At 48.3% G+C, this 72,089-nt stretch overlaps 1 protein-coding gene across 2 annotated transcripts; it reads left to right on the top strand.

The window, feature by feature from the left end:
- Nucleotides 1-20,568: 20,568 nt before the first annotated feature.
- LOC142250330 (uncharacterized) lies at nt 20,569-71,873 on the top strand. 2 transcript variants are annotated; one of them, XM_075322473.1, is made up of 12 exons: nt 20,569-20,664; nt 35,001-35,066; nt 35,641-35,697; nt 52,813-52,884; nt 52,981-53,076; nt 57,449-57,496; nt 60,754-60,843; nt 61,719-61,766; nt 62,569-62,670; nt 65,247-65,285; nt 65,582-65,633; nt 71,770-71,873. In XM_075322473.1, exons 1-11 carry the CDS (start codon nt 20,607-20,609, stop codon nt 65,593-65,595), a joined length of 690 nt encoding a protein of 229 aa, XP_075178588.1. In that variant the 5' UTR covers nt 20,569-20,606; the 3' UTR covers nt 65,596-65,633; nt 71,770-71,873. The 2 variants fall into 2 exon arrangements, with proteins under 2 accessions (XP_075178588.1, XP_075178589.1); XM_075322474.1 differs by lacking the exon at nt 61,719-61,766.
- The last annotated feature ends 216 nt before the right edge of the window (nt 71,874-72,089 follow it).

The raw sequence follows: 72,089 nt of genomic DNA, 5'->3' as shown, positions 1-72,089 counted from the left end.
AGCAATGACAGAATCTATGGATGGTCGGCTGCTGAGTGTCATAAAAAAAGGGGGCTATATTGGGCAAAAAATTTTTGGGTTTTGTTTTTGCATGTCAGAAATGTTTATTTCTAAATTTTGTGCAGTTATATTGGTTTACCTGGTGACAATAAACAAGTGAGATGGGAATAGATTCGGTTTTTATTAAGTTGCCTAATAATTCTGCACACAGTGTATATGGTTGATTCAAAACAGACATGACATGCACATTTGGCCATAGGTTTATATCTACATCTATATACTTGTGATTTCAGTACAGATTCACATATATACATATATTTTTTGTTAATAATGTTTTGTGCATTGTGTTTTCTTTTTCTTGTGTATATAAGAACATATGCATATTAATGCGCTTTTGTATAACCAGATGGTCGGTTTAATTATGTGTGACAGGCTTATCTGATGCTACATCGATATCATGTATATATTATAGATTTTTCCTGGCACAGATTTCTGCGTCATATCTTTTATGCAATGTTATTTGGCCAATATATGCGTATTTATCATGCACCCTTGATGACATTGGGAGTCATTGGTACTTTGGATTGTGTGTGTTGATTTTAATGTTTTTAAATCATTTTTGTCAATAAAGTCCTTGTTATAATTGTATATATCAGGTGTGCTGGCTGATTATGCAGTGTCTTTTTCTCCCCTTTGTTCTCTCTTATTACTCACTGCATAGTATAGCACCCGATACTTATTTCCTAATCATATTATTGCAGTACACCCAATTTTGTTTCTTTATGCAATGCCGTACATGCGCTACTTAAGGTGCTAATTTTGGTTTATACCTAAAAAATCTGGTGACAGGTTGCCTTTAAACTTAATTATAAAAGTCCAAAAAACAGAAGACAATTATTTATAGTCTTAATATTTTTTGATTGGGACAAGTCATTATAGATATAGGATAGAGCATGTAGAAATTAAACATGCCCAATTATTTTAATTTTTTTGCATCTGTCATCTGGGAAAGAGTCTGATCTGTATATACACTCAGGTTGGCCAATCCCATAAAAATATCCTTTTTTCAGCCAAAAGTCATCTAATTTTTAGGCTATAAAATCCTCTGCATCAGAAGAGAGAATAAACCATAAACTTGGAAACCTGCCGTGGAGTGTTCAGTTTTCCTGCAGCGCCTCCAGAGGTAAAACTAAGTATTACATACTCCTCACTCCAAGTCCGTCCATGTACGTAGCTGCTCTCGACTCTTTCTGCTCCTTTCAACTTGGAAAGAAAAGTGCAATCCTGGCAGGTTGAGATATGAAATCTTTTCATCTCGTATATAAACTTTACTTACAATACTTTTTATCTCATACACCTTTGATCAAACATGAAAGAATTTGCACGTAACATATCTAACAATCTTCTTTTTTTTTTCCAAACAGCAAAAGCTAAGAAAACAACCAAGGATCTGAAACTTTTCGAGATTTCAAGAATGAAGAGTGAGAAGATCGGCAATGGTGACGTCTCCACAAAACATGCAGCAAACAATAACAAGCCCGGATATCCCTTTAATTGGAATAAGATCATTTTCCCATATGAGCCCACCTTAATCGTCATCGGCGCCTCCATACCCAAAAATAAAATTCTCATCCATGCAAAACTTGGCCAGACTTCCCTGGAATTGATCTCTATGTCTCATGTTATATTTGACATTGTAGCCCAGTCCAATGAAACAATAACTCAATGTACCAAGAGTTCTTCCAGTAATGATACCAGAGGAACCACACAAGTGGTCAACTTTAGAAGAAGTGGCCAAAAAAACACCGTGACCCCTAATAAGGAGTCTGATCCCGATGGCACTACTTCTGATTCTTCAGCTAGTCGTAGATCGTGTGATCCCACAACCATGGATGATCTTCTGATCGTAAATGTCACATTTATTAGTAAAACTAAGACATCAACGTATTATTTTAACCTGAGAAATGAGAATCTTTTTGTTGATATCCATGTAAGCACTTTTGCGTTTTTACAAAAAACTACAACCACTAGTGCCCTCAAGACAGTGAAGGCTAGTATTAATATTTATGCCGTTAATACTGAGGGCAGTAAGACTAGTTTTGGATCTTTAGGATATGGTGATAACTCCAACTCTTCATCTACAGCTATCAAAATCAAGCCTACAATTATAAAGTTTACTACCATGACTAGTTCCACCACCACTGCTGGTACCAGTACTACTGCTACTAACAATACATTGAGCCCTGGAACCAGAAACCATACTCCAACCACCTCCATAACGCATATATCCTCAACAAGTAAACAACCGGTCACGATATCCTCCTCCATAACAACTGAACCAACCTCAACTACAGTCACTTCTGTAGAAACCAAACAAACTTCAACTATTACTTCCCCAAGAACCAAAACAACCATCATAAGTAGAAGAACATCAACTAATGGTACACTTTTATCTCCAATGAGTATACATAGAAAGGAAACAAAAATCAGTTCAACAGTTTTCTCCACCAATACAGAACCAAAATCAACAAGCACTTCAAGACGTCCTTCAACACCAACGACTGTTAGACCTTCTCCATCAGCAACATTGAATATGCTATCAAGTAAAGAAGAAACCTCGACAAGTTTCATTATGATCAGCTCTAAAGGTAGCTCCACTCCAAAAATATCAACCAGCCCTTCAAGAAGTCCTTCAACACCAACAACTGTTAGACCTTCGCCATCAGCAGCATCGAGTATGATATCGAGTAAAGAAGAAACCTCGACCAGCTTCAATATGATCAGCTCTAAAGGTATCTCAACTTCAAAAACATCAACCAGCTCTTTGGATGTTCCTTCAACATCTGTAAATACTAAGCTCACAAAAACACTATCAACAGTTACTAGTACAAAATTGACAGAAGACTCCTCAACCAGTTTCACCACATCAGACACCTCTCCAAAGATAATCAGCTCTTCCACTCTTCCCACAACTACTAATTTAACACCAACAAGTACACAAACAATAACAATAAGTATCTCAAATGTCCCTTCAAATACAGAATCTACAACATCCAGAATTACACATAGGCTATCAACCCAAGCCTTACGTGGAGAACTAACATTAACCAGCTCTAAAGTTGTCCTGCCAACTTCTACAAGTAGCTTTCCAACAACACTCAGCCGTACAACTACAAAGTCAACATCGACCAGCTCTCCATCTACTCCTATACTTACTATATCCAATTTAATAGCAATAATCATGTCTTCTGTCAACAGAAACTCTACAAATATAACATCAACTACTACTACAATCGTCCCTACAACAAAAATCACACAGTCAATAGTAAGAATGTCTTCAACTCTTGCAAGTCTCGAAGCATCAACATCAAGTGCAACCTCTGCCTCTTCTACAGTTTCCACAACTCAGCCAAACACAACTTCCACTACTTTACCTTCTATTCCAACTTCAAGATCAACTTCAAGAATTGCTACAATGGTCCCACTCAACACTACAACACTAACTAAGACTAAGAAAACTAATGACGATAGTATTTCAGGAAGCCCTCTTACAACGGCCCGAAATTATAACCATACTATCTCAAAATGGATTGTCCTAGTAGTGTCCACTCTTGGTGCTGGAGGAACTGGTCTCCTATTTTTGCTTTGCATAACGGTAAGCTTGATGAAATTAATGAGAAAATGACAGATCTCAATATTTATTTGACTATGTTCCAACTATCATTCTGTAGACCAGAGGTCCCCAACCTTTCTGACTTTGAGAGCCACATTCAAGTCTGAGAGAGGGTCGTGAGCCACATCCAGCTCCCACCCCCTTCACACTAGTGACACTTAGAGCCCCCATTACTGGTTTATTGACAGCCAAAGTTTTTCAATATAAGTCACACAAAGGCAGTATACAAAGATCCAGGGGTTCCTACTAGTGATGAGCGAGTATGCTTGTTACTACTCGGTACTCGCACGAGTATCACTGTACTCGGGCTACTCGGCGGGGACCGAGTAATCTCGCAATACTCGTGCTGTACTCGTGGTCTTCATGTTGGCGCTCTTTTTAGAGCCAGCCCTTATGCAGGGATTGACTGGCAGACCACTGCAATGCCACAGCCCTGTTGTGGAATTGCAGTGATTGGCCGGCCCTCACAGCATGACCGTGCCTTTAGCCCGACACTTCCCCGCTCGGCTACGGCCCCTCCCGCACTCCACTCCGCGTGTATATATATATATATGCACGCTTACACACACACGCACGTTTTTTTTTTTAATTTACAGTTTTATGGTTTCTACATGCTGCCGGGGTCATTTCAGAATAATACTCGGGTCCCCCATAGGATAACATTGGGCTCGGTGCTTGGGCCGAGTACACGAGTATCTTGGGATGCTCGGCCCGAGCCTCGAGCACCCGAGCTTTTTAGTACTCGCTCATCACTAGTTCCTACATTACATCTACTCAGATATGCTCTTCTGTGCAGGGCTACTCACAAAAGTCCCCATCTGGAGACCTGCTCTTCATAGCTGTTTGGTAGACCTGGTGCTTATGCATCAAGCTGGAAGATAGCCGTGAGCCACAGATCACATGTTCGCAAACCACATGTGGCTTCTGAGCTACAGCTTGGGGACCCCAGCTGTAGACTATATATTTGATGAATCTAGGTCTGTTCCCATGGTCAATGTCCATGAGACCAGAATTTTTCCTCAGCCCTTATCCTTCATTGTCTGCAGGGAGGAATATTTTGAAAACTATGCAATGCACCCATATGTTTTCTCAAGTCCAGTTTGGGGGAGGCATGGAAGCCTTTAATATTTTTGCCACAGGCTGAAATCCTTATCATGGCTTCTCGTTTGTACAGGGTCACCCATGAGAGTCAGTACAGATCTGCTGCTTTGTCGAATCCATCACATTTCCAACTAGAACTATTGTATTTCCACATGAATGGAACCATGCACCAGTGGCGACACCGTCTTAGATTGTCCTTGGTAGATCGGAGGTCATCAAAAGTGACTTCTATATATTTTTACTGTTATTTTTTTAATAATTTCCTCTTTTTTTACTCTTAGATTTCCAGACTTTTGAGAAAAGCGGGAACATCTGGAGGATTACCGACTGTATAACTTTCAATACTTGAAGATGAGAGAACATTTGCATATTTCCACAGACTTGTTGACCTCCCAACGTTTTGTACTTGGGCCTAAAATACAAGAATGATATTTTTAAGAAGTGGAAAAACCAATGCAACATCATGGCACTGGTAGAGGCTGCAAAACTGACATTCAACTGAAGAGGGGAGCCGGGTGATGGCCGACAATGCTCCACTTCCTTTTCTCACTCCAGTGTTGTGCATGTTTTCCGCCCTGGCTGGAAGATGCGACACTTACATGCGCCTTCGATGGCTCGTCTGCCACCCCACCACCGGACACTGTCATAGACAATCGCACTTGGGCAACACATCACGGAAACGATTTTCCTTTAACTTCTTTATTCAGCGAACAAGCTTTCTGGGAGCCATCTTCTTCATAACACACGTTTCACTCTTCATATTAACCTTCTAAGGAAAGACATGGCCACCTTCTTCTGTGTTACCATTCTGCTGCCACTGCTCAATGGACTAACCTTATGTCTAGCCCTCGCCCTGGGAAATATTCCTCCAGCAGCCGAGTCTAACTTCTGCGGTCCCGGTCTCTTGCTGCCGAGTCTGTAGGACACAATGGAGGATTCCTCCCGAGGGCTGGGCAAACCCTGAAACAGAGCTTGTGGTCCCAGGACCTCCTGTGCAGCACTTCCTATCAACTCAACTAAAGTAAACTGACCGCCTTTCCTTGCTCTGTCTGCAATTACCAACCTTTACTCCACCCACTGTGCTCCGGCTCCCATGTTACCATTGTATCGATATCCAGCTGGTCTGCTAACGTCCTGCACATCTATTGGTAACACTCTATAAACACACTATCTACCACTTAATCCTCCTCCTGCTCACTTGGTCCCTATGTTGCACTAAGTCCTACCTAAATCATTCTTATACTTTACATAATTTACATTACAATATTCCCGGTAATAAAAGACCTTATATAAAACATGTTATACTCTATACATTACATTCTATATACTAAAACACCAGTCAGGATAGGGGTTAGAGTAGAGCACTACAATGCAATACACTAAAAGGTACAGTCACATTTATATAAACACTTTAACCTATTGGCTACTAGATGGCGCCGACTGCTGTGCCACTCCAGCTCTGCTACATCGCCGGCCGCCACACTAATATGCAGTTCTCCAAAACACTTCCAAAATAGATTCCAAAAGAGTAAAGGGTGCTTTACACGCTGCGACATCGCTAACGATATATCGTCGGGATCACGTCATTAGTGACGCACATCCGGCGCCGTTATCGACATCGCAGCGTGTGACACCAAGAAGCGACGATCAACGATCGCAAAAACGTGAAAAATCGTTGCTCGTTGACACGTCGTTCATTTCCTTAATATCGTTGCTGCTGCAGGTACGATGTTGTTCATCGTTCCTGCGGCAGCACACATCGCTGTGTGTGACACCGCAGGAACGACGAACATCTCCTTATCTGCCTCCACCGGCAATGCGGAAGGAAGGAGGTGGGTGGCATGTCCCGGCCGCTCATCTCCGCCGCTCCTCTGCTATTGGACGGCTGCCGTGTGACGTCTCACGAACCGCCCCTGTAGAAAGGAGGCGGTCCGCCGGCCAGAGCGACGTCGCAGGGAAGGTAAGTCTGTGTGACGGGTGTTAGCGATGTTGTGCGCCACGGGCAGCAATTTGCACGTGACGCACAACCAACGGGGGCGGGTACGCTCGCTAGCGATATCGGTACCGATATCGCAGAGTGTAAAGTACCCTTAAGAGGAGAACGATAGCACTTCTATTCTAATTTGCGCCCCCCTTTTCTACATGATGTAAACCTTCCAGAGGAGGTTCTTTCTTATAGAATTACTAAAGAGACTCATTAAAAACTGTGATTTTTGTTTTTTTTTGCACAAATATTGTTAGAACAATAAAATGCAGTATGTTGGACTGTATAAAGGCTATGTCACCAAATCAATATCACGGATCATTATAATGTATCATAGGTTTTGCTTCTGTCCAATTTATTTCCAGGTTAAATAACCGCAGAGTAGCTATAATAGGTGCAGGGGTTGCAATCGCACTCAGGTTCTGGAGCCCAATGGGCCCAAAATGTCTGTATGAAATGACCAATACTATTAAAGACGCTCAATATTTTGGGGCCTCATTAGAGCTCTTATATGGGTACCATGAGCATAAAGTTACGCCACTGTTAGGGACACATATACCGCACTGCAGGAACTCAGTACTACTGAGCCACAGCGACTGTCCCCATCCCATGCTCCATCAGGTGTCATGTTAGGTCGATGGCTTTGTAAAAATTATGTTTGATGGAACATGCTCCAATTTTTCAGACTCTTACAGAGGCACAGTGACGTCCCATGCACATATACAAAAGAATATGTAACAAACTTGACTGCTGCAGCCAAACACCAGTGCTGCAGACAACACGGCTCCAACAACAGAACTCCAGCAGCCACTTAAGACCTCCCCCATCCAAGGTTGTCAGAATAGAATGAATCTATTACTGGCATCAGGTGATGGATCATGTGACTATTTAATGGGAAGGAGAGTGGTCACAAACCTGTTGCAGCTGAGGTGAATTACCATCAAAGAAAATGTAATTAACTATTGCTGCACCAAAAGAAGTAAAATTTAAAATCCATAGACTCACAAATTCTTGTCCCCGAGCTGTCACAAGTCACCTAATGACGAGAGATACTCATGACAGCCATACGCATGAAGCTTTAGAATAGAGAAATATCAGCAATACTGATGAGTGGGCACTACAGTGCTTAGGAGCTTGATATATATACTGAGCAGTCTGACGATCGGACAGGAATGACTCATTTACTGAATATAATTGAGGTCTATAGGAAACTCAAGCATTTTTTCAGAAAGATTTTCTGGAAAAATGCTCAAGTTCCCTATAAACTTCCATTATACTCATTACAAGAGTCGAGGCCGTCTGAACATCAATCTGCTTGTTACGAATACCAAACACCCGAGCATGGTAGTGCCCGGTCATCACTAGTCACGAGTACAGAGCACCCGAGCATGGTAGTGCCCGCTCACAACTAGTTACCAGTACTGAGCACCCGAGCATGGTAATGCTCGCTCATCACTAGTTACGAGTACTGAGCACCCGAGCATGGTAGTGCCCGCTCATCACTAGTTACCAGTACTGAGCACCTGAGCATGGTAGTGCCCGCTCATCACTAGTTACCAGTACTGAGCACCTGAGCATGGTAATGCTCGCTCATCACTAGTTACGAGTACTGAGCACCTGAGCATGGTAATGCTCGCTCATCACTAGTTACGAGTACTGAGCACCTGAGCATGGTAGTGCCCGCTCATCACTAGTTACGAGTACTGAGCACCTGAGCATGGTAATGCTCGCTCATCACTAGTTACCAGTACCCAGCACCCGAGCATGGTAGTGCTCGCTCATCACTAGTTACGAGTACTGAGCACCTGAGCATGGTAGTGCCCGCTCATCACTAGTTACCAGTACCCAGCACCCGAGCATGGTAGTGCTCGCTCATCACTAGTTACGAGTACTGAGCACCTGAGCATGGTAATGCTCGCTCATCACTAGTTACGAGTACTGAGCACCTGAGCATGGTAGTGCTCGCTCATCACTAGTTACGAGTACTGAGCACCTGAGCATGGTAGTGCTCGCTCATCACTAGTTACGAGCACTGATACCCGAGCATGGTAGTGCCCGGTCATCACTAGTCACGAGTACTGAGCACCTGAGCATGGTAGTGCCCGCTCATCACTAGTTACCAGTACTGAGCACCCGAGCATGGTAGTGCCCGCTCATCACTAGTTACGAGTACAGAGCACCCGAGCATGGTAGTGCTCGCTCATCACTAGTTACTAGTACTGAGCACCTGAGCATGGTAGTGCCCGCTCATCACTAGTTACGAGCACTGATACCCGAGCATGGTAGTGCCCGGTCATCACTAGTCACGAGTACTGAGCACCTGAGCATGGTAGTGCCCGCTCATCACTAGTTACCAGTACTGAGCACCCGAGCATGGTAGTGCCCGCTCATCACTAGTTACGAGTACAGAGCACCCGAGCATGGTAGTGCCCGCTCATCACTAGTTACCAGTACTGAGCACCCGAGCATGGTAGTGCTCGCTCATCACTAGTTACAAGTACTGAGCACCCGAGCATGGTAGTGCCCGCTCATCACTAGTTACGAGTAGTTTTTTAGCACAGTCTACTGTGTAACCCACAACAGGTGGCTACAGAACTTATTAGTTGCAATTAGTCACTGTTTCGGGTCCCTCTTTTAAACCAGGAAGACCCAGCTTGCACCTGTCCACAATACAGACTATTGGCTAGTAGTGAATAGGATAACTGAAGTGAGCACTAATATATATATTATGAGTGCAAGCCAAAAAATACATACTATACAAAGATAAGGCTGCACATCAAACATAGATAATGGTATAATGCCTCAAGCATATGGAAAAATATTGGAAAATAGAATGAAAAATGCTACTTGCTAATTTGAACATGTGAATAATGAATTGCATACCTGCCATGAATATTAGGAAAAAGAAGATATTTAGCAATCGCATTGATCAATGTAACTGAGCCCCAAGACCTCGTCAAGGTATATCTCTATATTGGGGTCCCTAGCTCTGTGAGCCTAACTGTGTGTCATCTCATTGCAATTAAAAACTGCTGTGGGTGGAGAGGGGTAACTAAGGACTTTCTTATATAGGAGATGGAAAAAACATTGATCAATGCGATTGCTAAATATCTCCTTTTTCCTAATATTCATGGCAGGTATGCAATTCATTATTCACATGTTCAAATTAGCAAGTAGCATTTTTCATTGTATATTCCAATATTTTTCCATATGCTTGAGGCATTATACCATTATCTATGTTTGATGTGCAGCCTTATCCTTATATAGTATGTATTTTTTGGCTTGCACTCATAAAATTTATATATATATTAGTGCTCACTTCAGTTATCCTATTCAGTTATATGTAGTTTTTTTTCTGAATGTGAACACAGCTCCGCCCCTTTCGGCCATGTTTTTTCCATCTCCTATATAAGAAAGTCCTTAGTTACCCCTCTCCACCCACAGCCGTTTTTAATTGCAATGAGATGACACACAGTTAGGGTCACAGAGCTAGGGACCCCAATATAGAGATATACCTTGACGAGGTCTTGGGGCTCAGTTACATTGATCAATGCGATTGCTAAATATCTCCTTTTTCCTAATATTCATGGCAGGTATGCAATTCATTATTCACATGTTCAAATTAGCAAGTAGCATTTTTCATTGTATATTCCAATATTTTTCCATATGCTTGAGGCATTATACCATTATCTATGTTTGATGTGCAGCCTTATCTTTGTATAATATTGGCTAGTAGTGGTCCACCACCACTTGTATAGTCCAATATCACCACCATTCGTGGAGAGCTTAGTCTACTAGGCTCAAAAATAACAACAGTCTGAAGCAAGTTTACAGCATTGTTAGCCGTCCATTACCTCCTCATCTCAAAGTCTACTCTCCTTAGGAGGTCAAACTTCAACCAATAGTCCACCTTACTCCTCTAACTCAGTAGATATGTAATATCCATGTCTCACACTGCCCTACACACTGGCTCTCTGTATCATTGTAAAGCCATCTCGCCATTTCTCATGCTCCTTACAGCGTCTCCGCAGCTGTCGCAATCACACAGGAGGCATCTCACGTTGGTTCCCACCACTAACACTGGTCACAATTCTCTGCTTCATGGACTCTGGTAGGATATTCTATTTTCTGTCTGTCTCTGGTTTTTGGTTTCCAAACAATGTAGAGCTCTTATATCTAGTTTCTGATGTGGAGACTCACAGCTACTGGGTGTTTTGCTTCTTCATACCCCAGCCTACACTGTAAAACCCATAGCCTCAGCACGTCACACTCCACTATCAGAAAACTTAGCGCTTATATTTTCCAACTGAGCAATGTTCAGCAAGGAAATAAGCCCATCTGCATGCCCGCCCGGCGTAACGCCCTGGACTAGCCAGGTAGTCAAGGAAGTTCAAGTGCAGACCTGTGGACTAGCCAGGTAGTCACAGGTAGACCCTCTGCACAACACCCATCCCCTAATAAGGTGACAGCGGCCAACCTACAAAACCTAGTCACCTCCCTCAGGTTCTGATGTTCACACCAGGGGGCGGAGCCAGGCGGTTGGCCACGCCCACCGAGGAGTTCACAGACCCTGAGGCAGGAAAAACAAGTTTAGATTAGTTGGAGGAGAGGAGGAGAGTGGTCGTAGATCAGTTTGGAGAGTGAAGGAGTGAGGAAGTTCAAGTGCAGACCTGTGTCCAGGTCTGCCGGAGACTGACACCAGGTGTCTGGGTTGGAGCCCAGTCACCTCTGGCTAGGAGGCAGACGGTGGTGGCCGCCTGCAGGAGCTGGGATTACAGCCGGGGGAACCGTAAGGGACCGGGACAGGGTAGTGGCCCGCCGATACCGAACCGGGGAACCGCTTGGAAACTGGAGCACCAGTTGGTGTACTCAGACCCCGTACGAGGCCCAGAAGCCACTGGACCAAGTCGAATTCACTGATTGGGGCCTGGATTCTAGGTCCTTTCCCCACCCAAGACCCGACGGAAGACAACAGCCCAACCAAAGGGATAGAAAGCCACCGCTCAGGCATCGAGATCCCACGGGCCAGCGTCTGCGGGCAAACAGGCTCTACCGGCACACACAAAGCTGGGGAGCGGACTACCGTTGCTCAGGCATAGGAGTCAAAATCCTACTAAAAGTGAGGTGCAGGAGAAAGGCGGAGACCACCAACCTGAACAAGGGGAGAAGCGCAGCCGGCTTCGGGCACCGTCCACCATCTTGTTTGGTTTACCAGAGACTCCAGTGTATCTGTAATAGTGAGTACAGCAGTGACCTCGGGCCGCGCACCGCGCCGACACGCCAGCACGCATCCATTTCCCCGCCTCAGTACCTCCCTCGGGCCCCCGGGACCATCTCCCCCTACCCATGGAGGGGTCAACACCAAGCTGCGCAACACCATCCCCGGGAGCCTAGTCAATGGCAGCGGTGGTGTCCCATCTATTTACCACAACCCGTGGGTGGCATCACGAACTTTAATCTAAAAAAAAAACCCTTCAGAGCGCCAGCCCCCTTGCAGAGCGAAGTGATCCCCCGGTCCAGAGGCGCTCGAGCCACCGACACATGAGCCTGGATCCGAGCGACTCGGCTGCAGCCGAGCGCGGGGCGGTACACTGGCATCACCAATCATAAACTACAATGGAGGGATCTACACACAGGCATGGCGTTTTACATTCTGGAAGTGTGCTCCTCCTAGTGGTGGCCTCATATAGCCATTTTTTTGTTTATTTTTACCCTCTCCTATCCCCTTGGCATACACAGGAATCTTTTATAAAGTATTACATAACAGGTCTGCTTTGCGTTCTTATCTGCCGGTTCAATGTTCCCAGTCAGCGGCCGGACCATCCATGTGACCGCTCACTTCTACTTCGAACACATTCCACATGGACGTACGATGTCAGCAATTATTGTATTCTTGGAAACTAAATATTTACTAACATGCGGACATCCTAGATGGCAGCCATCCCAGACCGAGCTAAGATAATGTCTCAGACTAAGCGTTTAACCCTGATTTTCCAAAATAAAATGTTCTTTGAGATGATTATTATGTAACACATGAATAATAGTCGTATATTCCTTGGTATTATGACCCACTGAAGATATAGAGATGAATGGCGTTACATTAAGGAGGTTTTACACGCAACGACATCGCTAACGAGATGTCGTTGGGGTCACGGAATTCGTGACGCACATCCGGCCTCGTTAGCGACGTCGTTGTGTGTGAAATGTACGAGCAACCGTTAACGATACCAAATACTCACCAAATCGTTGATTGTTGACACGTAGTCCATTTCCCAAAAATCGTTGCTGATTTTGGACGCAGGTTGTTCGTCGTTCCTGGGGCAGCACACATCGCTACGTGTGACACCCCAGGAACGATGAACAACAACGTACCTGCGTCCTCAGGCAACGAGGTGGGCGTGAATTTCATGCGGCTACTCTCCGCCCCTTCGCTTCTATTGGACGCCTGCCATGTGATTTCGCTGTGACGCGGCATGAACCGCCCCCTTAGAAAAGAGGCTGTTCACCGCACACAGTGACGTCGTTAGGAAGGTAAGTGCGTGTGACGGGGACTAACGATGTTGTGCACCACGGGCAGTGATTTGCCAGTAACGCACAAACGACGGGGGCGGGTGCTTTCATGAGCGACATTGCTAGCAATGTCACTGCGTGTAAAGCAGCCTTAAGAGCCAATCATCTGTGTGCAGGAAGAGAAAGTGGCATCGGACAGCCATATGTGACTGCAAAAGGGGTGTGAACATGGGGAAATCAATCATTCTGCTACAACGTGGAGGTTGGCATGAACGCACCTCCTGCAACGCCGTACATGTGCAGCGGATGTCGTCAAGGGGTTAACTAATTTCTTAACTTAAAGTTCTGTAAAAAAAAAAATAAATAAATAAATAAATAAATGTTCTGTCCTGGAGAAAACATAACCCTGATAATAAGGAGCTCCTGATTCACCGGCCTATGAAGATGACGGAGACAATGATCTATAAATATGGGAGGCGGAATATTTACCTTGCTGTAAGCGCCTAATGATTCCCGGGATTATGTGTTATTTTCTGTGGTTTTCTTTATGAGACCTAACGTGAAATCATCAAAGATTTGTTAACTCTTCGCTGAGGTTTCAATGACTTATAGATACAAATCCAATTCCAAAAAATGTGTAACTTTGTGTAAAATGTGCAGAAAACAAGAATCCAATGCTCCGGAAATCTAACACCACCACATTCTATTCACACAGAACATAGAACCGATCAGGAGGTGAACGTTGGACATTTTTCTTTTTCCTATGAAAAAAACTTATTTTAAAATGAAAAAGTTGTTTTCGGGCCTATGCCCGTTGTAACGTCCTGGATGTGGATTCACTTGGCCGTGCACCGTACTCCCTCAGAGAGGCAATCCGGAGCTAACCCCTATACAGGGACTGTCCGGTCACCCCGCCAGAGGGCCTAGATGCACGGTAGCCGGAACATGGGAGACATGGAGTCCAAGTCCTACAGAAGTCTGCTAGAGTCCAAAGGGAACCGTAGGCAGGACGGATGACTGGAACCGGGTTCAGGTGCCAAGAAGTAACAGAAGACAGGATCCGGATCCAGACGAGACGTGCAGAGCGATGTTACCAGGAACCGGTGACAGGATCAGACTGACGGATGATGGCGGGATCCACAGCAGACAGTCACGGGACACTTCCTGGGGGCTCCACAATTGGGACAATGTCAGGGCGGTAGACAGGCTCTGAAGAAGAGACAGAGTTAATCTGGAGACAAAGTACAAAGGTACCTGAACACCTAGCTATGGGAATACGTTAAACAGGCAACGCCCCCCTGGAAGGGGAAGTCTTATATACCCTGCACCTGTATCAGCCATATCCTGATTCTGGGACGCTTGCCCTTTAAGAGGAGATGAGCGAGCGTGCGCGTGCCCTAATGCGCATGCGCCAGGCCCAAGTGCCGGAGGCCAGAGCAGGAAGCGGCAGGGAAGGTGCAGGAGATGCAGGGGAGCCAGGTAGAGGATCCGGAGACGCAGGGGGACGCCGAGACCGACGGACGGACGGCACAGGAGACGCACAGGAGAGTGAGTGAGAGGGACCGCCGCGGGCAGGAGAACCAGAGACCGGAGCGGTGAGTGACAGGCGGCGACGGGACCCGTGGAGCGTGACACCCACCATCGTGTAGCATTTCCTCTTCTCTTTACAACGGTCTATAAACGTCGGGGAAGTGAGGAGACAATTATTAGAGTTTTCCCATATTTGTCTGATGTAGTTTTCTTGATGTTTCTCAGTCGGGGGTCTTTGCTGGATTTTTCATTTCAAAAGGCACCAAATGTTTTGTCTTGGTGAAAGGTCCGGACTACCGACTGGTGAGTCATCCCCTGATCTCTTTTTCAGGGAAGCTGTACAGCTGTAATGGAAGAAGTATGTGATTTTCCATTGTCTTGCTGAAATATACAAGGTCTTCTCTGAAATATAAATTGTCTGGATGGAGCAGATGTTGTTCTAACAAAGGATAGACAGACTTTTTTTGGATAAAAATAAGTCAAAAACTTTATTTCTGAGCATGAATACAAAAGAACATTTCCAGTACTACCAAATATGAGAGTTTTTCCTAGGCGTTTTGAATTGAAATTGTCCTTAACGCTAATTCAAAGAGGGTGAGCTGGATCATATCTCCTTTTTCTTTATATGTTGTTATAAAAACTCTATATAATACTCAGTATTGTGCCTTTCATTTGTAAGCTTCCTCTGCTATATGCACTAATGCAACCCATATCAGCAGAGATGCAGGAACTGTGCACTGATAACAAGCTGGACGGTCACTCTTCCTGACAACAAGCTGGATGGTCAATATCTACTGAGTCCACAGGACACAGCGTTTGTGGTTTTCATAAAGAATTTTCAATTTTGATTCCTCCAACCACAGAACAGTTTTCCATTTTCCCTCAGTCCATTATAAATGAGCTTACTGCACTGCAAGGACTAGAGAATGACCTCGGTTCACTGTTTGTATATGGTGATGACCTCACTGTAGTCTTTGGACTTTGTCATGACCTAACTTCATTTTATGGACTATGGTACGAATACACTGCACTGAAAGGACTTACCTATGACCTTACTGCACTGTATGGACTCTGTACTGTCCTCATTTTATGAACATAGTGGTAATGACCATACTTATCCACATTTGGCAATGACCTAATTTTATTGTATGGAATTTGTGATGACTTCTCTTGATTACGTGAACTTAATTTGGTACTGCTGTCACTCCACTGTATGGACTTCATAATTTTCATCACTGCACTGTAAGTACAGAGTGATGATGACCCCACTACACTGTAGGGACTTAATGAGGACATCACTGCACTGTATGGACTCAAACATGAACTCAGTACACTGTATAAACCTAATGATGACATCACAGCACTCTCTGAACTCATACATGACATCAATGCACTGTGTGGACTCAAAACACGACATTACAGCACTGTCTGGACTCAAACATGACATCAGTGCCCTGTGTGGACTCAACCATGACATCACTGCACTGTCTGGACTCAAACATGACATCAGTGCACTGTGTGGACTCAAACATGACATCACTGCATTGTGTGGACTCAAACATGACATCACAGCACTGTGTGGACTCAAACATGACATCACTGCACTGTGTGGACTCAAACATGACATCACTGCACTGTGTGGACTCAACCATGACATCACTGCACTGTGTGGACTCAACCATGACATCAGTGCACTGTGTGGACTCAACCATGACATCACTGCACTGTGTGGACTCAACCATGACATCAGTGCACTGTGTGGACTCAACCATGACATCAGTGTACAGTCTGGACTCAAACATGACATCACTGCACTGTGTGGACTCAAACATGACATCACTGCACTGTGTGGACTCAACCATGACATCAGTGTACAGTCTGGACTCAAACATGACATCACTGCACTGTGTGGACTCAAACATGACATCACTGCACTGTGTGGACTCAAACATGACATCACTGCACTGTGTGGACTCAACCATGACATCAGTGCATTGTGTGGACTCAAACATGACATCACTGCACTGTGTGGACTCAAACATGACATCAGTGCACTGTGTGGACTCAAACATGACATCAGTGCACTGTGTGGACTCAAAACACGACATTACAGCACTGTCTGAACTCAAACATGACATCAGTGCCCTGTGTGGACTCAACCATGACATCAGTGCACTGTGTGGACTCAACCATGACATCAGTGCACAGTCTGGACTCAAACATGACATCAATGCACTGTGTGGACTCAAACATGACATCAGTGCACTGTGTGGACTCAAAACACGACATTACAGCACTGTCTGGACTCAAACATGACATCAGTGCCCTGTGTGGACTCAACCATGACATCAGTGCACTGTGTGGACTCAACCATGACATCAGTGTACAGTCTGGACTCAAACATGACATCAATGCACTGTGTGGACTCAAGCATGACATCAGTGCACTGTCTGTATTTACACATGACATCAATGCAATGAGTGGACTTAAACATGACATCAGTGCACTGTGTGGACTCAACCATGACATCAGTGTACAGTCTGGACTCAAACATGACATCACTGCACTGTGTGGACTCAAACATGACATCACTGCACTGTGTGGACTCAAACATGACATCACTGCACTGTGTGGACTCAACCATGACATCAGTGCATTGTGTGGACTCAAACATGACATCACTGCACTGTGTGGACTCAAACATGACATCAGTGCACTGTGTGGACTCAAACATGACATCAGTGCACTGTGTGGACTCAAAACACGACATTACAGCACTGTCTGAACTCAAACATGACATCAGTGTACAGTCTGGACTCAAACGTGACATCAATGCACTGTGTGGACTCAAACATGACATCAGTGCACTGTGTGGACTCAAAACACGACATTACAGCACTGTCTGGACTCAAACATGACATCAGTGCCCTGTGTGGACTCAAACATGACATCAGTGCCCTGTGTGGACTCAACCATGACATCAGTGCACTGTGTGGACTCAACCATGACATCAGTGTACAGTCTGGACTCAAACATGACATCAATGCACTGTGTGGACTCAAACATGACATCACTGCACTGTGTGGACTCAAACATGACATCACTGCACTGTGTGGACTCAACCATGACATCAGTGTACAGTCTGGACTCAAACATGACATCACTGCACTGTGTGGACTCAAAAATGACATCACTGCACTGTGTGGACTCAAACATGACATCACTGCACTGTGTGGACTCAACCATGACATCAGTGCATTGTGTGGACTCAACCATGACATCAGTGCACTGTGTGGACTCAAACATGACATCAGTGCACTGTCTGGACTCAAACATGACATCAATGCACTGTGTGGACTCAAGCATGACATCAGTGCACTGTCTGTATTTACACATGACATCAATGCAATGAGTGGACTTAAACATGACATCAGTGCACTGTGTGGACTCAAACATGACATCAATGCACTGTGTGGACTTAAACATGACATCAATGCACTGTGTGGACTCAAGCATGACATCCCATCACTGTATGGTGTGGACTTAAACATGACATCACTGCACTCTGTGGACTCAAACATGACATCACTGCACTCTGTGGACTCAAACATGACATCACTGCACTCTGTGGACTCAAACATGACATCACTGCATTGTCTGGACTTAAACATGACATCACAGACCTGAGTGGACTCAACCATGACATCACTGCACTCTGTGGACTCAAAAATGACATCAGTGCATTGTGTGGACTTAAACATGACATCACAGACCTGAGTGGCTGCAAACATGACATCAGTGCATTGTGTGGACTTGGTGATGACTTGTATGGAGTGATGTGACTATTTTTACCTACTACACGGACTGACAATACACAACCATCTAATGTTCAGCCTGTTTTCCGTAATCACGGTAAAGAGAGGCAATTTTCACAATGACAATGTCTATGAACTGAACAATTATAGCATTTTCATTTATATGTATTTACAACCCAGACTCACCCCATAATGATAATACTAATATTCTATAGGGGAAAACGCCTATTTGGAAAGAAAGAAGCTGAACCTGAAGATCCCCGTACACACCCCAGTCAGGCATTATCTATAACTTTTTAGGCCTTTTCAGACATCTGAATAGGGCAGATAACGATTATATTACATGGGCCTCTTCACGTGAATATATAAAATATCTTAATGTTGTCCATTTTTCACTGTCTAAAGCGTAAGGGTAGGAGAAGCTTAGAAACATTTTTCATTCATTCAATAAAGACGGAAAGGCACACAATAATAAACACAGACATAAAGATGAAAAACCAATGAAAAGCAGATGAAAAAAGGAAGGAAGGAGACTTTAGTCTTTTATTTGACCAACAGAGTCAAGTCAAACCTAAATTTAAAAAATATATATGTAATACCCATACCAGCATCCCCACGCCATCCTGCCCCCCTACCCCGGCGGGGACATCAGTTACTTCACCTATCCGGAAGTCCTGCGGTGCACCTCACAAGCTTACTGGTTCTGCCCGAAGAGTGCACATATGGCAATGCCCCTTTTCTTAAAGGGCCAGCATACCCTAACCCGGAAGTGCCTCTCAGGTCAGCTGAGAGGTTGCAGGTACATAAGGCACCTTTCCCCTAAGGGAGGTGCCTGGGCAATGAGTCAGATATGTTGCTAGTTCTCAGGTCCTGCTGCTGCTAATTGATGTTTGTGTTTTAGTGTTCTGCTGATGCACTGCTGCTGTTATCCCAAGTCTGCCACTGCTGCTTCAAGCGGCCACGCCGGCCGCCAAACACGATACCAGCTGTGCAAAGTATCCTTACCAGCTGCTGCAGCCATTCATCCATCCTGGCCGAAACGTTGACACCTGCTGCCACTGTTACTCATCACCAGAGACTGTAGTTCCTGTACCCCTGCCAGCCGTTGTCGCACCAGTATTCCCAAGTGGCACCCAGTCTCACACCTGCAGCGTAATACAGTGTGGTTCCACAGTCAAGCTCCTCTGGGTTTTCAGTGTGTTGTGGCCCAGTGGGTCCACTAAACCTCCTGCGAGCATAGCAATATATTTGTGGTCCAAGATTTCGATAGAAAAGATTTTTTACCTATCACATATCCCTACTGTTCGGATGCAGGACTTTGTAGTCAGAATATATTGCCTTTTTAGTTCTGGCCACAGTGGTAGATTAAAAGATGTATTCAGGATTGCAAAGAATAAAAAATAATAGACTTAATTAATTAAAAGTAATTGGACACTGCGCGAACTCTCGTAACTATAAAGTTGCCGTAAAGGTGTAAAGCGACCTAATTCTCATAGGATTTATGGAAATCCCTCTTAATTCCCTCCTCATTATCTCATGGATCCCACTCTCCCTTCGGCAGATTGTCTCGTTTTTCCAGTTGTGCGGTTCAGTGGGGCTCGTTACGATCATACCCTCTATAAAATAAGAAGAATAGCGGGATAATAGGAGAGATGAAGACTCACATGTATTATGTATCTACTAAGGGAGGAGAGTGCTCAGTCAATGCTGACTCTCAGACGTCCTGTCTTATTAGTGATTAACATCTTAACCATAAAAACCGGTGTAAGGACTGTAATTTTTAGGTGTGGAGCTTCCTGTCACCTCCAGTAAGTGTTCCCTGGCCCCCTGGAATCATTTTACAGCAAATAAGGGTGGAGAAAGTTGCTAAGTGTAGGGCTGGGTCTGGATGATGCATGACATATATAAGTGGTGGCTTGCGGTGAAAGAAGATGCTCATTCCAGAGGTACCAAACCAAGTCATTTTGCCTAGAAGATCCTCTGAAGGTTAATAATGGTGGACCACAAAGCGATGTTGTCACTTTTGCTGGTGGCTGGATTCCATCTGAGTCGTGAGTACATTCATTGTTGAGTTGTGATTTCTTCAAGAAGGTCACATCTTCTCTTGAGGTCTTCAGGTTTTTCGTTGGCTGGCTCTTAATCTTTGGGATTGTTTTATGGTCTTCATCATCCTCTTTTCCCTGTAGATCTGATTCCAACTGCTTATTGTAACTTTGGAGAATGTGTCTAGAATTAGATAAGTTCCTTTACACCTCAAGTGGAAGGTTTGTTTTGGTTTGGTCAAGGAATATGTCAAATCTTTGCCAGCACCATTTAGTAAGCTCAAACGTACTGAATGAATGTACTTTCTAAAGGGTGTATAGCAGAACTAACAACCATCACCTATTCACATGAATGGTGGGATCCAGTAGCTGAGACCCCCAACAATATTAAGAACATAGGTCCTAAAGTGTGATTTTAGTGAAGCAGTACTGCAAATGTGGCCACCACTCCATTGACTTCTATAGATCTATAGGACCCTAAATTATCCCAATAACGGGTATCAAAAACTACTGTGGGAGGCGTTAGTATGTATGCATGACCACCACGTTGATAGACAGTGACTCAGGGATCATGGGACCACTCTTCTCTTGATTGCTGGAGGTTCTAGTTGAAGGACCTAAACAGATCCAATATCCTTTGGATATGTGACCAATGTTGGTGGGAAAAAAGCCCCTTTAGGCCTCTTCCGTTGTTCTATTTTATAATATTGCTAGTTCGTATTCGAGAGGTCCTACTAGAATGAGCTGATCTTCAGATCAATGGTGGAACCTCAAGTTAATGCTCCCTGCTTCACTAATATATTCAACTTTATCCTAAAGTAACTCAGATGCATGCCACCGAGCTCTCGGGACAGCAAGATGTTTCCCGAACTCCGGGACTGTCCTGCTGGATCTAAGGCAATTAGGAGCCATGCACATATGCACCATGAGATCACAAATTGTATATATAGCCATATAGCCACTTGACCTATGATAGCTCAAGCCATATGCTTACTTAATTGCCAACCAGCTACTTCATTACTGGGCCTGATCAAATTATCACAACAGTGCCACTTTTCTTAGGGCCAGTCACAGTTACCTGCTAATACTGCAAGCACTTACCTCATAATAGTGCCTTAATAACAGCTTTGGCCACATTACCTCTACACAGCACCGGCAATGGGCTCTATTACATGCCCTGCTCCTAAACAGTGCCCTAATAACAGTGCAACTGTGGCGCCCCTGACCCGGTCAGGCACCACAGAGTATTGCACCCATGCGGGGACAATGCTTCCAGGTAATTTCCAAAGGCCAGGATGAGGTGCACACACAAACACATAGTGACCAGGTCTCCCACACCACAAGAAGGGACCCTTGGGTAGCCAGTAGGGGTTAACTTTCAATTCCCAGCTAGGGGGTGTGTGCAGAGGCTGGTTGCTAGGAAGCAGGGCAGAGAGGAAGTGAGGGGAGTCGGGAGCTGGAGGTTGAAGTGTGTGGAAGGGAGCAGAGGGTCTCTCGTGTTAGACGGGTCCTGAGGAGTGCAGTAGCTGAAAGCGGGGGAGAAAGGGTACCGTGGGTTGGCCTGAAAGACATCCAGAGAGAGGGGTGGCTGAGTACGGAGATCCTGGTATCCGAGCACGCAAGGGGAAACAGATCCCCAGTACAGGCAGCAAATCATCCAGAGCTGCTTAACCTACAGGTGGGGGTACTTCATGCCCTCACCACTACTACACCGAGCTCGAGCCAAGCAGCAATCACCAGGCCCATAAGGGGACAGGGCCCGAAGCCATCCCACCAAGGCCACGCTGCCGGCAGACGGGCCAGAGAGAGGGGAGCAGGGTAGTAACAGCTTCCCTGGAGGAGTCCTACCACGCTTCAAGCAAGGGATCCTCCCAAACAAAAAAAGAGTGCAAGGAGGGCGAGTGGACAGCTACCCTCAGAACGGCCTCCTGGAATTCCTGGTTCCACCTGGTTATCACAGTGCCGCCCGGGCATCTCACCGTGACCTCCAAACAGTGAGTAAACACGTTAAAAGACTTCTTGGACTGTGTTTGAGTCATTCTGCGACCTGTGGTCCCACACACGTACACAGGGACCTGGGGCTTGCCTTACTCTCAGGAGGCTATTACAACCGACTGCACCCACCATCAGCCCCAGGCATCCCTTAACCTGCAGTGGCGGTCCTCACTGACCGCAATTCTGAGAGTGGCGTCACGACGAATCCCAAAACGAAGGTTCCCTACCTGTGACCAGACCGTCCCATCCCGTGGAGTCCCTAAGGGTAATACCCTGCTGCACCGCACCTGTAGGGCTCCACAGATCTGGCGTCACGAACAGGATTTGGACTAGACCTGTTCAGACAGGTGACCGTGCGCCTCAGAGGTCCGACCGCAAAAATCGAACCGCCGCCATATTGCCATCTTCAGAAGTGCGCGCTGCAGCCCGCGCGAGGGAGAAGAGCACCGCCCACAAAGAGGTGTGGCCGCCCCAGGATCCCCACAATTCAGAGAGCGTACTGACCCAGGAAGTGGAAAGGGAGCGCACAGATTTTTGAAGAAAAATGGACGCTGCAGGAGGTAATGCCCCTGGTCAGGGCGACGCAGCCCAAGCGATGCCAGCCCCCGTCGCGCTGGACGCAGCAGCGCCCGGTGCCGGTGCCGCGGTCGCAGCCGCGCCGGCCGAAGTCTCCCCCATAATGCCAGTTTCCTTACTGTATGTCCCAGGAGCGCAATGGCTGCCCCAATACGCCGGTAAAATAGACACGCTGACCGGGTTTAAGAAGAAGATCAACACCCTGCTAGACATGCACGCGATGACTGGTAAGCAGAGGGCCGCTGTGGTGCTAGGACAATTGACTGGAGCAGCAGAATTGGAAGCTGAGTCCTGGACCAATGATGACCGGGGCTCTGTTGAGACCATCTTTGCCAAACTAGCAGCTGCTTTTGAACACCGCACAGAGGGAGAGCTGAGGACGGACTTCTATAACTGCCGTCAGAAGCCCCAAGATAGTATAAGAGACTATGCCCTCAGGCTGCAGGCTGCACTACGGGCTCTCAAGCTGGTGGACCCTGTCAGTGATCAGGAAGGAAACCGGATGATGAAGGAACAATTCTTGCGGGGCCTGCGCTCTCCTGAGGATGGGAAGCAGATGAAGTTGTGGTCCCTGGAACACCCTGACGTGGACTTTGCCATTTTGAAAGACAGGGCAGTGAAAGCACTCCAACCTCCTGTGGACACAGACCCCGTCGCACCAGCATGGCCTGCCAGTTCCACGGCTGCAGGGGCGGAATCCTCCTCGCAGGCCCTGATAACTGCAAAAGGACTCAACACGCCAGCAGAGACCATAAATACACTATCCTCCCAGGTGCAACAGCTCACTAAGGACGTCGCACAAATCCTGAAAGCAATGCAGTTGCCCTCAGACACCAAAGTCCCTCATCGGATCCTGCTAGCTGACAGCCCAGAGGACGTCCCGTGGATGCGGAGGAGAAGAGGTCCTGCGACCCGAGGTAGGAGCAGTGATCGCTATGACTCATCTGGACAACCCATCTGTCGTCGTTGCCAGGAGGCAGGTCACTATGCAAGGGCTTGCCCTTTAAACGAGCCAAACCTGGGGCCGAGGGCCAGTCCTCAGGATTAAGAAGATCAGGCCCAGGTCGCTGCCGTGATCAGTACGTGGGTGGACGTCCTGTCCTGTCCATCGTCCTGGATGGGATCCCTACCCCGGCATTATTGGACACCGGCTCTCAGGTAACCACGATCCCGTATGTCCTGTATCGTAGGTTTTGGTCGGACGACGATCTCCGACCACCGGACCCCTCCCTCACCATCTATGCTGCCAACGGACAACCTATAGACCAGATTGGGGTCAAGGAGGTAACCATAAAGGTGGGAAGGCAGGAAATGAAGGGACAAGGACTGATTGTTGTGGACACTGATATTAGAGAAAGGAACCCGCAAATGATTTTAGGCACTAATGTCATAGAAAATTGCCTAGGGGAAGTGTTGTAGTTGCTTCACCAGATTGTTGAAGGTGCTGAGGGCAGGTCGCAAAGAGCCTTGCAAAAAGAGATCCGAATCATTCTGAGGAAGCAACAGGTAAAACAGACTGGCGGTGAGATTGGTAGTGTACGGGTGATGGATGCTAACCCCATTGTGATACCCCCACGGAGTGAAATGATGATGTGGTGTAGAGCAGCGGTAGGTCTCAGAGGACAAGATTACCAGGCTGTACTAGAGCCCACTCATTCAGACCACTGGCCCACGATTCTGACAGCCAGGGGGGTAGTTGATGTACACAAGGGACGAGTGCCTGTACGAGTGTTGAACTGTGGGGAGGAGGAAGCCAGACTACCAAGGTACGCTACCATAGCCAAACTGTTTACATGCTCAGATGACGCCATAACACCTGTAGGTCCCCTGGCACAAGCTGACTCAACAGAGGATGAGACCTCCCAAAAGCAGTTAGAGGACTGGTGCCAGAAACTACACGTGGGGACTGACTCTACACCCGTCTACCGGAAACATGGGGTTTACAGGGTCGTGCGGGAATACGAGCAGGTCTTTAGTAAGAACCCACTAGACTTTGGTAGGATCAAAGGGGTGCAACATCACATACCCACAGGCAGTCATCCTCCCATTAAGGAAAGACATAGGCCTATTCCACCAGCCCATTACCAGCGCACAAAGGACATGCTGAAGGACATGAAGGAGGCAGGAGTCATAAGGGACAGTTGCAGCCCCTGGGCAGCTCCCCTAGTCCTGGTGAGGAAGAAGGATGGCACGATGAGGATGTGTGTGGATTACAGACGGATAAATCAGATAACACACAAGGATGCCTACCCTTTGCCAAGGATAGAGGAATCCCTCGCTGCCTTAAAAACCTCCAACTACTTTTCTACCCTAGATCTTACTAGTGGCTACTGGCAAGTATCTGTAGCAGAGGAAGATCGGGAGAAGACGGCCTTCACCACCCGAATGGGCCTCTGTGAGTTAAACAGCATGCCATTTGGACTCTGCAATGCCCCCGGGACCTTCCAGAGGCTTATGGAATGCTGCCTAGGGCACCTCAACTTTGAGACCGTCCTGCTCTACCTGGATGATGTCATCGTGTACTCCAAGACCTACGAGGACCACCTGAAACACCTGGCTGAAGTCTTTGAAGCGCTATCCCGATATGGAATGAAGCTGAAACCATCCAAGTGCCATCTACTGAAGCCAAAGGTCCAGTACCTAGGTCACGTGGTCAGTGCAGAAGGAGTAGCACCGGACCCAGAGAAGGTCACAGTCATCCAGGAATGGCCCACACCTACTACCGTTCGGGAGGTACGTCAGTTCCTTGGCTTGGTAGGCTACTACAGAAGGTTCATCAAGGGCTACACGAAAATGGCAGCGCCTTTGCAAGAGCTCCTGGTAGGCCACCCAAAGAAGAAAGGAAAGACCTCCGGCCCGCCATTTCACTGGGGAGAAGCAGAGGAACACTCCTTCAGACAAATGAAAGGGGCCTTGACGGGTGAAGAGATCCTAGCCTACCCTGACTACAGTCTACCATTTGTACTGTATACAGATGCCAGTAATGTGGGACTGGGAGCAGTGCTTTCACAGGTGCAGGAAGGCAAAGAGCGTGTGATTGCTTACGCCAGCAGGAAGCTCAGGCCTACTGAAAGAAACCCAGAAAATTATAGCTCATTTAAGCTAGAGTTCCTGGCCATGGTATGGGCTATCACAGAGCGGTTCAAGCACTACCTGGCAGCCACCAAATTCACTGTCTTCACGGACAACAACCCCCTGACCCACTTGGATACTGCTAAATTGGGTGCCATGGAGCAGCGTTGGGTAGCCCGACTGGCGAATTATGACTTTACTGTCAAGTATCAAGCTGGCCGCAAGAACGGCAATGCAGATGCTCTGTCCAGGATGCCTCACCTAGCAGACGAGGGTGAAGATGTAGATGATCTTGAAGAGATTGAGCTGCCAGCGTTCCATCGCCATGGAGCAAAACAGTGTCGGCAGTTGCGTGCCAACCGCCAAGAGGTGACCCTGAACCCACTACCTCACTACAACTGGAAGGAGACCCAGGAAAATGATCCAGCGGTAGGCTTGGTAAAGAAACTGATCAACCAGCCTGGCGCCAGCCTTGACAAAGGAGCCCCACCTGAGGCACAGTACCTATGGAAGGAGAGGGGTCGATTATTCATCTATCAAGACAAACTTTACAGGAGCATCATTGACCCGAGGACGCATGAGAAGGTGTGGCAAGTGATTGTACCACAGAAGGATACGAGGATGGTGCTAGAAGCCTATCACAATGGTGCAGGCCACTTTGGTTGGAAGAAACTGGAGGCCCTACTTAAAGTAAGATTCTACTGGGTGGGCATGAGATCTGCCCTAGAGAAGTGGTGTCGAAACTGCGGGCCCTGCAATCTTAGAAGAAAAGACCAGCCCAGCCAGAGAGCACCACTCCAGCCAATCCAAACTAAACGGCCCCTGGAGATCGTGGCCCTGGACCATGTAAAGTTGGCACCCAGCAGACAAGGCTACAACTACGCTCTCACTATGGTTGACCACTACTCCAGATTCCTGGTGGTAGTACCAGTCAAGGACTTGACCGGTCAGACTGCAGCCAAAGCGTTCCAGACACATTTCTGTCGACCACATGGCTATCCAGACCAAGTGCTCACTGACCAAGGACCAGCCTTTGAAGCTGAAGTGTTTAAGGAGTTTTGTAACCTTTACGGCTGCAAGAAGATCCGTACCACACCTTACCATCCTCAGACCAATGGCATGTGTGAGAAAATGAACCACATCATTCTCGACCTTCTGAAGACTCTCCCATTAGAAGAACGAAGTCAGTGGCCAGAAAAACTGCCCGATCTAGTGGACATGTATAACAACATCCCTGTGAGTTCCACGAACTGCACACCGGCATACCTGATGAGGGCCAGACCAGGGAGATTGCCAGTAGATCTGGAAATGGGAGTTGAGACCCCTGAAGACCATCAACAAGGTGCTGATTGGGATTCCAACCGCCAAGCCCAATACAAGAAAGTACAAGAGTGTGTGGAGCGAAGCCTGACTCAGCAACGTGAGAAACAAGAAAAGGCCTACAATCGAAAAGCACCTGCTGTTCCTTTGATGCCAGGAGATATAGTTCTCAAGAGAAAGAGAAGACATCATAAACTTGACAATCACTGGGAAGAAGAACCCTATACTGTGTTGCCATCGACGCTTAGCAGTGAAAAGACATGCCTTATCAGCAAAGATAGAGGAAAAACAACAGCTGTCGTTTCTAGAGATCGCCTAAAGAAATGTCCTGAACAACTAAGAACCCCTGAAGAAATTCCCAACCCTTTGCCAGTTCAAGAACCAAAAGAAAAGATGATCCATACTGTACTTGGAGATTTCCCAGCAAGTTGGCCTCAATACAATGGAGCAGTAGTTATTCCAGTCATTACATTCCCTCAATCTAGAGAAGTAAGAGAACCAGAAGAACCTGTTCAGAACCTGGAAGAGCCAAATGTAGCTGAAGCAGAAGACCATGCACTGGTATCAATACCTAGTACACCCATTATTCACATTGAGACACATACATCGGGTGGGAGGACACAACCTCAGACAGATGACAGTATAGTACTGCGTAGATCAACCCGCAGCAACTTTGGTCAGCTCCCATTACGCTATAGAGAAAGTACAGTTTAGTTCAAAGTGACGGTATGAAATGTAATGTTTCACCTGTTTACGGTTAAGTAACGTTTAAGTGAAATGTGCCCACAAGGACTATTGTGAGACCTCTTCAAAATGTTTTCTTTACACTAGTTCACGTGCATTTTAAAAAAATGGACCACCGGTTATGAACTGGCTTTAACCACAAACTTTTGCATTGTAAAAAGTTACCTCCTTGGTATCAACCACAGAGTCTGCCTGTTGAGTGGCATGGCTCTGCACCAACAAGGGGGCACGCCTGTTTATGGGGCCTGCCCTCCAACACTCGGAAGCGGGTACGCCTGTTTATGGGGCCTACCTTACACCACTCTCCTCAGGAGAGGAAGATTGGAGGAAAGGTCTGGGGAATGTGATGGCCCAGCCCTGGTCACCAAAAGGACCGGCGACCTACCTCCCTGGAGGTTTTTGGGTGGGGTTCGGACATGTGGGTGGTTGGTGGTGGAATGGTACCTGGTATGTTTAAATGTAAATAATTGCCCCTGCGTGGGAAAAGTTTGTATTTACCTTTTTCTCTTGTCTTTGCAGCCCGAGGACGTGCTGATGATAACTAAGGGGGAATGTGGCGCCCCTGACCCGGTCAGGCACCACAGAGTATTGCACCCATGCGGGGACAATGCTTCCAGGTAATTTCCAAAGGCCAGGATGAGGTGCACACACAAACACATAGTGACCAGGTCTCCCACACCACAAGAAGGGACCCTTGGGTAGCCAGTAGGGGTTAACTTTCAATTCCCAGCTAGGGGGTGTGTGCAGAGGCTGGTTGCTAGGAAGCAGGGCAGAGAGGAAGTGAGGGGAGTCGGGAGCTGGAGGTTGAAGTGTGTGGAAGGGAGCAGAGGGTCTCTCGTGTTAGACGGGTCCTGAGGAGTGCAGTAGCTGAAAGCGGGGGAGAAAGGGTACCGTGGGTCGGCCTGAAAGACATCCAGAGAGAGGGGTGGCTGAGTACGGAGATCCTGGTATCCGAGCACGCAAGGGGAAACAGATCCCCAGTACAGGCAGCAAATCATCCAGAGCTGCTTAACCTACAGGTGGGGGTACTTCATGCCCTCACCACTACTACACCGAGCTCGAGCCAAGCAGCAATCACCAGGCCCATAAGGGGACAGGGCCCGAAGCCATCCCACCAAGGCCACGCTGCCGGCAGACGGGCCAGAGAGAGGGGAGCAGGGTAGTAACAGCTTCCCTGGAGAAGTCCTACCACGCTTCAAGCAAGGGATCCTCCCAAACAAAAAAAGAGTGCAAGGAGGGCGAGTGGACAGCTACCCTCAGAACGGCCTCCTGGAATTCCTGGTTCCATCTGGTTATCACAGTGCCGCCCGGGCATCTCACCGTGACCTCCAAACAGTGAGTAAACACGTTAAAAGACTTCTTGGACTGTGTTTGAGTCATTCTGCGACCTGTGGTCCCACACACGTACACAGGGACCTGGGGCTTGCCTTACTCTCAGGAGGCTATTACAACCGACTGCACCCACCATCAGCCCCAGGCATCCCTTAACCTGCAGTGGCGGTCCTCACTGACCGCAATTCTGAGAGTGGCGTCACGACGAATCCCAAAACGAAGGTTCCCTACCTGTGACCAGACCGTCCCATCCCGTGGAGTCCCTAAGGGTAATACCCTGCTGCACCGCACCTGTAGGGCTCCACACAACCAGTAACTAGCCTGAGGCTCCTCTTCTCCTACCTGGTACACATGTAAGCATGGGGGACAATGGTGGTGCCGTTACTACCCCTGAAGATACCAATCCCATCATGCAATGTAGTGTGAATAATGTCTTGCATAATTTGTAAATATTGTGATGTAAGGTGTCATGTGAATTGTATTGCATTCCGATGTTCCTGTGTAACATGTAGCATGTATATTAGAATATTTTGTAAGGAAGTTCTGCCCAGCAACAGTCAGCAGGGTCAGAAACAGTTAAGTGTTGGGACTAACCCAATGGGAGGGGTCAGCTGACAAGAAAAGGACAGTTCATTCTAGAAGGAGTCTGTGAAGGTCTAGTGTGGGAACCTGACAGACATATAGTTGGTTGGTCGTGAAACTCGCATACAGTGTGTGGTTTGTGGCAACGGAGCAAAGGAGACAGAGGGCAAGATAGCAAAATCCTCAGGAGTGGCCGGTGACACAGGGTGTGATCAGTGTTGTAAATAGAGACCGATCCTCAAACAGAGTTAACCCAGACGGTAAGAGCCAGAGGACAGAACCCTAACATCCAGGTGTCTAAATCGTTAAGGTACCACGTGACTTCTACTGGTGCAGGACTCTAGTGGCCAGGGCCCTTAACCATCATGGTAGCGGGTTAGCCTCTACTGGGGTACGAACATAGTCAAGCAACCAAGAGATTTCGCACTAGACGTCCATGTGTGCAACGCTTTACGCCGGTCATTATAGGTCCCCTGAGGAGACCAGATGTGGGACTACAGTAAGAGAAGATGATCGTCATGGTGTACTGTACACTGTAACGCTGGACTGGGTTGCACTGGGACTCACCGGGCCAGTCAGATCAGACGCAACCCAGAGGGAAGTTGAACTGTGTCTCAAAATGTTGTGCAAAACTGTAATGTTCTGGAAGATATGTGTCCGCTATCTGGAATGTGAAGTTGTGACATGGGAATGAACCGTCCAGTAAAGAGTTGTGGTTTAAAGTGAACATTGGTCTCCTTGTGAGTGTGAGTCATCATCTGGTCCTGGCCAGCCGACACCAATGGCAGTATGTGGCCTTCAAGAGTTCTGAGCCCACTCGGCAAAAGTCCAGACACCCAGCCAGGACCAGGAAATTTATGTAGCTTGTTGGGGCATCCGGAGTCAGTCCCTCGCCCGCGACTAGCACCCATCGCCACTCTACTCCACACCATTATTAGCTGCCTGGAAGCCAGCCATGTCCTTAGGATTGTGGTTGCCAGAACATGTGTGTGCTGGAGATAGTCCCTGGAAAAATGCAACTACTGTAGCTAAACAGACTTCATTAATTTTTTGCCGCTAACTACCCTACTGAGCTGTCTTTCCTCTACGCAGGTGTTCCCAGCCGGCTGCACCATAGTCACTGTTGGCTCATAGCCCCATCCTAGTGTACGGCTATAAGTCTCTTAGAGGACACTTTTTGCTACAGCCTGCTACCAAGCTCTCTCAGTTGCAAGCATGCAACATGCCATTATCCCCTATGGGCCCAGCAGTAGACTCGCTATATGTGTGTAGGAGGATAGAACTGTAGTTGTTTCCAGACACTTTGTCCATTGCCAACTTTGAAAGACAGGAAAAAAAGACACATGACATGGTATGCTAAGCCACTTCTGATATCCATTAGTGTCGCCATACGGTACAATACCCCTTTCATGGCCAAAAATGTGACCCCCTCCCCCCTTAAAGTATAATGCCCCCACAGAATGATGCCCCCACATCCAAATGTAGTATGATGCCCCCACATCCAAGCACGCACAGCATGATAACCACAGTGTCCCCCCTCAATTATCATACCCCACAATATCTCACACACACCTAAAATGTATTATGCCCCTACCCCCTCACACACACAAAATAATGGCTCCACAGTACACTCAATAACAGACAGTATGATGCACCATCAGTCCACCCACACAATAAGATGCCAAGTACAATCCCTCACACAAAGTATTATGCCCCCAATGTTCCCCCACACAGTATGGTGCCTCCAATGCTCTCCTACAGATTATGATGCCCCCAATGTTCCCACACATTATGGTGCCTCCAATGCTCTCCTACAGATTATGATGCCCCCAATGTTCCCACACATTATGGTGCCTCCAATGCTCTCCTACAGATTATGATGCCCCCAATGTTCCCACACAGTATGGTGCCTCCAATGCTCTCCTACAGATTATGATGCCCCCAATGTTCCCACACAGTATGGTGCCTCCAATGCTCTCCTACAGATTATGATGCCCCAAATGTTCCCACACAGTATGAGACCCCCAATGTTCCCCCACACAGTATGATACCCCCAATGTTCCCCCACATAGTATGATGCCCTGAATGTTCCCCGACAGTATGATGCCCCAATGTTCTACTACAGAGTATGATGCCCCCAAAGTTCTGCCCCACAATATGATGTCCCCAATGTTCTCCTACAGAGTATGATGCCCTGAATGTTCCCCGACAGTATGATGTCCCCAATGTTCCCCACAGAGTAAGATGCCCCCAATGTTCTTCTAGAGAGTATGATGCCTCCAATGTTTCCCCCACACAGTATGATGCCACCAATATTCCCCACACAGTATGATGCCCTCAATGCTCCCCAACACAGTATGATGCCACCAATATTCCTCCACACAGTATGATGCCACCAATATTCCTCCACACAGTATAATGCCTCCAATGTTCCCACACACAGTATAATGCCCTAATGTTCCCACACACAGTATGATGCACCCAATGTTCCCCCACACACAGTATGATGCCTCCAATGTTCCCACACACAGTATGATGTCCTCAATGTTCCCCCACACAGTATGATGCCCCCAGTGTTCCCCCACATAGTATGATGCCCCCAATAATCCCCCACACATAGTATGATGCCTCCAATATTCCCACACACAGTATGATGCCTCCAATATTCCCACACACAGTATGATGCCTCCAATATACCCCCACACAGTATGATGCCCCCAATATTCCCACACACAGTATGATGCCTCCAATATTCCCACACACAGTATGATGCCTCCAATATTCCCACACACAGTATGATGCCTCCAATATTCCCACACACAGTATGATGCCCCCAATATTCCCACACACAGTATGATGCCTCCAATATTCCCACACACAGTATGATGCATCCAATGTTCCCACACACAGTATGATGCCTCCAATATTCCCCCACATAGTATGATGTCCTCAATGTTCCCACACACAGTATGATGCCTCCAATATTCCCACACACAGTATGATTCCTCCAATATTCCCACACACAGTATGATGTCTCCAATATTCCCACACACAGTATGATTCCTCCAATATTCCCACACACAGTATGATGCCTCCAATGTTCCCACACACAGTATGATTCCTCCAATATTCCCACACACAGTATGATTCCTCCAATATTCCCACACACAGTATGATGCCTCCAATATTCCCACACACAGTATGATGCCTCCAATATTCCCACACACAGTATGATTCCTCCAATATTCCCACACACAGTATGATTCCTCCAATATTCCCACACACAGTATGATGCCCCCAATATTCCCACACACAGTATGATGCCCCCAATATTCCCACACACAGTATGATGCCTCCAATATTCCCACACACAGTATGATGCCTCCAATATTCCCACACACAGTATGATTCCTCCAATATTCCCACACACAGTATGATTCCTCCAATATTCCCACACACAGTATGATGCCTCCAATATTCCCACACACAGTATGATGCCTCCAATATTCCCACACACAGTATGATTCCTCCAATATTCCCACACACAGTATGATTCCTCCAATATTCCCACACACAGTATGATGCCCCCAATATTCCCACACACAGTATGATGCCCCCAATATTCCCACACACAGTATGATGCCTCCAATATTCCCACACACAGTATGATGCCTCCAATATTCCCACACACAGTATGATGCCTCCAATATTCCCACACACAGTATGATGCCTCCAATATTCCCACACACAGTATGATTCCTCCAATATTCCCACACACAGTATGATTCCTCCAATATTCCCACACACAGTATGATGCCCCCAATATTCCCACACACAGTATGATGCCTCCAATATTCCCACACACGGTATGATTCCTCCAATATTCCCACACACAGTATGATGCCTCCAATGTTTCCACACACAGTATGATTCCTCCAATATTCCCACACACAGTATGATGCCTCCAATATTCCTACACACAGTATGATGCCTCCAATATTCCCACACACAGTATGATTCCTCCAATATTCCCACACACAGTATGATGCCTCCAATATTCCCACACACAGTATGATGCCTCCAATATTCCCACACACAGTATGATGCCTCCAATATTCCCACACACAGTATGATTCCTCCAATATTCCCACACACAGTATGATGCCCCCAATATTCCCACACACAGTATGATGCCTCCAATATTCCCACACACAGTATGATGCCCATACACAAACATCTCAGTTGCAGGAGTGTCCTGCTTCTCTGCTACGAGCTGTTCTCTGTTGCCAGTCATTTGGCCTGCAAGTCCTTCAAGCTTCATTAAGACTGAATGATGGAGAGGGGACCTGTCTGCTCCCTGCTCCAAGATTAAATTGAACTGTATCTATATCCTTGGGAAAATTCTCCACCTCTCGGAGAGCCCTTCAAATTGTTTAACTGTCCCATCGTTGGATCCAGATGTTTGGAAAGTTTGGCTAATGTGCAGACACCTTCATAGTTCTTGTAGAGTCCATGGATTGATTGTTCAGTGCTGACTTGGAGGCCTGAAGGGCACCATCCATGAGATAGCAGGTTTTACGGGAGGAAAGGTTGACATTTGCAGTGACATGTTTCATCCACTTAAGCACCTTCTGCTTCGATTTCTCTGTATACTTGTGGGTGGGGACAGTATGGGTATATAGTGGTATACAGACGCTGTAATTATCCCTACTTTGTATTTTCAGACCCTGCGCCGGTCGATAATCCGAAACCTCCACAAGCTTTTCCTACAAATATACACAACGGAGAAGGTGAGTAAGGCCGGTTTCACACATCAGTTTTTTGCCATCAGGCAAAAGCCAGCAAAAAAACTGACGCGAAGGATCCGGCGAAAAAACAGATCAGTTGCATCAGTTTTTTCTATCCGTTTCTTCCGTTTTTTGAAGGATCCGTTTTGATACTGAGCATGCTCATGTTTAAAAAAAACGGAAACCGGCGCCGGATTCTGGCATCAGACGGATGATGCCGGAACCAGCATCCATAGGCTTCCATTATAAAAACGCCATACGGCGCCGGATCCGACGCGAACCGTTTTTTCGCCGGAGACAAAAAACGTTCACTTCAATGTTCCATCCGGCCGCCGGACAAGCAAATTTTGCCGGATCCGGCGAAAGCCGGATGGAACGCAAGTCTATGGGGGAAAAAATGGATCCGGAGGCAACAGACGCCGGATCTGTTTTTTCATGATTTTGCCGGATTGTGCCTGATGGCAAAAAAACTGATGTGTGAAAGCAGCCTAACGCTGTAGCTCCTCTCTACTCTCATCAATAGATGAGGGTCCTAAGGCCCACCTCGTCTCTAATGTTCTGTATTATTTCTACCCAGTTCTAGCCACAATCCCTACAATCCCCACACAGAAGCCGCCATCCGTGCTCCCTACAGGTGAGTGTGCAGGGATTTACCTTCTCTACTTTTAATTCCAGGAGGTCCTTGATCTTTAGGGTCCCAATTATTAAATGCACCCCCTCCCCTAATTTATAATTCCCATTCCTCATTACCTACTTCTCCGCACCTTAAGGCTGTGTGCACACTGTGTTTTTGATGCATTTTTTGGTGCAGTTTTGTTACAAATCTGCACGTCTATCGTTATACCAGCAAAGTCAATGACAATTCTGCAGAGACCTGTGCGCGAGGCCTATACTGCAGGTCCCTGTGTATACTGTAGGTCCCTGTGTATACTGTAGGTCCCTGTGTATACTGTAGGTCCCTGTGTATACTGTAGGTCCCTGTGTATATTGTAGGTCCCTGTGTATACTGTAGGTCCCTGTGTATACTGTAGGTCCCTGTGTATACTGTAGGTCCCTGTGTATATTGTAGGTCCCTGTGTATACTGTAGGTCCCTGTGTATACTGTAGGTCCCTGTGTATACTGCAGGTCCCTGTGTAGTTTTGTTCCTGAAGTTACTGGTGTCAGCGATATCTGATACTAGAAAGTCTGGCAGACACGAAAGAAGAAATAGCAAGAAGGATTAAGAAACAAGAGGCGACCTGCGCGGGGAGTCAGTGCCTCCTTCCTGCAAATCAAGGCTTGTATCTCCTCATTATATATGTCACCTTATATACTCCAGGCAGGAATGATAGATAGATAGATAGATAGATAGATAGATAGATAGATAGATAGATAGATAGATAGATAGATACATAGATAAATAGATAGATAGATAGACAGACAGGTGTGCCTTAGACTCATTGATTATTGCACAGGTGTGCCTTAGGCTGATTGATTATTGCACAGGTGTGCCTTAGGCTGAATGATTATTGCACAGGTGTGCCTTAGGCTGAGTGATTATTGCACAGGTGTGCTTTAGGCTGAATGATTATTGCACAGCTGTGCCTTAGCCTGACTGATTATTCCACAGGTGTGCCTTAGCCTAGCCACAATAAAAAGGCCACTCTAAAATGTGCAGTTTTACAGTATTGGGGGAGAACAGAGAGGTCAGAAAACCAGTCAGTATCTGGTGTGACCACCATCTGACCTGTACAGTGAAAACCGGGGTTCATCCGTGAAGACAAACTTCTCTAACGTGTCAGATGCCATCAAATGTGAGCATTTACCTACTCAAGTCGGTTACAACGAAGCTCTTCAGTCAACTGGAGACCCCCGATGAGGACAATGCTCTGCAGTCAGGTGGAAACCCCCGATGAGGACGACACTCTGCAGTCAACTGGAGACCCCCGATGAGGACAATGCTCTGCAGTCAGGTGGAAACCCCCGATGAGGACGACACTCTGCAGTCAACTGGAGACCCCCGATGAGGACAATGCTCTGCAGTCAGGTGGAAACCCCCGATGAGGACGACACTCTGCAGTCAACTGGAGACCCCCGATGAGGACAATGCTCTGCAGTCAGGTGGAAACCCCCGATGAGGACGACACTCTGCAGTCAGGTGGAAACCCCCGATGAGGACGACACTCTGCAGTCAGGTGGAGACCCCCGATGAGGACGACACTCTGCAGTCAGGTGGAAACCCCCGATGAGGACGACACTCTGCAGTCAACTGGAGACCCCCGATGAGGACAATGCTCTGCAGTCAGGTGGAAACCCCCGATGAGGACGACACTCTGCAGTCAACTGGAGACCCCCGATGAGGACAATGCTCTGCAGTCAGGTGGAAACCCCCGATGAGGACGACACTCTGCAGTCAGGTGGAAACCCCCGATGAGGACGACACTCTGCAGTCAGGTGGAAACCCCCGATGAGGATGACACTCTGCAGTCAGGTGAAGACGCTCAATGAGGACGACACTCTGCAGTCAGGTGAAGACCCTGATGAGGACGACACTCTGCAGACAGGTGGAGACCCCTGATGAGGACGACACTCTGCAGTCAGGTGGAGACCCCTGATGAGGACGACACTCTGCAGTCAGGTGGAGACCCCTGATGAGGACGACACTCTGCAGTCAGGTGGAGACCCCCGATGAGGACGACACTCTGCAGTCAGGTGGAAACCCCCGATGAGGACGACACTCTGCAGTCAGGTGGAGACCCCCGATGAGGACGACACTCTGCAGTCAGGTGGAAACCCCCGATGAGGACGACACTCTGCAGTCAGGTGGAGACCCCCGATGAGGACGACACTCTGCAGACAGGTGGAAACCCCCGATGAGGACGACACTCTGCAGTCAGGTGGAAACCCCCGATGAGGACGACACTCTGCAGTCAGGTGAAGACCCTGATGAGGACGACACTCTGCAGTCAGGTGGAAACCCCCGATGAGGACGACACTCTGCAGTCAGGTGGAAACCCCCGATGAGGACGACACTCTGCAGTCAGGTGGAGACCCCCGATGAGGACGACACTCTGCAGTCAGGTGGAGACCGCCGATGAGGACGACACTCTGCAGTCAGGTGGAGACCCCCGATGAGGACGACACTCTGCAGTCAGGTGAAGACGCTCAATGAGGACGACACTCTGCAGTCAGGTGGAGACCCCCGATGAGGACGACACTCTGCAGTCACGTGGAAACCCCCGATGAGGACGACACTCTGCAGTCAGGTGGAGACCCCCGATGAGGACGACACTCTGCAGTCAGGTGGAGACCCCCGATGAGGACGACACTCTGCAGTCAGGTGGAGACCCCTGATGAGGACGACACTCTGCAGTCAGGTGGAGACCCCCGATGAGGACGACACTCTGCAGTCAGGTGGAGACCCCCGATGAGGACGACACTCTGCAGTCAGGTGGAGACCGCCGATGAGGACGACACTCTGCAGTCAGGTGGAAACCCCCGATGAGGACGACACTCTGCAGTCAGGTGGAGACCCCCGATGAGGACGACACTCTGCAGTCAGGTGGAAACCCCCGATGAGGACGACACTCTGCAGTCAGGTGGAAACCCCCGATGAGGACGACACTCTGCCAGGGCCGGATTATAGGCGGGGCAGACGGGGCTTCAGCCCAGGGGCCCCCACCACAAGAGCCTCTGAGGGGGCCCCCACCACCATCTGTGTGTCCGCCATTTTATTAATGTCGCAGTGGTTCAAGACCGCACTGTACCTTTAAGGTATTTCAATCCCGGCCATCACTGTACTGCAGACACGCCCACTGTACGCTATGTGGGCTGCGTCTGCCAGGATGACGTCACCGCGCTGCTGTTTCTTCCTGCCGTAGAGGAGCTTGTGGGAGGACCGGAGGTCTCAGTGGATCCTGGTAAGTATGAGGTCATTAATCATGGTGCCGGCCGGGCAGGAGACTGCAGTGAGGAGGGAGCAGGACGCCGCTGATAACTCCAGACCGGATTCCATAGTGTCAGCGGCCACTCTGCTATCAGTGTGAGTTATTGCAGGAGTGTGCTCTGCTGCAGATCAGGTCGGGCTGTCAGTGCCGGGTCATCGGCCTCATCCCTCCCCTGCAATAACTCACACTGATCTCCAGCACAAACATCACTACACAGAATCCTGCACTGATCACATCTGAGCCTGCAGCACACATTACACTATATGGCCCATATTACATATAGAATATGTGAGGTCCTGTCCTGTAGGCCCATGTGTGATCAGTGCAGGGCATTGTATATCTGTGCACATGGTATATCACATCCAGTGTACAGAGCAGTGGGATATACTGTGTACACACATCAGATGGTATATAATAATGTGTATATTGTATAACATCTGGTGTCTGTATCACAGTATATTGTGTAACAGTCATGTATTCTCCTGTACACTGTACAGGGGCGTACCTTTGGGGGGCATGCGGCATATGTTCCCCTGCACGGCAATCAGGGGGGCACCATTAAAAAGTGTGAGGCAGCAGTATGGTGGGAGAATATTGTAAGTGGAGAGTATTGGTGGAGAAAAGTGTGAGGGGCATAGTATAGAGCCTGGGTAGTGGGGGGGGGGGGGATAAGAAGTATAGAGAAGGGGCGGCATGGTGGCCAGTGTGAGGGCACAGTATGCTGAGCTGGGGGAATGTGAGACTGAGGTGCGGTATAGTGACTGTATAGTGAAGGAGGTAGACAGTATAGAGAAGGGGCGGCATGGTGGCCAGTGTGAGGGCACAGTATGGAGGGCACAGTATGCTGAGGAGGGGGAATGTGAGACTGAGGTGCGGTATAGTGACTGTATAGTGAAGGAGGTAGGCAGTATAGAGAAGGGTCAGCATGGTGGCCAGTGTGAGGGCACAGTATGGAGGGCACAGTATGCTGAGGAGGGGGAATGTGAGACTGAGGTGCGGTATAGTGACTGTATAGTGAAGGAGGTAGGCAGTATAGAGAAGGGTCAGCATGGTGGCCAGTGTGAGGGCACAGTATGGAGGGCACAGTATGCTGAGGAGGGGGAATGTGAGACTGAGGTGCGGTATAGTGACTGTATAGTGAAGGAGGTAGGCAGTATAGAGAAGGGTCAGCATGGTGGCCAGTGTGAGGGCACAGTATGGAGGGCACAGTATGCTGAGGAGGGGGAATGTGAGACTGAGGTGCGGTATAGTGACTGTATAGTGAAGGAGGTAGGTAGTATAGAGAAGGGGCGGCATGGTGGCCAGTGTGAGGACACAGTATGGAGGGCACAGTATGCTGAGGAGGGGGAATGTGAGACTGAGGTGCGGTATAGTGACTGTATAGTGAAGGAGGTAGGCAGTATAGAGAAGGGTCAGCATGGTGGCCAGTGTGAGGACACAGTATGGAGGTCACAGTATGCTGAGGAGGGGGAATGTGAGACTGAGGTGCAGTATGGTGACTGGATAGTGAAGGAGGTAGACAGTATAGAGAAGGGTCAGCATGGTGGGCAGTGTGAGGGCACAGTATGGAGGGCACAGTATGCTGAGGAGGGGGAATGTGAGACTGAGGTGCGGTATAGTGACTGTATAGTGAAGGAGGTAGGTAGTATAGAGAAGGGGCGGCATGGTGGCCAGTGTGAGGGCACAGTATGGAGGACACAGTATGCTGAGGAGGGGGAATGTGAGACTGAGGTGCGGTATAGTGACTGTATAGTGAAGGAGGTAGACAGTATAGAGAAGGGTCAGCATGGTGGCCAGTGTGAGGGCACAGTATGGAGGGCACAGTATGCTGAGGAGGGGGAATGTGAGACTGAGGTGCGGTATAGTGACTGTATAGTGAAGGAGGTAGGTAGTATAGAGAAGGGGCGGCATGGTGGCCAGTGTGAGGACACAGTATGGAGGTCACAGTATGCTGAGGAGGGGGAATGTGAGACTGAGGTGCGGTATAGTGACTGTATAGTGAAGGAGGTAGGCAGTATAGAGAAGGGTCAGCATGGTGGCCAGTGTGAGGACACAGTATGGAGGTCACAGTATGCTGAGGAGGGGGAATGTGAGACTGAGGTGCAGTATGGTGACTGGATAGTGAACGAGGTAGGCAGTATAGAGAAGGGGCAGCATGGTGGCCAGTGTGAGGACACAGTATGGAGGTCACAGTATGCTGAGGAGGGGGAATGTGAGACTGAGGTGCGGTATAGTGACTGAATAGTGAAGGAGGTAGGCAGTATAGAGAAGGGTCAGCATGGTGGCCAGTGTGAGGACACAGTATGGAGGTCACAGTATGCTGAGGAGGGGGAATGTGAGACTGAGGTGCAGTATGGTGACTGGATAGTGAAGGAGGTAGGCAGTATAGAGAAGGGGCAGCATGGTGGCCAGTGTGAGGACACAGTATGGAGGTCACAGTATGCTGAGGAGGGGGAATGTGAGACTGAGGTGCGGTATAGTGACTGTATAGTGAAGGAGGTAGGCAGTATAGAGAAGGGTCAGCATGGTGGCCAGTGTGAGGGCACAGTATGGAGGCACAGTATGCTGAGGAGGGGGAATGTGAGACTGAGGTGCGGTACAGTGACTGTATAGTGAAGCAGGTAGGCAGTATAGAGAAGGGTCAGCATGGTGGCCAGTGTGAGGGCACAGTATGGAGGGCACAGTATGCTGAGGAGGGGGAATGTGAGACTGAGGTGCGGTATAGTGACTGTATAGTGAAGGAGGTAGACAGTATAGAGAAGGGTCAGCATGGTGGCCAGTGTGAGGGCACAGTATGGAGGCACAGTATGCTGAGGAGGGGGAATGTGAGACTGAGGTGCGGTATAGTGACTGTATAGTGAAGGAGGTAGGCAGTATAGAGAAGGGTCAGCATGGTGGCCAGTGTGAGGGCACAGTATGGAGGCACAGTATGCTGAGGAGGGGGAATGTGAGACTGAGGTGCGGTATAGTGACTGTATAGTGAAGGAGGTAGGCAGTATAGAGAAGGGTCAGCATGGTGGCCAGTGTGAGGACACAGTATGGAGGTCACAGTATGCTGAGGAGGGGGAATGTGAGACTGAGGTGCAGTATGGTGACTGGATAGTGAAGGAGGTAGGCAGTATAGAGAAGGGGCAGCATGGTGGCCAGTGTGAGGACACAGTATGGAGGTCAGAGTATGCTGAGGAGGGGGAATGTGAGACTGAGGTGCGGTATAGTGACTGTATAGTGAAAGAGGTAGGCAGTATAGAGAAGGGTCAGCATGGTGGCCAGTGTGAGGGCACAGTATGGAGGCACAGTATGCTGAGGAGGGGGAATGTGAGACTGAGGTGCGGTACAGTGACTGTATAGTGAAGCAGGTAGGCAGTATAGAGAAGGGTCAGCATGGTGGCCAGTGTGAGGGCACAGTATGGAGGGCACAGTATGCTGAGGAGGGGGAATGTGAGACTGAGGTGCGGTATAGTGACTGTATAGTGAAGGAGGTAGACAGTATAGAGAAGGGTCAGCATGGTGGCCAGTGTGAGGGCACAGTATGGAGGCACAGTATGCTGAGGAGGGGGAATGTGAGACTGAGGTGCGGTATAGTGACTGAATAGTGAAGGAGGTAGGCAGTATAGAGAAGGGTCAGCATGGTGGCCAGTGTGAGGACACAGTATGGAGGTCACAGTATGCTGAGGAGGGGGAATGTGAGACTGAGGTGCAGTATGGTGACTGGATAGTGAAGGAGGTAGGCAGTATAGAGAAGGGGCAGCATGGTGGCCAGTGTGAGGACACAGTATGGAGGTCACAGTATGCTGAGGAGGGGGAATGTGAGACTGAGGTGCGGTATAGTGACTATAGTGAAGGAGGTAGGCAGTATAGAGAAGGGTCAGCATGGTGGCCAGTGTGAGGGCACAGTATGGAGGCACAGTATGCTGAGGAGGGGGAATGTGAGACTGAGGTGCGGTACAGTGACTGTATAGTGAAGCAGGTAGGCAGTATAGAGAAGGGTCAGCATGGTGGCCAGTGTGAGGGCACAGTATGGAGGGCACAGTATGCTGAGGAGGGGGAATGTGAGACTGAGGTGCGGTATAGTGACTGTATAGTGAAGGAGGTAGACAGTATAGAGAAGGGTCAGCATGGTGGCCAGTGTGAGGGCACAGTATGGAGGCACAGTATGCTGAGGAGGGGGAATGTGAGACTGAGGTGCGGTATAGTGACTGTATAGTGAAGGAGGTAGGCAGTATAGAGAAGGGTCAGCATGGTGGCCAGTGTGAGGGCACAGTATGGAGGCACAGTATGCTGAGGAGGGGGAATGTGAGACTGAGGTGCGGTATAGTGACTGTATAGTGAAGGAGGTAGGCAGTATAGAGAAGGGTCAGCATGGTGGCCAGTGTGAGGACACAGTATGGAGGTCACAGTATGCTGAGGAGGGGGAATGTGAGACTGAGGTGCAGTATGGTGACTGGATAGTGAAGGAGGTAGGCAGTATAGAGAAGGGGCAGCATGGTGGCCAGTGTGAGGACACAGTATGGAGGTCAGAGTATGCTGAGGAGGGGGAATGTGAGACTGAGGTGCGGTATAGTGACTGTATAGTGAAAGAGGTAGGCAGTATAGAGAAGGGTCAGCATGGTGGCCAGTGTGAGGGCACAGTATGGAGGCACAGTATGCTGAGGAGGGGGAATGTGAGACTGAGGTGCGGTACAGTGACTGTATAGTGAAGCAGGTAGGCAGTATAGAGAAGGGTCAGCATGGTGGCCAGTGTGAGGGCACAGTATGGAGGGCACAGTATGCTGAGGAGGGGGAATGTGAGACTGAGGTGCGGTATAGTGACTGTATAGTGAAGGAGGTAGACAGTATAGAGAAGGGTCAGCATGGTGGCCAGTGTGAGGGCACAGTATGGAGGCACAGTATGCTGAGGAGGGGGAATGTGAGACTGAGGTGCGGTATAGTGACTGTATAGTGAAGGAGGTAGGCAGTATAGAGAAGGGTCAGCATGGTGGCCAGTGTGAGGGCACAGTATGGAGGGCACAGTATGCTGAGGAGGGGGAATGTGAGACTGACGTGCGGTATAGTGACTGTATAGTGAAGGAGGTAGGCAGTATAGAGAAGGGTCAGCATGGTGGCCAGTGTGAGGGCACAGTATGGAGGCACAGTATGCTGAGGAGGGGGAATGTGAGACTGAGGTGCGGTATAGTGACTGTATAGTGAAGGAGGTAGGCAGTATAGAGAAGGGTCAGCATGGTGGCCAGTGTGAGGACACAGTATGGAGGTCACAGTATGCTGAGGAGGGGGAATGTGAGACTGAGGTGCAGTATGGTGACTGGATAGTGAAGGAGGTAGGCAGTATAGAGAAGGGGCAGCATGGTGGCCAGTGTGAGGGCACAGTATGGAGGGCACAGTATGCTGAGGAGGGGGAATGTGAGACTGACGTGCGGTATAGTGACTGTATAGTGAAGGAGGTAGGCAGTATAGAGAAGGGTCAGCATGGTGGCCAGTGTGAGGGCACAGTATGGAGGCACAGTATGCTGAGGAGGGGGAATGTGAGACCGAGGTGCGGTATAGTGACTGTATAGTGAAGGAGGTAGGCAGTATAGAGAAGGGGCGGCATGGTGGCCAGTGTGAGGGCACAGTATGGAGGCACAGTATGCTGAGGAGGGGGAATGTGAGACTGAGGTGCGGTATAGTGACTGTATAGTGAAGGAGGTAGGCAGTATAGAGAAGGGTCAGCATGGTGGCCAGTGTGAGGACACAGTATGGAGGTCACAGTATGCTGAGGAGGGGGAATGTGAGACTGAGGTGCAGTATGGTGACTGGATAGTGAAGGAGGTAGGCAGTATAGAGAAGGGGCAGCATGGTGGCCAGTGTGAGGGCACAGTATGGAGGGCACAGTATGCTGAGGAGGGGGAATGTGAGACTGACGTGCGGTATAGTGACTGTATAGTGAAGGAGGTAGGCAGTATAGAGAAGGGTCAGCATGGTGGCCAGTGTGAGGGCACAGTATGGAGGCACAGTATGCTGAGGAGGGGGAATGTGAGACCGAGGTGCGGTATAGTGACTGTATAATGAAGGAGGTAGGCAGTATAGAGAAGGGGCGGCATGGTGGCCAGTGTGAGGGCACAGTATGGAGGCACAGTATGCTGAGGAGGGGGAATGTGAGACTGAGGTGCGGTATAGTGACTGTATAATGAAGGAGGTAGGCAGTATAGAGAAGGGGCGGCATGGTGGCCAGTGTGAGGGCACAGTATGGAGGGCACAGTATGCTGAGGAGGGGGAATGTGAGACTGAGGTGCGGTATAGTGACTGTATAGTGAAGGAGGTAGGCAGTATAGAGAAGGGGCGGCATGGTGGCCAGTGTGAGGGCACAGTATGGAGGGCACAGTATGCTGAGGAGGGGGAATGTGAGACTGAGGTGCGGTATAGTGACTGTATAGTGAAGGAGGTAGGCAGTATAGAGAAGGGGCAGCATGGTGGCCAGTGTGAGGGCACAGTATGGAGGCACAGTATGCTGAGGAGGGGGAATGTGAGACTGAGGTGCGGTATAGTGACTGTATAGTGAAGGAGGTAGGCAGTATAGAGAAGGGGCAGCATGGTGGCCAGTGTGAGGGCACAGTATGGAGGGCACAGTATGCTGAAGAGGGGGAATGTGAGACTGAGGTGCGGTATAGTGACTGTATAGTGAAGGAGGTAGGCAGTATAGAGAAGGGGCAGCATGGTGGCCAGTGTGAGGACACAGTATGCTGAGGAGGGGGAATGTGAGACTGAGGTGCGGTATAGTGACTGTATAGTGAAGGAGGTAGGCAGTATAGAGAAGGGGCAGCATGGTGGCCAGTGTGAGGGCACAGTATGGAGGACACAGTATGCTGAGGAGGGGGAATGTGAGACTGAGGTGCGGTATAGTGACTGTATAGTGAAGGAGGTAGGCAGTATAGAGAAGGGGCAGCATGGTGGCCAGTGTGAGGGCACAGTATGGAGGGCACAGTATGCTGAGGAGGGGGAATGTGAGACTGAGGTGCACTTTCAGTGATTTTGGTACTGAGGGTGAGGGCAGTATAGAGAGGGGATTGCATGGGGGACATTGTGAGGGCACAGCTCAGGAGGGGGAGTGTGAGGAGGGGGCACAGTATAGACATTTGGAAGTATAGTGGGTACACAATGTAGAGGACGGTGTGAAGAGGGGGCCCAGTACTGAAAGAAGAGGCCATGTACCATAAGAATGACATTGTGTGGGTCATTTTGTGCAGGGAGCACAGTGAGGGGCAATTATTTATTCAGGCGCACAGCGTAGGTCATATATTTATATTTAGGAGCATTATAATCATTCTGCTATTTATTTTAAGGGCATAATGTCGAGATGTGCTGCAGAAGACCCGGGAGGTCTGCAGAGAGGAGCTGTGGATGTGAATAGTCATCATGACGTCTGGACAAGATGGAGAAGAAAGAATAAGATGACTCCGATCAGGGAAGATGTCACCTACAAGGTACCTGGATGTGACTGTATGTGTGTGATACTCAATGCTTCTCATCAGGACTGTGGTTCCTGTATGGTCCAAAGTCTGATAAATACTGATAACAATTCCCAGCATTTTCTTACAATTGTTGAGGACATACTGGGAGTTGTTAATTCATGTGATACAAATGTATATGGGGATGTGACATTACAATATATTGTTGTAGTAAATTTGGTACTGTAGTCATGTATTGGTGGTTCTGGTGATATATTCGTTTACTGATGAGGGTGCTAGTGATGTATTTTGGTATTGCTTTTGGTTCTGGTGCTGTACACCGTGTGCAGAATTATTAGGCATTTTATATTTTAGAGGATTTTTTTTATTACTGATCAACAACTATGTTCTCAATTAGCCCAAAAGACTCATAAATATCAAATCTTAATATTTTTGGAAGTTGGAGTGGGTTTTTTTTAGATTTGGCTATCTTAGGAGGATATCTGTCTGTGCAGGTAACTATTACTGTGCAGAATTATTAGGCAACTTAATAAAAAGCAAATATATTCCCATCTCACTTGTTTATTTTCACCAGGTAAACCAATATAACTGCACAAAATCTAGAAATAAACATTTCTGACATGCAAAAACAAAACCCCAAAAAATGAGTGCCCAATATCGCCCCCTTTCTTTCTGATGACACTCAGCAGCCGACCATCCATAGATTCTGTCAGTGCTTGATCTGTTTACGATCAACATTGCGTGCAGCAGCCACCACAGCCTCCAGACACTGCTCCCAGAGGTGGACTGTTTTCCCTCCCTGTAGATCTCACATTTTATGAGGGACCACAGGTTCTCTATGGGGTTCAGATCAGGTGAACAAGGGGACCATGTCATTATTTTTTCATCTTTTAGACCTTTACTGGCCAGCCACGCTGTGGAGTAGTTGGATGCATGTGATGGAGCATTGTCCTGCATGAAAATCATGTTTTTCTTGAACGATACCGACTTCTTCCTCTACCACTGCTTGAAGAAGTTGTCTTCCAGAAACTGGCAGTAGGTCTGGGAGTTGAGCTTCACTCCATCCTCAACCAAAAAAGGTCCCACAAGTTGATCTTTGCTGATCCCAGCCCATACCAGTGCCCACCTCCACCTTGCTGGCGTCTGAGTCGGAGTGGAGCTCTCTGCCCTTTACTGATCCAGTCTCTGGCCCATCCATCTGGTCTATCAAGAGTCACTCTCATTTCATCAGTCCATAAAACCTTTGAAACATCAGTCTTCAGATATTTCTTGGCCCAGTCTTGAGGTTTTATCTTATGTTTCTTGGTCAGAGGTGCTGGTTTTCCGCCTTCCTTACCTTGGCCTGTCCCTGAGTATGGCGCACCTTGTGCTTTTTGATACTCCAGTAATGTTGCAGCTCTGAAATATGGACAAACTGGTGGCAAATGGCATCTTGGCAGCTTCATGCTTGATTTTTCTCAGTTTATGGGCAGTTATTTTGCGCCTTTTTTGCCCAACACACTTCTTGCGACCCTGTTGGCTATTTGCCATGAAACGCTTGATTGTTCGGTGATCACGCTTCAAAAGTTTGGCAATTTCAAGACTGCTGCATCCCTCTGCAAGACATCGCACAGTTTTGGACTTTTCAGAGCCCGTCACATCTCTCTTTTGACCCATTCTGCCAAAGGAAAAAGAAGTTGCCTAATAATTAAGCACACCTTACATAGGGTGTTGATGTCATTACACCGCACCCCTACTCATTACAGAGATGCACATCGCCTGATTTACTTAATTGGTAGTTGGCTCTCAGCCTATACAGCTTGGAGTAGGACAACATGTATAAAAGTATCATGTGAGCAAAATACTCATTTGTCTAATAATTCTACACACAGTGTATTTATGTACATTTTACTGATTCTGATCCTGTACACATGTAGCAAGCCATGATTTGTAAAATTACATGACCGCAAGGGTTTCTACATTATGTTAGTAGCATTAAAGGGGTTGTCCAGGTTTGTGATGAAAGTTTCTATGTGACTGCAGACTTCTGAATCCTCAGTGTGCACACTGCACACTGTCAGGACTCTCCGATGCCAGCAGTGAGAGCTTGAGGGCATGTAACTATTGAGTGAGGCTGCAGACGTCTAATTTGAATGTGGCCGGAAGTAAGCAAATCGCATACTTGCAGTCCCACGACTACTTGCTCATGGCACGGGAAAATCATGACAGTGTGCAGTCCGCAAGCTGTGAGAATTCAGAAGTCTGCAGTCATATAACTACAAATTTTCCTTGTCGAGCTGGACAACCCCTTTAATAATAAAAGTAAGCCCCGTAGCATGCCCAATCCAACAACCTGTAATATACTCAATGTAAGGATTCGGCTCTGCTTGCTAATTTTAGAAGTGGTCACATGACCACTTGCAGGTCATTTTAATACTTTGAGTCACAATTAGCTTCTCTTCCTGCTTCTCTTTATGGGCTGTAGTATTTCACTGAACATTGAGAGAATTAGGAAGAGCAGCTCATCGGCACGTGTGAAAATGGCGTATGAGCGGTCACATGACAACTACTCAAACCGCATAAGCCGTGTATAGAAGGGGGCGCCAAACTGAACTCCTACTGCATGGACAGGAAAACCTAGATCCACCTCTGATACAGTGTATGGCATACCGTGTACAGACATCAGCTGCTATGTACTACTCCGGAGACAATACAATAGAGAGCACATTGTGATTTTCAGCAACCATTGCTGCCAGTGAGAACTTTCCCTTTCTTTATTTTTACTATTACTTGGCTGTCTTAACATTGGGATCAATAAAAAAATGTGAGTAACTTTATTTTCTGTGTATGAGTGTGAATGTGGCAGAACAGGATACGATCCATGCTCAGTGGATTTATATCTAAATGCTACAGTTCGTGCTCTACTGTTATGGCTTAAAATGTTAACGTTATGGGGCCCCCACCAGATTTTCTGCCCAGGGGCCCCCACCAACCTTAATCTGGCCCTGCACTCTGCAGTCAGGTGAAGACCCTGATGAGGACTACACTCTGCATTCAATTGGAGACCCTGATGAGGACGACACTTTGCAGTCAGGTGAAGACGCTCAATGAGGACGACACTCTGCAGTCAGGTGAAGACCCTGATGAGGACGACACTCTGCAGTCAGGTGGAGACCCCTGATGAGGACGACACTCTGCAGTCAGGTGGAGACCCCTGATGAGGACGACACTCTGCAGTCAGGTGAAGACCCTGATGAGGACGACACTCTGCAGTCAGGTGGAGACCCCTGATGAGGACGACACTCTGCAGTCAGGTGGAGACCCCTGATGAGGACGACACTCTGCAGTCAGGTGGAGACCCCCGATAAGAACAATGCTCTGCAGTCAGGTGGAAACCCCCGATGAGGACGACACTCTGCAGTCAGGTGGAAACCCCCGATGAGGACGACACTCTGCAGTCAGGTGGAAACCCCTGATGAGGACGACACTCTGCAGTCAGGTGAAGACGCTCAATGAGGACGACACTCTGCAGTCAGGTGAAGACCCTGATGAGGACGACACTCTGCAGTCAGGTGGAGACCCCTGATGAGGACGACACTCTGCAGTCAGGTGGAGACCCCCGATGAGAACAATGCTCTGCAGTCAGGTGGAAACCCCCGATGAGGACGTCACTCTGCAGTCAGGTGGAGACCCCCGATGAGGACGACACTCTGCAGTCAGGTGGAGACCGCCGATGAGGACGACACTCTGCAGTCAGGTGGAAACCCCCGATGAGGACGACACTCTGCAGTCAGGTGGAAACCCCCGATGAGGACGACACTCTGCAGTCAGGTGGAAACCCCCGATGAGGACGACACTCTGCAGTCAGGTGAAGACCCTGATGAGGACGACACTCTGCAGTCAGGTGAAGACCCTGATGAGGACTACACTCTGCATTCAATTGGAGACCCTGATGAGGACGACACTTTGCAGTCAGGTGAAGACGCTCAATGAGGACGACACTCTGCAGTCAGGTGAAGACCCTGATGAGGACGGCACTCTGCAGTCAGGTGGAGACCCCTGATGAGGACGACACTCTGCAGTCAGGTGGAGACCCCTGATGAGGACGACACTCTGCAGTCAGGTGGAGACCCCCGATGAGGACGACACTCTGCAGTCAGGTGGAAACCCCTGATGAGGACGACACTCTGCAGTCAGGTGGAAACCCCCGATGAGGACGACACTCTGCAGTCAGGTGGAAACCCCTGATGAGGACGACACTCTGCAGTCAGGTGAAGACGCTCAATGAGGACGACACTCTGCAGTCAGGTGAAGACCCTGATGAGGACGACACTCTGCAGTCAGGTGGAGACCCCTGATGAGGACGACACTCTGCAGTCAGGTGGAGACCCCTGATGAGGACGACACTCTGCAGTCAGGTGGAGACCCCCGATGAGAACAATGCTCTGCAGTCAGGTGGAAACCCCCGATGAGGACGACACTCTGCAGTCAGGTGGAAACCCCCCATGAGGACGACACTCTGCAGTCAGGTGGAGACCCCCGATGAGGACGACACTCTGCAGACAGGTGGAAACCCCCGATGAGGACGACACTCTGCAGTCAGGTGGAAACCCCCGATGAGGACGACACTCTGCAGTCATGTGGAAACCCCCGATGAGGACGACACTCTGCAGTCAGGTGGAAACCCCCGATAAGGACAATGATCTAAAGTCAGGTGGAAACCCCCGATGAGGACGACACTCTGCAGTCAGGTGGAGACTACGATGAGATTGACACTCTGCAGTCAGGTGGAGACCCTGATGAGGACGACACTCTGCAGTCAGGTGAAGACCCTGATGAGGACGACACTCTGCAGTCAGGTGAAGACCCTTAATGAGGATGACGCTCTGCAGTCAGGTGAAGACGCTCAATGAGGACGACACTCTGCAGTCAGGTGAAGACCCTGATGAGGACGACACTCTGCAGTCAGGTGAAGACCCTGATGAGGACTACACTCTGCATTCAATTGGAGACCCTCGTGAGGATGACGCTCTGCAGTCAGGTAGAGACTCCGATAAGACTGACACTCTGCAGTCAAGTGGACACCAACGATGAGGATGACGCTCTGCAGTCAGGTGGAGACCCCCGATGAGGATGACACTCTGCAGTCAAGTGGACACCAACGATGAGGATGACGCTCTGCAGTCAGGTGGAGACCCCTGATGAGGATGACACTCTGCAGTCAGGTGGAGACCCCTGATGAGGATGACACTCTGCACTCTAGTGGAGACCCCTGATGAGGACGATAATCTGCACTCTAGTGGAGACCCCTGATGAAGACGATAATCTGCACTCTAGTGGAGACCCCTGATGAGGATGACGAGCAACCGATGAACTTCCCTAAGATGGTGTCTGACAGTCTGTGTAGAAATGTTTTGGTTTTGCACCGATTGTTGCAGCCGTCGTCTGGGGGGCCGGTCTCAGATGCTCCAGGAGGTGAGATGCTGGATGTGGAGGGCTGGTGCGGTTACACGAGGTCTGCGGGTGTGAGGCCGGTTGAATGTTCTGCCAACTTCTCTGAAATTGTAGATGACTTATGGTAGAGAAATGAACATTCAATTCATGGTCAACAGCACTGGTGGACGTTCCTGCACTCAGAAGCCAACTGCACACTCCATCAAAACCTGTGACATCTGTGCCATTGTGCTGTGTGATAAAACTGCACATTGTAGAGTGGCCTGATATGGTGCCCAGCCTAAGGCGCACCTGTGCAATAATCATGCTGGCTACTCAAAAGGGTACTTTACATGCTACGACATCGCTAGCGATGTGAAATTCTGGATCGCAAGTGCGATCTTTCGAGATCGCACATAGGTTATTTTACGCATGTGCGACCTCGAAAGATCGCACTGGCGATCTAGAATTTCACATCGCTAGCGATGTCGCAGCATGTAAAGTACCCTTAAGGCACACCTGTGCAATAATCATTCTGACCAGTCTAAGGCGCACCTATGCAATAATTATTCTGGAAAGTCTAAGGCACACCTGTGTAATAATCATTCTGATCAGTCTAAGGCGCACCTATGCAATAATCATGCTGGAAAGTCTAAGGCACACCTGTGTAATAATCATGCTGTGTAATCAGCATCCTGATATGTTGCACCTGTGAGGTGGATGAATTATCTCCACAGAGGAAAAGTGATCACTAACACAGATTTAGACAAATTTGGGAACAATATTCGAGGCGAAAAGGCCTTTTGTGGACATAGAAAAGTCTTAGATCAAAGAGTTCAGCTCATAAAAAATGGAGAAAAAACACAAGTGTGTTTAAATTTTTGTTTAGTACCGATAACTGTTGTGAGCCTCGTCTTTCATTTTTATATCACTTATCAATCACCTGTTTCTGGTGGATTATTTTGCAGTCTCAGGCGGTGCCTCTAATGCTCCGGTTGCTGCTGGTGGTAACCTGGTGTCTTCTACTACCCCAAGACTTGGTAAGGTGACCCGGCGCCCAGACTTAGCGATTGCTGCTCTGGAGGTTATAATTATCTCAGACAGTCGGTAATTTGTGCCTTACTTTCATTGTACAGTAGGGTCTGTGACAGGAGTGAAGAGCACAGCGTCTCCCGTCGTTGTCACCTCCAGACCAGACAACAATTCAAGCAAACCACTCTCTCCCAGCAATGGTGAGTCTCCGATAGATGAGTAAAAGTGCTTGAGATGTAGCCATAGACTAGCACCCCCTGTGGATGGATGGTTCTTGGCTCGCCAACAAGGTCGCTTTAACAAGCCTTGTGTCACGCTTCACTTGTGGGGGCACTGAAATGGATTGGAAATGAACTCCAAAGTGCAGTTATCAAAACACCCACAAGAGGGCGTGAGTACAACTGAGAGAGTAGTCAGCAGGCCAAAGCTCAAACCAGGATGTCTCGTCAGTACCGGGGAGTCAGCAAGCCATAAACAGGTGGAAGCAGGGGGTCAGAAGCCAGGAATACACGTAAAGAACCAACAGGGGAAAACAGAGCCGAAGTCAGGAATTGTATGCAAGGTCAGAAGCCGGGAAGTCAAGTATGTACAGAGGAGGGGTAGGAAACAGAAAACGGGACCGGGGTCAGGCAGACAGGGCAGATAGTACAAGGAGGACAAAGGTCAGGGAGAGGTAACTAGGTGGCGAGACAGATCAGAGTCAGGCTCACGGGAACCAGTTGTACACGCTGCAGAGCAGGAACTATGACTAGTCCTAGAGGTAGCAGCCCAAAATGTGGTGGCGTGACCCCCGGAATGAGGCCAGACCGAACACGCCCCTCCCATGAGACCTAAAACTCTGAAGGCAGGATACCTGCACTAGCTCAGGAATGGTAGAGCCATGCATGAACCATAGCTCCTTGCCTCATGTTTATTTGCAGACACGTGTTTCGGGTTGTTTGCCTCTCATCAGTTCAAAGGAAGAAAGACCTGTTTTGGCTCCATAAGAGGCTTATGATAGGGAATCCAGGGTAAAGGTTCTCCTTGTGTTAAGTACCAAGTTGGAATAGGGAGACTTATAAGGCAATCAATGCTCCTCTGTGAATTTATAGAAGGAAAATTGTTTCTTCACAGAGGAAAAGGACTAGAACCCTAGAGCCAGTTATTCAGAGTAGCAATCCTAAAAGTCAATAATGACCATTTACCGAGCATTGTCACATGATTCCCCCAGGCAAGTGAGTTCTTCTGCTTTGCACTAATGAGGGGCAAACACCTCGAAACACGTGTCTGCAAATGGAGTTTCTGGTTTGCATTCTAATCCTAAGTCATGTAACAAGGCTTGTTAAAAAGTTGATATTGAGTTTTAGAATTGCTACTTCCAGTAGGTGGCACTAGAGTTCTTGTCGTCTCCCTCTCTGAAAAATCTATTTGCATATTTAAATTCCCGAGGAGCATTGTATGGACTATAAGCCTCCTTACACCAAATGGGGACTTACTGAAACCCTCAACAAAATGAGTGAAATAAAAAAAACAAAACTCATTCATATGGAGCGTTTTTTGACCTCCGCTCAGCATCTTGGGTTTTTCTAACACTTACTGTTTTTTTCATCTCTAAAAAAATAGATAGATGGAGAACTAAATAAAATATATATACTAAATCACAGTATGTAACACCAGACCCAAGCACAATAATATAGTAATATATTGCAATACCACTTCCCACCACTGGTGGCAGCAGATCTAGTGTGGTGCAACAGCGCTACTAGTGGTGGTGAAGTGTAATTCAGTCCAGGACTTTTCTTTTTAAGAAGCTCCGTCTTTTTGGTGCTATCATCCTGTAAGTATTTGTAACATATTCTGTGTATATCGTGAGATCGCATGCAACGAGAGGCCTGTACAGATGCCAAGTACTTGGCTTTTCCTTCTTTCTCAGGGCAGAGGATCACTAGTCAATACTTGTATTGAGGTTGTCAGTGTCAATCACTTTAATCTGCCTAAATTAAAAATGCAGATGAGACCCACATCGTAATCCGGCATTTGTGGCAACGTGTAGGCCGGTCCACCCAACGAACAAAGGGATTTTTTTTTTATGGGCATGGGTTTGGCTTTAGTGGAGCTGTCAGCCGTGGGGCATCTGAAGATGCCGGTGAAGTTGGGCATTTGTATCTTGATGACACGGTGTGCCTTGTGTGGGAGACGCAGATTGCAGAGGTTATGAGGGCATGTATATATTGTGAACAGCTGAAGAGTAGGGCTTTATGGGCAGCCACCTGACGCTAGGAATCTCCAATCAGTCGCTCAAATAAGATGACTACCTAACAGCCGAAAAACAGGATCATTGTAGGTCGGGGAAACCTGATCGGTTGTTACGGGGGGACCGGCAGATTAGGACCAGGGGGTATATATCCCAATCGCCAGTCGGGGCCCACCGTGCTCCAGATGGCAATGGAGCTGCTGGCACCCTGTGGGTTAGGCGGAGACTATAGAGCTGATGACTCAGAGATAACCCAGGAGACCTGGGAACCGGTCACGTGTGTAAGGACACGTCAAAGCGGACGACAACTCAGTTAGCGTTTCGGTGGAGCGGACGCTACTCCGACCACGTGTGTAGGGAAGACGTCAGGCCGGATGGTAACCAGTTAGCGTTGACCGAGAAGACCGCTGCGACAGCGCCCTGTCGGCCACATGTGTAAGACATGTCAGGCCGAGCGGTCCTTCGATTAGCGTTTCTGGTCACCACTCGACTGGCCACGTGTGTGAAGGACACGTCAGACCACGTAGTCACACCAGTAGCATTTGACTGGGAAGCCGAGGAGAGAAATAGGGTTCACACACCCAATCCAGGAACACCCTGTTAACTCCACAGGGGTTCTGGAATACGCTGTCCGCGCGCGTAGAGGGCACAACCGGACAGGTGACGCAGCAGGTATGCTGTCCGTGTGCATAGAAAACACAACCGGACAAGTAACGCAACAGGTATGCTGTCCGTGTGCGTAGGAGGCACAAACGGACAGGTGACACAGCAGCCGCAGTCCAGTTAACGCCACTGGACTGCTCTAGCACAACTGGAAGGACAGCAAGGAAGCACGGCGCCTGACCCTGATGTGCTGAGCCACGAATCTTGGCGTGACAGGCACCGTTCGCCTAGCCCTACCTACCGCTTCCAACAAAGCTGATGCCACCATGAACTCTAAATGAAGACTGCGCACCTCCATGTTGTCTCCAGCCCCTTTTATAACCTGGGTCCACCCCAAACCTAGGGTGGAACCACCAAGGTCCAATAGCAGAGTGCCATGTCAGCAGCAACGTCACCAGCGGCCTATCCGGAACTGCCACGTCATTGATGACCTCATGGCAGCCACGCCCCAAACACTTCACCAGTAATCGTCTGACGACCAATGGTGAGGTGCCATATCATAGGGGCGGACCTCTGCGAGCCAGTCCGGAGTGGTCACGTCATCAGGACACCTGACATCTTCTGCCCTATCAGGGCCTGCCACCTCACAGACATGCTCAGTGAGGTCCTTACCGGACCTAGCCTCTGATGTACCAAGTGCCTGAGCATGCTCAGTAGCCTGAACAACAGACTCAGAAATCAGACTATCTGCCTGAGCATGCTCAGTAGGAACATCCCAGAACTTAGACACAGCACAAAGTCCAAGTACCTGTACAAAGAGGCTGTTAAGATTAATTGTGGGAGCATGCTCAGTAGCCTGAACTGAGGACTTCGTCTCAGAAACGACACAATCAGGCTGAGCATGCTCACTAGGCAAAACACCAGACTTAAGCGGGCTTTACACACTGCGATATCAGTCCAGATCTCGCTAGTGTGGGTACCCGCCCCCATCTGTTGCGCGACATGGGCAAATGCTGCCCGTGCCGCACAACATCGCCCAGACCCGTCACACATACTTACCTGCCCGGCGACGTCTCTGTGACCGGCGAACCGCCTCCTTTCTAAGGGGGGCGGTCCGTGCGGCGTCACAGCGACGTCACTAAGCGGCCGCCCAATAGCAGCGGAGGGGTGGAGCTGAGCGGGACGCAACATCCCGCCCACCTCCTTTCTTCCGCATAGCGGCCGGGAGGCAGGTAAGGAGAGCTTCCTCGTTCCTGCGGTGTCACACGGAGCGATGTGTGCTGCCTCAAGAACAAGGAACAACCTCGTTACTTCTGCAGTAACGATTTTTGAGAATGGACCCCCATGTCACCGATGAGCGACTTTGCAAGTTTTTGCAACGATGCAAAATCGCTCATCGGTGTCACACGCAATGGCATCGCTAATGCGGCCGGATGTGCGTCACCAATTCCGTGACCCCAACGAGTTCGCATCAGCGATGTCGTAGCGTGTAAAGCCCACTTTAGGCTCTGGCTGGGGTAAATCGGTACATGCATGCGCACTAGCCGCCTCTCCACACTTAGACGTGGTGGAAGAAGCAGCCAACTGGATGACCCGAGGCATGGCCAAGAACGGCAGCCGGCGCCTGGGCGCAACAGGAACCGCAGCAGGCTGCTTGCGGCTATGGCGGCGCCGGTTCGTAACATCGGTCCTTATCCCATTCTAATTGCCTAATAAATTATTTTGCTCCTTTCCAGGTGGATCAACGTCTATCACCAACTCCAGTTCATCCAACTCCAGCTCAGGTACATGATGATCATAAATCCACCTTGTAAGAATAAAAGACCACAAACCCGTAGAGGAGCCCACTGAGTCTGTATCTCTGACCATTAGGCACTAGTGATGGGCGATCCCGACATGTAAACATCGGGGATCGTACTGATCACATAGTGATCGTGTACACGATCCCGATCACGAGCTTTCCTGGGAAGCTCGTATTACAGATCGGGTCCAGGGGCTGTAAAAAAACATATTATTAAAAAATATTATGATCATACTTACAGGTCCCGCAATGCGTCCTGCAGACTCTGCCTCCCAGCCGCTTCTGCTTCCGCGTCCGATCATTGTTGTGCCGTCGGTAACCAGCACTGACTTACAGGACCTTCAATGATGTCATAGCCATGTGACCAGTCTGGTGTGAATGTTGTACAGACATTGGCTTACAGACTGGTCACATGACTATGACGTCATTGAAGGTCCTTTTAACTGAACTTTGATTGTCACTGTGCGAGTGTCACATTACGGCGCACAATCTCCCCCACAGGAGTGGGTCAGCTGCATATATTTCCATGTAGCTGAGGCGCTCCAGTCTGGAGATTGCCAGGCCGTACGGGGTGATGCCAATGCGAAACTGCACGAGTCATACTCTCAGTGTCAGCTCTGCTACATCGCTCTGTACAGAGCGATGTAGCAGAGCTGATAATGCTCTCTGCTTCTCACTGTATATAGGTTGTGTCTGTACAGAGCGATGTAGCAAAGCTGACAATGCTCTCTGCTTCTCACTGTGTATAGATTGTGTCTGTACAGAGCGATGTAGCAGAGATGACAATGCTCTCTGCTTCTCAATTTGTATAGACTGTGTCTGTACAGAATGATGTAGCAGAGCTGACAATGCTCTCTTCTTCTCACTGTGTATAGAACTGTGTCTGTACAGAGCTATGTAGCAGAGCTGACAGTGCTCTCTGCTTCTCACTGTGTATAGACTGTGTCTGTACAGAACGATGTAGGAGAGCTGACAATGCTCTCTGCTTTTCACTGTGTATAGACTGTGTCTGTACAAAGCAATGTAGCAGAGCTGACAATGCTCTCTGCTTCTCACTGTGTATAGGCTGTGGCTGTACAGAGTGATGAAGTAGAGCTGTCATTGCTGTCTCTGTGGATTACATCGGACTAAGGAGTTTTTTTATAATAAAGATGGAGTCTCTATCTGTTTGGTTTTTTTGTTTTATTTCTAATAAAAAAAAAATTCTCTGTGTTGTTTTTTTATTTTACTGTTTTCTAGAAATTCATGGTAGCCATGTCTAATTTGATGTGACACCATGAATTTCGGGCTTAGTACCATCTGAGAATACAAGGCTGGTATTAACCCCTTTATTACCCAGTGTGCCACCGCCATCAGGACTGCTGGCCGAGCCGGGTAAAGCGCCTAGAAATGGCGCTAAGAAACAATGCGCCATTCCCAGGGGTGACTGCAGAGAATCGCAGCCCCCAGCTGCCTGGCTTTACCTGGTTGTCGATCAAAATACAAAGGGAGCCCACACATTATTTTTTTTTAAATTATTTTTTAAAATAATTAAAAAAACATTAATGTGCTTCCCTGTATTTTGTTTGCCAGCCAAGGTAAAGCCAGGCAGGTGGGGGTGGCAGCCCCTAGCTGTCTGCTTTATCTGCGCTGCCAATCAAAAATACAGCGGAGCGCTGCATCATTTTTTTTAATGATTTATTTGTATACAACTATTTATTGACATCGCTACTTTCGAGTACAGAGTACCTGAGCATGGTAGTGCCCGCTCATGTATTGTTACGAGTACTGAGCACCTGAGCATGGTAGTGCCTGCTCATGAATTGTTACGAGTACAGAGCACCCGAGCATGGTAGTGCCCGCTCATCACTAGTTACGAGTACTAAGCACCTGAGCATGGTAGTGCCCGCTCATCACTAGTTACCAGTACTGAGCACCTGAGCATGGTAGTGCCCGCTCATCACTAGTTACCAGTACTGAGCACCTGAGCATGGTAGTGCCCCCTCATCACTAGTTACCAGTACTGAGCACCTGAGCATGGTAGTGCCCCCTCATCACTAGTTACCAGTACTAAGCACCTGAGCATGGTAGTGCCCGCTCATCACTAGTTACCAGTACTGAGCACCTGAGCATGGTAGTGTCCGCTCATCACTAGTTACCTGTACTGAGCACCCGAGCATGGTAGTGCCCGCTCATCACTAGTTACCAGTACAGAGCACCCGAGCATGGTAGTGCCCGCTCATCACTAGTTACGAGTACTGAGCACCTGAGCATGGTAGTGCCCGCTCATCACTAGTTACGAGTACAGAGCACCTAAGCATGGTAGTGCTCGCTCATCACTAGTTACGAGTACAGAGCACCTGAGCATGGTAGTGTCCGCTCATCACTAGTTACGAGTACTGAGCACACGAGCATGGTAGTGCCCGCTCATCACTAGTTACGAGTACTGAGCACCTGAGCATGGTAGTGCCCGCTCATCACTAGTTACGAGTACAGAGCACCTAAGCATGGTAGTGCCCGCTCATCACTAGTTACCAGTACTGAGCACTTGAGCATGGTAGTGCCCGCTCATCACTAGTTACGAGTACAGAGCACCTGAGCATGGTAGTGCCCGCTCATCACTAGTTACGAGTACTGAGCACCCAAGCATGGTAGTGCCCGCTCATCACTAGTTACCAGTACTGAGCACCTGAGCATGGTAGTGCACGCTCATCACTAGTTACTAGTACTGAGCACCCGAGCATGGTAGTGCCCGCTCATCACTAGTTACCAGTACTGAGCACCTGAGCATGGTAGTGCACGCTCATCACTAGTTACCAGTACTGAGCACCTGAGCATGGTAGTGCCCATTCATCACTAGTTACGAGTACAGAGCACCTGAGCATGGTAGTGCCCGGTCATCACTAGTTATTAGTATTGAGTACGTGAGTATGGTAGTGCCCGCTCATCACTAGTTACCAGTACTGAGCACCCGAGCATGGTAGTGCCCGCTCATCACTAGTTATTAGTATTGAGTACGTGAGCATGGTAGTGCTCACTCATCACTAGCTGTAATACCACCTGTGAATCTGTAAACAGTCGTGGCGTTGTTTTCGGAAATAAGCAGCCATGTTTTTGCAACCCCTTTAGACATGAAGATGTGCAGACCCACCCACTGCTGCCCTTGGCAATACCTGTCTCCACCTTGTCAGCCCATCCTGTTTAGAGAACATAGAAGATTAATACTTTATCTATAAATTTTGACATTGACTTTGTTCCTAGGATCAGTTAACGGACACAACGTTCCTGCTGCAGGCGCCTCTGTGACCCCAAGAGCTGACATTTATCCAAGTACATTCCCAGGACCCAATTGTAAGTGGAATTCTGTTACTTTAGAGAAATTTCCTACTTTGATGTTACTAATGCTCAATCACTGTTTAATTCCTCTGTTTGCTGTAAATGAATATCGACACTCTTAGTTTACATACAAACCTGCGCGGTCCTACAGCTGTGCGGGGCTGGACTTAATCAGTGTGTTTCAGTCTCTTAATGTACAAAAATGGTGTTCTATTCACTGACAGCAAGCAAAATTGAAAAATAAGTAAAAAAAAAAAAGAGTTGCATCATCTCCATATTATTTTCTAAAATAAAAGCTGTAGATTCTCCCTGATCCGTGATCTCTTACATTTCTGCGGAGTTATTGCTCTAACACTTTTTAGCTGCAGATTTGGCTAAATAATTCAGAAACAAAATAAGGCAGAAATTATTTAAAGTGAATTTTCCTCTATGACAGCAGCTTTGGATAGAGGCGGAAACGCTGAGCTCGGGGATATATAGTTTTCTATGTTTTCCTTTAGTCATTCATATAAAAAAGCTAAATGATAGAAAAAGCCTGTGAGTCCTGCTGTCTCCGCCCACACACAGTGATTGACAGCTCCTACTGTGTACACACTGTGAGTGGGCGGAGGAAGCAGGACTCACAGGCACTCTGCTTGTTTCTAGCTTTATATACAAGGAACAGCAGGACCAAATGATAGAAAGTTATATATCACCGAACTCAGCGTCTCCGCCTCTATCTCATGCTGCCTTCAGATAGTGATCTGGCAGATACACTTTAAGAATTTATCAAGTCCTTGAGACATGTTTTTAAGATGTAATTTGAAGGTCTTGAGCTCCAATCCAAAATCTATAGGTGAGAGCCCATCTACCATGTCCAATTTATAATAGTTGTGTTTTATATATTGCAGCCATCTTGAATGGGAATAATAGAAACATCAGCACTTATCCCATTCAAGGTGAGAAAATATTTTTTATTATTATTAGTATTTATTATTATAGCGCCATTTATTCCATGGTGCTTTACATCACTTTTCTTCAATTTGGTTGTATAAATTGTGTGTCGATAGGCAAGGTGACATGATTATAATGCAATATATGACCAGGAATATGATGCACAGTGACTGGCAGAGCACCGGTCTCCTGTGATCCAGTGATTCCTGCAGAGCTAGTGCAAATACACAGCAGCCGATCAGAAGAAGCAGAGCTGCAGTGTAAAGTATAGGGAAAGAGTAGCAGCCTAAGCCTAAAATGTGACATGTGGTAGATTAAACTATATCATGTCCCATTAGACAATACATTAATACACAATTAGAGAGGGGAGGGGCGTAAAAAGGGGAAAAACGAGCCATCCATGTACATACATGTGTATAGATTTCCCTACACACCAATTACATGAAAGCTCTGGTGGGTTAAATGCTCTGGAACTGAACAATATTTTTTTAATTTATTTTTTTTTTAGAAAGTTTTCAAAACTTTTTCCTTTGGAGAATGAAGTTTTAAGCTAAATAGATGCAATACCGGGACTGGCCACTAGGTGGCAGCATTGAAATTAACACATTCATCTCTGCTAAGCCGAACAATCCTATCTAATTAAAATAAAAACAATGGGTAAAATAAAATTACCAGGGCGCAGCATGGCACACAACAGCCCGGGGGTGAGATGTGGCCGGGCACAATAGAACTGACTCACTATATGTTTATTATGTTTTCTGTAATTATTTTACATAACTCCCTGCGCTTCACGTTTCTTATGTTTAGTCTTTACCAACGCACAACCTCCTGTCCCAGCCTCCTCCGGAATCAGGCCTCCAGTAGTAAATGGACCCGTGATCAACCCCTGCCCGGACCAATGCCCCAATGGTAAGCGCATGATCAGGACTGACAAAATACTAATAAAGTTGTTCTACCTGGTTAGAAAACAAATTTAGAGAAACAGCGTCCCACCTGCCAATAAGTTATAGCTGGTATTACAGCTCAGCTCTGTTATAGGGATTTGGGCTGAGCTGCAGTACCAGACACCGCCTGTATAGAAGAGTGGCGCTGTTTCTTGGGGAAAAATATTTATTTTCTAATCTCAGATCAAGTCTTTCTAGCGATAGTGAAGCATCAATTTCCCACCTTGAACACTCAGGTCTTCCTGGGATTTGTAGTTTCACCACAGTGACCTCAGAGAGTATCAAATATTAAGATTCGGATTAGAATTAGATGTATCATTGTGCCAAAAGTCTGAAGATCAAACGAAATGAGAGATTAAATGACTCAACTAAAAGCTGAAACGAGCCGAGCCCGAAATAGAAGCAGTAAATACACCCCGATCCATCATCGCCCTCACCACATACTCCCTTTTATTATTTCTCTCAAATATTAGTTACAAATTTTGCTAAATAATTCACCCAAAAATAAGACACAGAGAAAGAGGGGGAGACGCTGAGCTCGGGGATATATAGTTTTCTATGTTTTTGTTTGGTCTTTTCACATAAAAACTTATATTTTAGAAAAAGCCTGTGAGTCCTGCTGTCTCCGCCCACACACAGTGATTAACAGCTCCTTCTGTGTACAAACGGAATGTGGGCGGAGAAAGCCGGACTCACAGGCACTCTGCTCGATTCCTGCTTTTTTACCAGACAAAAACAGAAACAAATGATAGAACATTATATATCACTGAACTCAGCGTCTCGTCCTCTATCCTATGCTGCCTTCAGCTAGAGACATTAGAGATCCCCTTTAAGGAGGTCACTTGTCATAAATATGTACTTTTTTTTTACATGGTATAAATGCCGCTGTTCTCTTGAATACAATTTTTTTTTGTTTTGTTCCTGCGCCTTTCTGTTCTTTAAATATTGCCTTCTCTACCAATTATGTAAATATAACCTTTTTTAACCAACTAGGTGTTTACACAGAAGAATTGTGGACCACACCCATTTGGCTAAAAAATAGATTTACAAACAGGGAGGAGGCGTCAATATCTCAGGAACGGAGAGGCGCAGGAAGAAAAGAAAAATATCGCCGGATTCAGGAGAACAGCGGCATTTACACCAGATAAAAAAAAATTTCATATTTATTGCTAGTGACCGGTTTTCTTTAAGATCCAGTATAGTCTTTGAGCAGCAGTGTAACAAGAGTCTGATTGATCCTGGTGCAAAATTTGGACCTGGCCCCCACCTACATGTTGGTCAGATGTATGGGCCCTTGTAGCATTCAAACTTCTATGAAGACATAAGTGTTCCTTCCCATAATGTAATATAGTCCCCATCCTGTACTAATGTCCTCCATTTTGGGCCCCTTCCAGTAATAATATCCCCCGTCCTGATATAACGTTCTCATCCTGGCCTCTTCTAGTAATATACAGTATGTCCCACTTCTTGGTATAATACCCACATGTTTAGCCCCTTCCTTGTATAATATTCCCATTGTAGGCTCCTTCCAATGTCCCCCATCCTGTATTACTATCATCCATTCTGGGCCCTTTCGAATAATAATGTCTCCCATCAAGGTATTAAATTGCCATCCTCACCCCTTCCAGTGGTATATGTCCCAGTTCCTGGTATAATACCAACATCTTGGGCTCCTTCCTGGTACATTGTCCCCCATCCAGGTATAATGTTCCCATTCTGGGCCCCATCCAGTAATAATGTCCCCCAACCTGGTGGAATGTCTCCATCCTGGCCCCTTCCAGTAATATATGTCCCACTTCCTTCCCGGTATAATGTCTACCATCCAGGTATAATGTCCCCATTCTGGACCACTTCTAGAGATAGTGTCCCCTAACCTGGTGTAATGTCTCTATCCTGACCCCTTCCAGTAACATATGTCCCACTTCCTGGTATAATACCCACATCTTGGGCCCCTTCCTCGTAAAATGTCCCCCAATCCAGGTATACTGTCCTCATTCTGGACCCCTTCTAGTAATAATGTCCCCTAACCTGGTGTAATGTCTCCATTCTGGCCCCTTCCTGGAATACTGTTCCCCATCCTGGTATATTGTCCATATTCTGGGCCCCTTCTAGTAATAATGTCCCCCTATGACTTGAACGCCGACATCTCGGCCTCTGATTGGCCGGCGACGTGTATTGTGGTGCAGAGAGCCGGGGGTCTCTGCACCACAATACATTTCAGCTGAATGTGCATCCTCGGATGCCTATCTAGCTGAAATAGGCAATGGCATCAGAGGGTCCCCAACCAGCACCCTCTGCAACCATGATCGTTACACCCTGTCTTTGAGTCAAATTTTCAGGAAACCTGAATGGCCAAAGGAGGTGTAACGTGAAGCTTGTGAACCCCCCATCTAAAATCTGTTACAAATGCTTATGCGCAGATGTCCCATGAGTGTCTGACTGCTGCCTCTGCACTCTCTATAGCTACATATCTGAAAGAGCACCACAAGGGAAGCTGGAAAAGTACATGAAATTAACCCATGAACGGCTTTTGCTTTTTAGGTATTGTTGGAAATCCTCCCTGTATTTGTGCAATTCCATGTGAGTATAAAAAAATATAAAATAACATAATAAAGAAGTAAATAAAATCAGATGAATGGAAACATCAAGTGCAAAAAAACTGCGACTAGAGCTCATGAGTTCATGATAAAGTTGCACAGTATTAAGACAGCTGCCGCTCGTCTGCAGAAGCTCCTTGATATTTTTTAGGTGCAATAAACCTTTTTATAAAGTTATATGAGGTATATACTGTATATACAGCATTAGGCTCTAATAATGCAGGTAACCAATGTTCGGCTCGTCCATCAATGACTTAATATTTTTGCCTAATTTTTTAGTGATCCAAGTCTGAGCCTGCGGCCAACTACGACTGCAATGTGTAAGAAACAGGTCAGTATGGTGAGATGAAAGGATGGGTTCACGGGGGTCTAACATGTAAGGTGAGACGAAAGGATGAGTTCACGGGGTCTAACATGTAAGGTGAGATGAAAGGATGAGTTTACGGGGGTCTAACATGTAAGGTGAGACAAAAGGATGAGTTCACGGGGGTCTAACATGTAAGGTGAGATGAAAGGATGAGTTTACGGGGGTCTAACATGTAAGGTGAGACAAAAGGATGAGTTTAGGGGGGTCTAACATGTAAGGTGAGACGAAAGGATGAGTTCACGGGGGTCTAACATGTAAGGTGAGACGAAAGGATGAGTTTAGGGGGATCTAACATGTAAGGTGAGGCGAGAGCATGAGTTTACGGAGGTCTAACATGTAAGGTGAGACGAAAGGATGAGTTCACGGGGGTCTAACGTAAGGTGAGATGAGAGGATGAGTTCACGGGGGTCTAACAAGTATGGTGAGACAAAAGGATGAGTTTAGGGGGGTCTAACATGTAAGGTGAGACGAAGGATGAGTTTAGGGGGGTCTAACATGTAAGGTGAGACGAAAGGATGAGTTCACGGGGGTCTAACGTAAGGTGAGATGAAAGGATGAGTTTACGGGGTCTAACATGTAAGGTGAGACGAAGGAATGAGTTTAGGGGGAGTCTAACATGTAAGGTGAGACGAAAAGATAAGTTTAAGGGGGTCTAACATGTAAGGTGAGGCGAAAGGATGAGTTTACGGGGGTCTACATTTAAGGTGAGACGAAAGGATGAATTTACGGGGGTCTAATGTGGCGCCCCTGAGGCTTCCGTCGCCACAGGTCATTGCACCCCACCTGCGGTGTGATGCCCCATTCTGGGAGAGGAAGAGAGTGAACTCCGGTCCCCTGGTAAATCCACACTACACCCATTGTTAGGTACATACTGGGACCAGGGAAAGTGGCAGGCAACCCTCCCATGCTGCATGCTGAGAGGGGCTGTAAGACCCATCCCTGCTCCCATAGGGTGGTAGCTTAGCAACTGGGGAGGTGGGAGGAGCCACCAGAGAGCAGATAGAGAAAGGAAGGTCAAGTTAGTTTCAGTTTTACCTCAGGGAGTGAGAGAAGCAGCATGTAGCTGTGAAAGAGAAAGGAGGGAGGAGGAGGCCTGCTGGAGGCAGGCAAGGAGGAGAAAGAAAAGAAAGAAAGAAGGAAAGAAAGCTCCAAGTCAGCCAGGAGCAGAGGAACTGAAAGAGACTCTTCCTGGTGAAGAACCTGGGACCCAGAGGTCCAGGTGACACCACGCAGAGACAGAAGGGGTCGCAGGGCCGCGGGTAGTCCTGACAGTTACTACGAGCAGGCCTAGGGGTACCAAGGACGCAGGGCCCTAGAACTGCCACGGGGGTGCAGGCTGCGGTGGCCTGGTCCACAGTGACATCGGTGGAGGGATCCAGCTGCGACAGGGGACGGTCCCTAGAGACTGGAGGAGTGCAAAGACAATCTCCAAACAGTAAAAACCGAGGCCCAGGGACGTTGTAAGCTCCCAGGGCCAGAACCCATAGCAGCCGTCCAGAAAAGGGGTAATCAGCCGACAGGTGACCCCCCAGCCTGGAGGCTGTAGTGGAGGCCGAGCCAGGTCCATCTTAACTAAGGCAAGGCTAGTGAAGACAGCAGAGAAGGAGACACTAAGAGAAGGGTACCGGATTTCACACTCTGAATCACCCAGAAACGGCGGAGGTCCCTGACAGAGGTTCCAGCAGTCCAAGGGTCCTTCTGCCCTGACGAGAACTGTGAGTAAAGAACTGGAACTGCACCTTTGAAGTCGCCTCAGTTATTTCCTCTGCATAGACATTCACAAGCACCAACTGTGCCCCGGGCATTGCTCCACCTGTGGGGAGCAGTACCACCATAGCTGCCATCACATCATCCCGGTGGCCTCACACAGCAGCGGCGGCTTATTAGCCGCATACCACAGGTGGCGTCACGAACACAACCATTAACAAGCAAGCCACATATTCTACTGACACCCACCAGGGCCACGAAGCCGGGCCCAGCCACCACTGACTACCACCGGACTAGTCCGGCCCGGCACCGGGTGTCCCATAGCCCTGGGGTGGGCGAGTCAACTTTTGGCGTCACGAACAGGATTTCGTGCCCGGTCTAACCGGGTACTGTGCGCCTGAAGAACCGTGTGACAGACTGTGTACTTTACTGAGAAACCGCCGCCATTAGCGCTGCTGAGAGCGGGAAGAAGGGGGGCGTGCAAGAAGAAAGGGCGCGAAGAGAAGCCCCGCCCCCTTGTCCAAGAAAAGCGCGCGAAGCGGTGCCCGCCATAGAAAGCGGAAGAAAAAGAAGTGGCGACCAAATAAGCTGGCTGGCAGAGAGAGCCTAAACGCCCGACCAGCAGATAAAGAAAATGTACCTTATCGCAAGCGGAGTGATGCCGGTCGTGGTGGGCTGGGCGCCAGTCTGGCGCCAGATACAAGTGCAGCCTCCGGTTCCGCCGCCGAGAAGGGAAAGGGAGAAGCCGAGTGGCGTGGTCGAGCACCCGAGCAGTAATCCAGCAAGCGTTCCCCAGGTCGGCAGCATGGCAGAGAGGCTGAAGGAGTGTACACCTGGGACCGGGAAGATGGATCCCGAGCTGGACCTGCTCCGGGAGGAAATGCGAATCCTGGCTCGGAGACTGCGTAACCTGCAAGCAGAGGTGGACCGGCGGAGTGAAACACCGATGGTGCCGGAGAGTGTGGGCCACAGGATGGAGGCCGCGGAGCAGCGACCGGGTGAGCAATGTGAAGCCCCGACCCGTCCGGACCCACTGACCCACCAAGCGCCACCGCCCTGTCCCTCCACTGTCCCGCAGGCCTTCCCCGCCAGCCCCGCAAATGCTCGGTGGGGCACCGGAGGCCTGCCCGAAACCCCCGCAGACGGAGCCTGGGGAGGGGTGGACCCCGACCAGCTAGTGGGCCCCCTACCGAGTCCCCCTGTGAGTCTCCTGGGAGCGACATCCCCGGGAGTGCACTGGGACGCAGCGCCCATAGAGAGTAGGGGACTGCAAAAGCCCCTGCGCCCCAAGGAAACCGCACTGGCAAACGAGCTGACCTGCCGGAGATTGGTGCAGGAGTACCAGCAGGAGCGGGAGGCCCGGGAGGAGACGGCCTCAGAAGAACCGGAGTGGCGCCGCACTATGCCAGCGTGCGGCGTCTCTCCTGTCAGCAGCAGCCGCAGCACTACCTCAAGGCAGACCCAGGTCACAGAACTGAGCAGAGGTCCTGCGACAGCCACGCAAGAAACGCAGACCAGGATCTCCATGGAATACATGCTGCCCAGGGCCCTGCCAAAGAAGGACCCCTGCAATGAAGAGTAAAGATGAAGAGCTGCTGAACTGTAAATAGCCCCTGTTTGCCCCTCATTCTTTTCGAAGATGACACCCTATCCTGCTGTACTGCCCCTGATTCTTTTTGAAGACGTCACCCCCCCATGTTATGTGTTACCGGGCCACTGAACTGGAATGTGGGCCCCGGTGAAAGTGTATGTGTCATGTTCTACCAGGCCACTGGACTTAGTGGCTGGTATGTTGTTGATATGTCCTATGTAACCAGGCCATTGGACTTAATGGCTGGTTGATGATGTCACTTGTGTCTGATTGAAAGAAACGAACTGCCGGGCTACTGGACTTGTAGTAGCCAAAAATGTAATTAGTTGCACCCGTTGTGCCCCCTACCAGAATTATGGGGGATTTGTTTGAACCGTGCAATGGACTGGAAGTGCACACTTAGAGTTTTCTTTATAAGAAGTTCGCAACGTTCATGATATGTGCCTCCCATAAAGGGAAGAAATGTTTTATTGTTTTATGTTTTGCATAACAAAAATTTTGCAGTTTCTCCACATGTTTTTGTTGTTTTTCAGCCCGAGGACGTGCTGGGATTTGCTGTGGGGGAGTGTGGCGCCCCTGAGGCTTCCGTCGCCACAGGTCATTGCACCCCACCTGCGGTGTGATGCCCCATTCTGGGAGAGGAAGAGAGTGAACTCCGGTCCCCTGGTAAATCCACACTACACCCATTGTTAGGTACATACTGGGACCAGGGAAAGTGGCAGGCAACCCTCCCATGCTGCATGCTGAGAGGGGCTGTAAGACCCATCCCTGCTCCCATAGGGTGGTAGCTTAGCAACTGGGGAGGTGGGAGGAGCCACCAGAGAGCAGATAGAGAAAGGAAGGTCAAGTTAGTTTCAGTTTTACCTCAGGGAGTGAGAGAAGCAGCATGTAGCTGTGAAAGAGAAAGGAGGGAGGAGGAGGCCTGCTGGAGGCAGGCAAGGAGGAGAAAGAAAAGAAAGAAAGAAGGAAAGAAAGCTCCAAGTCAGCCAGGAGCAGAGGAACTGAAAGAGACTCTTCCTGGTGAAGAACCTGGGACCCAGAGGTCCAGGTGACACCACGCAGAGACAGAAGGGGTCGCAGGGCCGCGGGTAGTCCTGACAGTTACTACGAGCAGGCCTAGGGGTACCAAGGACGCAGGGCCCTAGAACTGCCACGGGGGTGCAGGCTGCGGTGGCCTGGTCCACAGTGACATCGGTGGAGGGATCCAGCTGCGACAGGGGACGGTCCCTAGAGACTGGAGGAGTGCAAAGACAATCTCCAAACAGTAAAAACCGAGGCCCAGGGACGTTGTAAGCTCCCAGGGCCAGAACCCATAGCAGCCGTCCAGAAAAGGGGTAATCAGCCGACAGGTGACCCCCCAGCCTGGAGGCTGTAGTGGAGGCCGAGCCAGGTCCATCTTAACTAAGGCAAGGCTAGTGAAGACAGCAGAGAAGGAGACACTAAGAGAAGGGTACCGGATTTCACACTCTGAATCACCCAGAAACGGCGGAGGTCCCTGACAGAGGTTCCAGCAGTCCAAGGGTCCTTCTGCCCTGACGAGAACTGTGAGTAAAGAACTGGAACTGCACCTTTGAAGTCGCCTCAGTTATTTCCTCTGCATAGACATTCACAAGCACCAACTGTGCCCCGGGCATTGCTCCACCTGTGGGGAGCAGTACCACCATAGCTGCCATCACATCATCCCGGTGGCCTCACACAGCAGCGGCGGCTTATTAGCCGCATACCACAGGTGGCGTCACGAACACAACCATTAACAAGCAAGCCACATATTCTACTGACACCCACCAGGGCCACGAAGCCGGGCCCAGCCACCACTGACTACCACCGGACTAGTCCGGCCCGGCACCGGGTGTCCCATAGCCCTGGGGTGGGCGAGTCACTAACATGTAAGGTGAGACGAAAGGATGAGTTCACAGGGGTCTAACATGTAAGGTGAGACAAAAGGATGAGTTCACGGGGGTCTAACATGTAAGGTGAGACGAAAGGATGAGTTCACAGGGGTTTAACATGTAAGGTGAGACGAAAGGATGAGTTTCCGGGGGTCTAACATGTAAGGTGAGGCGAAAGGATGAGTTTCCGGGGGTCTAACATGTAAGGTGAGACGAAAGGATGAGTTTAGGGGGGTCTAACATGTAAGGTGAGACGAAAGGATGAGTTTAGGGGGGTCTAACATGTAAGGTGAGACGAAATGATGAGTTTACGGGGGTCTAACATGTAAGGTGAGACGAAAGGATGAGTTTAGGGGGGTCTAACATGTAAGGTGAGGCGAAAGGATGAGTTTACGGGGTCTAACATGTAAGGTGAGGCGAAAGGATGAGTTTATGGGGGTCTAATCATCAAAAACTGATTATTAAAAAGTCCAAATGCTTCAAGGTTTATTCCAGAGATTGCGGCTTTGGAGCCAGGCCATTGCCTATGGGGTTACGAAAAATGGCCAATATAGACTATATAGAGAAAAATGCAAAATGGTGGTAAAAACAAGCAATTTTGCAATTTTTCCCTTCTCTTTTCTCAAGATTTTTAATTCTGTAGTCTACTACTCATTGCCTAGGTTACTGGCCACCTCTGCAGTCTCCCAGAAGTGGACAGTCTCTTTGGTAAGGAGCGAAACGCTCACAAACTCTATACAGCCTGTTAGTGCCGCTGTGGAGCACACGATCCTGGCCAGCTCCGGTGTACCCTCCGATGCCAAAACTGTCAATGTTCAGGAGCACACCGCCCCTCCTTCAAGGTGGAAGCTCCTGAAGACAAGAGAAACCCTTTAGCACAAATATACTAATATTTGCCCTGTTTGTATTTCAGGCTACACACAGAAGATGTCCAGACGGGCGGCGCCGTAGCTGCAGCAGACATGCACCATGTGACCTCATCCCTGGATTCAGGGGCTTCAAAATTTTTGTAAATAAAGCCCATTGGTATCAGCAAAAAATTGTATCCTTGTCTCTGTGCTTCACGGTATTTCAAGGTGGGAAATTAGTACCGATACTTATACCATTAGTGTCACAGAACCAGAGGGATACCCTGCACGACTGTAGATGTGTCTGGTGGTGACAGCTTTATGATGCCAAGCAAGGTGTTGTTCCCACACCCTACAAACTGCATGGTAAAGTCATAAACATTGC

Source organism: Anomaloglossus baeobatrachus, chromosome 9 (genome assembly GCF_048569485.1).
Source record: "Anomaloglossus baeobatrachus isolate aAnoBae1 chromosome 9, aAnoBae1.hap1, whole genome shotgun sequence".
NCBI lineage: Eukaryota > Metazoa > Chordata > Amphibia > Anura > Aromobatidae > Anomaloglossus > Anomaloglossus baeobatrachus.
This window is presented reverse-complemented; position numbering and strand designations above follow the sequence as displayed.

Excerpts from the sequence above, each read along its gene's own strand:
- LOC142250330 (XM_075322473.1), top strand. The coding sequence starts at position 20,607 with ATGGTGGACCACAAAGCGATGTTGTCACTTTTGCTGGTGGCTGGATTC. Across the intron at positions 52,885-52,980 it reads TTCTACTACCCCAAGACTTG|TAGGGTCTGTGACAGGAGTG; the intron begins GTAAGGTGACCC and ends TTCATTGTACAG. Across the intron at positions 61,767-62,568 it reads CAGCACTTATCCCATTCAAG|TCTTTACCAACGCACAACCT; the intron begins GTGAGAAAATAT and ends TCTTATGTTTAG.